The following is a 68930-nucleotide window of genomic DNA, read 5'->3' as shown; positions in this document are numbered from 1 at the left end:
CACTGTTACCAATGACACTGAGATGCGCTGGTGCCATTATGCCAGTGAGAGAGGAAGCTTGGCGTCTTCGGCGGTAGCGTTAGTCCGTTACCTGGAAATGAGCGTCTTCACGTCTCAGTCTCACCCTTCTCTCATAGACACTTCCAGATTCTTTTTTTTTTTTTTTCAGATAAAAAAGTCAATGGGATTTATTAATGGAAACATTTCTTTATGAGCAAGGGGTGTGTTTTTGTTTTGATGTCAGACTTTGGTACTCTATCTAGGCTATATTTTACTAACTTTAGGTTTATGCCCAGTTTTGCATCCACAAATCTTTCCAGATACAGATGGCTTTGTGTTACACACATCCATACACACATAATACATACCGAAGTCATAGTTTATTATATCACCTATACTATGATGACAAGGGGAATGAGGAATTTGATGTAGAGGAAAAACAAAACAGATGATGAGAGAAACAGCATGATTGCTGACTCAAGGGCAGTGAAAGTCACTTGTGGAAAATAAAATGCTTGACTCCTCTCCTGTGTACACATCATTCACTCAGGCGAGTTTCATTCCAAAACTAGAAAAAGTGCCCTTCTGGGCACAGGTCTCCACCAGGATAGGAATGTAGGACATTGCAGCTTGCCTTCATCTGGTGGTTGGATAAAAGGGCAACAAAAGTAAACTAGGGAGTTGGCATACAAAGTTATCCACAGATCCGTGCAGTTAGAGGTAAAAACACTTTTCGGCCAGTTATAGCGCCACCTTGAGGCTGAGTTGAAATTGTTCATGTGGCATTTCGTCCTCGGCCTAGTGGGAATGTGGGTGCACAATTTCACGGAAATCACGCGATGTGTTCATGATTTGCAGCATTTTGTTTGAAACTGAGCACTCCTGTGAACTTTGGAAGCCAATCTTAACCAATCAGGATGGAGTCTGAGAAATCTGAAAGACTGGTTTCGTTGAATGGCTCTAGAGAGACTGTCTACCAATTTGTGTGATGTTTGGACAAAATCTGTAGGTGTACTGTGCAAAAACTTGTTTTGCACAAAGCGGCCTCCTGGTGGCGCTATAACAGGCCGTTCTGGAAAGTTTGGGGCAGAGGTTCATCGTTGGCATCCAGGGAGTGTGTGTGCAAAATTTGGCATCGACCGGGTTAACGGTGGCCGAGATTAGCTGCTCACGGACACACGGACGGACACACACACACACACACACGGACGGACACACACACGGACGGACGGACGGACGGACGGACGGACGGAGTGCAAAACATACTCTCCCCCCATGCCTTCGGCCTGGTGGAGACAATAAGATCACCACAACTGGAAAAATGAACACCTGCTCTTACAAAAAGTGCACATAAAAGGAAAGGTCACCATTAAAGTCATCATACGCTTGTTGCAGCGCAGTGACTAAAAGTGGAGAATAATTTGTGATGCTAAAAGGGGCGCAGTACGTTGTTCAGACTACTCATTGGTCCGACAAATGACAACCCACCTCATCTCCTAACCTAACCATAACCGCAAGCACGGGAGCAGACGCTCATCCGACATGCGGACACATGTCGGACTAATGCCCTGTCTGAATTACATGCGGTCCCCCATTTGAAGATGATTTTGCCCAGCCAGACAAAAGGAAAGAGACATGAAAAGAAAGACATAACAATTGATATAGCTATTAAGTGGACAACATCATTAGTAGCCTAGCTTATGCTCAGTGTTACTGGAAAATGAAGTTTAGGTCAGGAAGAAAAAAACAATGCTCATTTGAGGAACAGCCAGTGATTTGCACATAACCATGCCAGACGTGCATTATAGGTGTGAAACGTTACATAATGAACTCTGGACTGGACTTGAAAACATACAGCAGTGATGGTGGCACCCCTGAACATTTTGAGATGTGTCCTCCTACAGCAGCAACAAATGGGGTCTGGGGGACACCCAGGGGGCCTTGGGGGTGTTCCAGGCGATAAATAGTAAAAATGCCAAATACGTTTAGGGATAAGGGGTAAAAGGTGGCGCAAGACAGGGCTCATATAAGACATGTCACATACAAGCTCACACGTGTCGCATTCTAACCCTGACGGATCTGCTATTTTTGAATATCCAAAGTAGGCCTACTGTATAAAATAGGGCGGCGTAAAAGGTACATTACATGCACTCAGCTAGGCTATTTTCCACCACTGGGAATGGCCTGGGGAGTGAAGAAGTGACAGATTAAAAGGATAATGACTTTTTACAACGTGTAAAAGTGTGTCTGGATTGCGAGACGAGACGGAAGGTGTTTGTTTGAGTGCTCATTAATTGGTGCCTGCAGCCAGGAGGTGGGGATGGGATGTTTTCGCTGGGGTAGCTAATCGTTAAACACGGCCCACTGTCTGCCACCACAGTCAGTAATCATGGCAGATCACACGCTATACACTCAACCGCTGTCTCACAATGCTGTGTTGTTTTCTATTTGACAGCCCCCGTGCAGGTGTTTCATGCCACAGGCTCTCATTAGAGACACCGGCACGTTGGCATGGCACCAGTGAGTGTACATGCACACACACACACACACACACACACACACACACACACACACACACACACACACACACACACAACACACACACACACACACACACACACACACACACACACACACACACACACACACACACACACACACACACACACACACACACACACACACACAAATGGCAGGGGGCTGAGCCCAGTATTTTCACTGCAGACATTTACTGTCATAACTTAGAAAAATATGCTATAATTACTTTGAAATCCTCAATGAGAATATTGAATTTTAATGAGTTTGATGAGTTTGGTCTTTCCGATGACACAGTAATAGATCATTAGAGAGCATCGTATAGGTTTAAATCTTGATTTATACACAGTCTGAATATATTTCAAAGCTTGCTTGAATCTGGCTTATGTCTATATAAAAAGCAGCCATGTCCCTCTTGTAACCTAGATGCTCATCATTCTACGTCTGTGTCTCTGTTTTTCTGTCATTACGTCATGTAAATATACAGGGTAAGAATTATGGCATTCCTGCTCATTGTCATTCCAGGATACTCTCACAAAGCGACGTTGCCCGAGGTGTTTTGTCTCTTACGTGTGCATTTATGAAATTCCAGTGATTGTAATGCCGTGCAGTTAAAAAAGTTTCAATAAATTCCTTTGTTACCACCATTATTTCAGACACACACCATAATTCCAGCGGCACGGTGAGTTTATGTCTGCAGTGTGTGTGATTTAGGTGTCCAGTATGTAAGTGAACACTTTTAAGGGGCATGTTATGCAATGGGGAAACTGTTTTTGCCATTGATGACAGTTTAACAACAGGGCGCTGGCCAAGAATTAGAGACTTTTCTTTGCCATCAAGCCAGAGAGAAAGATGAGGAAAGAAGCGAGGGAATGAGAACTGTTTACGGAACATTTGGATGGAGTCATATGGTCCTGATTCTTCAAAAACGAAATGCGCCAGAGTGTAACGGTGGCGGAAACAGATATCGTATTTATCCGTCCGATCAAGCTACGTTGAGATGACGTGTTATTCAGAGAGTGGTGTGTACCACAGGTGCGCAGGTGTATCGCAGGTGTATGTCATACTGAATGCAGCGGGTGCAAAGTGATCGGAAAAGCACCCGACAACCTCATCTGCATTGATCCACGCCCAATTTCATACCATAAAAGGCTTCAAGCATGACTCAGCAGACAGCAGTTTGTCTGAGATCACAGCCGCGGTCACTGCTATCCAAGCTTGCACCGGTGCGTGCTCCGCTGAAGCAATATAATTATAATCTATTTAATTAAGTTCGGGACCAAGGCGGGTGCTCACTCACACCTTTGCAGAGGTAAAACAAAAGTCGTCTTTTCAGAGAGAGCGAGAGAGAGAGAGAGAGAGACGAGAGAGGGAGGGGGGCTGCATGGGCCCTCGACACTGTTGCGCGATAAAGAACAGTAGCCCATACATTCATAAGTAAATATATTATAGGCCTGGGATCCTCTTGTCTGAAGAAATTATAATCCAGTGAGTTTATCCAGTGAGTTAAACTATTCTGTGTGTGGCATCCATGTGATCAATATCAATAGGCCTATACATTATTATAAATTCTGTCTGTCTGTCCGTCATGTTCACGAGTGGAGGTGAGCTGGTTTAAAACTGATATGACTGGCCGACTTTCAAACACGCTGCATTCATTAGGCTATAAATGTGGTCTTCTATTTTTTTATATTCATTTTCCAATGTGAATCGGATCGGCAGCACGCTGCTGTCTGCCCCCCCCCCCCCCCCCCCCCCCCACACACACACACACACACACACACACACACACACACACACACCGAAACAACGTTAGATTCGTACAGTGCAAAATGCAGATAAGTGTAGGCCTATGTTCTTATTATAATTGTGAGTTTGTTTTTTAACATGCAGTCCGCGAGAGCCGATCTACAAGCTCACAACGCGTTGCACTGCGAGTAGCCTAGAGAAGGCTGTCAAGTGAGCAGCGCAATCGCGCATGGCATGCTATAGAAATATCCTAATAAATAAAATAAAAAGGTGTCGGGGCTTGCAGGGGCAGTTTCCTTATGGGACTCTATAGGCTAACTTGCCTATAATGCATGCATTTAGGCATACAAGTGCACTCGGCTTTTATATATATATATATATATATCGTTTTTTGTGCTGATTTTTTGTGCTGATCGACCAATATGTTGGGGGCACATGCCTACATATTTTATCTGAGATTTGGGGACTATTTATTGATTCAGCATGAAGACTAAAGCCTTCTGAATAAATCTATATGCAAGTGTATGCTTCCGCAAATTTCTCCGCCACCTAAAGAGGTGGCGGAGGATTTAGCGGAGTTTCCGACGAACCAAAGACAGCGTCAAGTTCACGGCCATTTCCATGAATTCCAAATTAATGTGGGAAATCCACGTAAATGCCTTTCCGCCAGCGTCACGGCAATATATCAGCGGAAACACGTTGAAGAATCAGGCCCTATACAGTGTATTCATAAAATAAATAATTTAATTATTTATCAATCAATCAGTATTTCACCTAGAGATGACAGCGGGCAGCACAGTACCACAGCAGATTCTTTCCTCTGTTCCTTGGTTAAATCTCATTTGTGGGAGGAAATTATAGGAAATTATAGTGGAAATATTTAACATGGAAAAGCCAGTTCCATTCAAAGCCCCGTTTAAGTATCAATAACAAGTTACATCATGTGTTTTGCTATGCTATGCACACATTCCTTTTTCATAGAATGCCAAAAGTCACATAGTAATATTCTACAGTAATCACATTCAAATTCACAATAAGGTCATCTGTCTTTGTTCTTAAGGTAGGACATTTACAGCCTTTTTTGCCCAGGAAAGTCCACAGTGTTGGACCCAAATGGGATACTTTTACAGCTTGTGAGCTGTGATGAGCCCAGCAGACATCTTAGTTCTCTGTCAAAACACGGTGCTGCAGTGGAGCATGCAGGCTGACAGGAAACTCACCATGACGATGGTTGCATAAGGATGTATAGTATAGTATAGGCCTATATATATAATACTTTATTACAGGCTCGTGGCCCACAAGGTAACAGTACATCACATATACGAGAATACAAATAAATGAGCGATCCAGCCTGCTCATGTCAGGTTCCTCAACAGAGCCATGAATGTAGTGAGACCCAATGAACAGAAAAGCCCACTGGCTCTAGTGCTCCTGGGTTAGATACCTTGACTGCGGGAGAAAATACCGTGATCTTCTCCCTGAGTGGTGGTTTGAAACAGTGATGGAAGAAGTACCTGTAAATTTACTTACTGTAAGTACAAGTATCAATACTGTAATGTAGTTACAAGTTTTATTTTTAAATTATCAAAATCTAGTTGAAAATCTAGTGGTTAGAGAAGCCGCCATGGGAATCGGGAGGTCACTGCCACAGTTCGCCCTCTGGGCCATCCAGTCTATCCAGTACGATATTTGCCTTTAGTGGAGTAGAAGTCAAATTATAGAATTTCACTATCAAGGACCACACCACCAATGGAAACATTTAACCATTTATTGAAATGTATAGGGGAGGAAAGCATGGTTAGGTTATGACGGATGGCCCACGACGGGCCAGCGGCGGCGTCGAGGTTTAAGCAGAGTGGGGAAGCCTCGGGGACCCGGCGTGCTCCCGAGGCACGTCAGACCCCCTTTAGGAACCTGTAGGGGGAGTAGGATGAGAAATGGGGTGGGGGGGAGGGGTGACAAGAAATGAGAACAGGGGAGAGCCAGTGGTTAGATGGGCTGGTTATATATGGGTGGAGGTGGCTTGATTGGAGATAGCTGATAGGAGGTGGAGGTGGCTGCATTGGGGGTGTGGTCCTGACCCTGAATCTCAGTTATCTCTAACACCATTTCACTATCAAGGACCACACCACCAATGGAAACATTTAACCATTTATTGAAATGTATAGGGGAGGAAAGCATGGTTAGGTTATGACGGATGGCCCACGACGGGCCAGCGGCGGCGTCGAGGTTTAAGCAGAGTGGGGAAGCCTCGGGGACCCGGCGTGCTCCCGAGGCACGTCAGACCCCCAAAGCCTCATTAAGGAGACGGGATTGGGCGGCCTTCAGATCTTGCAGATCTAATCTGATGTAGCGTAGGTACGCCTGGGAGGACCAGCGGCCCATGATTTGGATGAGGTGGTCGGGGATGCCGTTGCGAGAAGCGGAGGTGGCAGCTCCGATCCTGAAGGAGTGGCCCGAGTAGTGTGTGGGGGAGATGCCGGACAGGGCGAGTACGTTGCGGAGGTGTTTGAGGAACCAATGTCTGGAAGCGACACGGCCGGACTCGGAGGTGAAGAGGGGATCGGAAGGAGAGTGGCTCTGAGACTTCCGGTAGGAGAGGTAGGCTGAGAGGGTTTGGAACGGGTTTAGGGCGGACTGGTTTTTGAAGATGAAGACGGGTGTGCTGGGGCCGGTTTGGTTAGTTTTTGAGTGCTTGATGTAATAGACCAGGGTGTCGCTTGAGTACGGCGACAGGTCCGAGATGCGGGCGTTGCGGCGAGGGTCGAAGGCTTGAGAGGAGGAGGTGAATTCGGAGCACCTCAAGAAGCCGGAGTAGGCCAGGAGGAACATGGCCTCTAGGGTCCTGCTGACGTGCGGGGAGCCGTACCGGGAGCGGAGAGTTCCGATGCAGATGAATAGGAGGTCTGCAGTGAGGGGGAGACGTCGGGGGGCTTGAGCGGGTTCCTGGCGTTGGAGCCCTTTGAGTAGGGACAGGACTTGGGGATGGCTGGTGATTTGGACAGGGCTGCCGGTTAGGAGCTTGGAGAAGAAAGCGATGCCGCTGAGGTAGGCTCTGATGGAGGGGATTCCGATGTGCGCTACTGAACGGGAGTGGGTGATGAAACAGGTTAGGGTGATGAGGTCGAACGTCGGGAAAGGTAGGTTGAATTTGCTGTGGAAGTGGCGGTAGTTTTGCCAGGCTGTCCAGTAGGAGGAGAGGGTTGAGGGTGCCAGACTGTCTATGATGAGGATCCTGGAGGAGTTGACCAAGGGGAGCAGGGCGGGGGTCACAGGTTGAACGTCAGAGCCGAATAGGGAGGAACCGGGGTTGGAAGCGGGTCTGCAAGCGGGGCCAAGCGTCTGAATTTCTGAAACGAGAAACGAGACAGAGAGTCGGCGATGGCATTTGAATATCCGGGAACGTGAGCGGCGCGGAGGATGAATTGATGGGAGACAGAGTGCCATGTGAGGCGGCGCACGAACGGCATGATGGACTGGGAGTTGGAGCGGCCTTTGTTGATTATATCAACGACGGCAATGTTGTCCGAATGGACGAGGATAGACTGGCGGGACCACTCATGGCCCCATAAGACAACGGCTGCGACGACGGGGTAAATCTCAGCGAGTGCTGAGGACGGGACCAGGCATTCTCCTGCTAGTTCCGGGGGCCATCTTTCGGCGAACCACCTGCCATTATAGAAGCCCCCAAAACCGGCGGAAGGAGCGGCGTCCGTGAAAAGATTGATGTCCAGGGGGTGGGCGAGGCGATCTTCGTAGAAGAACGAAATGCCGTTCCAATTGGCAAGGAGATGACGCCAGAGACACAGCTCGGCACGGCTTGAATGGTTGAGTGTTATTGTGTCGGTGAGGGATGGGACGGAAGAGGCGATGGAGAGCAGATGGGAGATGAACCCTTGACCTTGGGGGATGATTCGGATGGCGTAGTTTAGGTGGCCCAGGAGGGAGAGAAGCTGGTGTTTGGTGCATGTGGTGGAGATGAGGAAGTTGGAAATGATGAGGGTTATCCTGTCGAGCTTCTCTTTTGGCAGGGAGGCTTGAAATTTTACTGTGTCGAGCGTGATCCCGAGGAATTCGAGTGATGTGGACGGGCCTTCCGTTTTCTCTATGGACAGGGGGACTCCTAGTTCCTTGAAGACTGAAGTGAGGGTGACGATGCCGTCGGCGGGTGGGGAAGAGGGAGGGGAGATGATGAGGAAGTCGTCTAAGAGATGGATTAGGTAAGGAATTTTGTGGGTGTTTGTGAGGATCCAGCAAAGGGCTTCGGACAGGCAGTCGAAGAGTTTGGGGCTGCTTTTACACCCGAAGGTGAGCCTGACTGCAAAGTAGCAAGATCCCTTCCAGCGGACGCCGAAGAGGTGCCAGAAGTCGGGATGGATTGGCAAGATTTTGAAGGCGCTGACGATGTCTGCCTTTGCTAGCCAGGACCCTTTACCGGCAAGTTTGATGAGGGCGATGGCGTGGTTGATGGAGACGTAACGGAGGGAGAAGTCTTCGCTTGGGATTAGGCTGTTGATGCTCGGGACTGGGGTGCCGTGTGGTGCTGAGAGATCGATTATGATGCGTTTTTTGCCGGAGTATTTCCTTGTGGCGATGCCGAGGGGGCTGATGCGGAAGGTGGGGAATGGGGGGAGGTCGAAAGGTCCGATCATGAACCCTTCTTTGACTTCCTTGGCGAGGAGACGATCCACCTCTTCCGGCTCCTGTAGGCCGGACTGGAGGTTTTTGCAGGTGAAGGAGGACGAAGGTACGGCTATGACGCCGGGATGGAAGCCGTCGCTGAAGCCACGGATGAGGAATTGGACGAAAGCGGGGTCGGGGTGGTTTTGGAGGGCTGAAGCGAGTGCTGGAACATTGACCGGTGTGGAGAGGTGCTTACCGAATTTGACGGGGTTGTGGGCGCAGCCTGGACGGGCGTGGCCTCCGGCACAGTAGGTGCAGATGTGGAGGAAGCGACAGGAAGACATCCCGCAGCCTCCGTCGTTGTAATTGTTGCATATAGGTTTGCCTCCTTTCGTGAATGTGGGTCTGCCTTTCTTGTCTACTCCGTTAATGGATGGATTGGCGGAGGACGAGCTGGCAGACGTGTTGAGGAGCGAGGGGATCTGGGCTTGGGTGGTGGATGGAGGGGCTGGCGACAGGCGTGTGAAGGCGGAGGCGCGGGAGTTGTAAGCCTTGGAGGAGCTTTGAGGCGGGTTGACGTGAGCTGGGACAGTGCAGGTGGAAGCTGGATGCGATGGAGCCAGGCAGAGATTGCAGGGGAGTGAGGCTCTGGCCGCGAAGGTGCGGCAGTACAGCTCGCTGTCTAGGACTCCCCAGTATGTTTGCTCATTAAACTGGCTGAGACGGGCTGCGGCTTCGGAGGCGAACTGGACATGATATTTGTAGAAGCCGTCGCCTCCGAAGCGGAGGGCGAGGTTTGTGACGATGAGTATGTAGTCATCTAGCTCTTGGCGGCGGGCGGGGTACGGGGAGCAGATGACGTCTCTGAGGAGGGAAAAAGCGTAAGTAAACTCGATGGGGGAGAGCTCTCTGGATCGGTTGGGTTTCCTCTTGTCGGTGTTTCGTCCGTCTGGGGAGGTTGGGATGGGATCGGAGATGGATGGCATGATGAGGAGGGCGAGGTCTATGTATTTACCCTGGAGGATCTGTTGACGGAGGCTGGATGGCACTGGAGATGGGCGGGAAGAGAACGATTGGGGATGGCGAGAGGGTGGCATGGCTGTGGCTAGGGTGAAGTTCCCTCCGGGTTGGATGGCGGGACCTGGGTCTGGGAACTGAGTGGGGAGCTGCTGGTGGAGGGGGAAGGGCGCTGAGGCAGTTGGCCACCCGGTGCCGGAGTTCTCTGCCTGAGCGCTCGGCTGGAAGTTGAAGTTGGCACTTCCTGTCGGGGCGAAATGGGCTGGTGTGAATGGATGATGAGCGGGGGGCACTGGCATCACGGTGCCGGGCGCTACGAAGCTGCCAAGGTGGTGCTGCTGGCTGGATGAGGTGCTGGGGACCCCCGCTTGGGGCTGCTGGTGGTGGTAGAAGGAGACGGCGGGTTCAGTGTAGCGGTGGCTGTAGCCTCCGAGTGGAGCGGCCCCCTCTGAGGCTGACTGGTGTCTGCGGCTTCTGCGGGCAGCAGGGGGCGCTAGGGACCCAACTTCGGAGTACCGCGCTGGAGCTGACTGCCGCTTGCGGCTTTGATAAGCGACGGGGGGCGCTGGTGGCCTTGGTGGTTGTTTTCGGCCTCCTCGGCCAGTAGGGGGCGCCGGCATCTCAAAGCCGGCTGTCCCTGCTGGTTCTGGCTGGTGCCGCCTTCTGTGGCCGGTAGGGGGCGCCGGCATCACTAAGCCGGCTGTCCTTGCTGGTTCTGGCTGGTGTCGCCTTCTGTGGCCAGTAGGGGGCGCCGGCATCTCGGTGCCGGCTGTCCCTGCTGAGGCTGGCTGGTGTCTGTACCTTCTGTGGCCGGTAGGGGGCGCCGGCATCTCGGTGCCGGCCGTCCCTGCTGGGGCTGGCTGGTGTCTGTAGCTTCTGTGGCCAGTAGGGGGCGCCGGCATCTCGGTGCCGGCCGTCCCTGCTGGGGCTGGCTGGTGTCGGCCTCTACGGGCAGTAGGGGGCGCCGGCATCCCGGTGCCGGCGATCCTTGCCGAGGCTGGACGGTGTCTATGGCCACTGCGGTCAGTAGGGGGCGCCGGCATCCCGGTGCCGGCGACCCCTGCCGAGGCTGAGCGTTGTCTATGGCCTCTGCGGTCAGTAGGGGGCGCCGGCATCCCGGTGCCGGCGGTCCCTGGCGGGGCTGGCCGCTGTCTGTGGCTTCTGTGGACGATAGGGGGCGCTGCTGGGGCTGAGTGATAACCGTGGGTTTGGAAGGTGACGGGGGGTGCGGGGGGTGCGGGGGGTGCCAACGTGGAGATGTGGTCAAATACGGAGGCTGGTATAAACGTTTGGGCATTTGGGAACCTATCTAAAGCTTGGAAGTGATGCTGCTGGGAGTGGTGCATAGAGGCTAGCATGGAGGAGGAGGGAGTGGTGACGTCATGACGTGCGGGTGCCGCGGGGTGTGTGGCCGTGGTGACGTCGCCAGGAAGTGGACGGTGGGAGGAACGTGAACGTTGTTGTTGTGGTGGGCTGGTGGACGTGAGAGCGAGGAAAAGTGAAGCTTTGTTATCGGAGCGGTGGAATTTAATGCTTTTGGATTTAAGTGCTTTCTGCAGTGAGATGACGGTCCAGTCTGAGATGACAGTGTCGGAAACATTTCTAGTTGGTGCGAGGTGACTATGGGGAGTACGAGTGGAGTGCATTACGGGTGGAGCTGCATTACGAGTGGGGTGAGCTGGTGCTACGTTACCGAACCTGTGTGATGATCGTGCGGGAGGGGGTGGAAAGCGGCGAAGACGGTGAGTGGGTCGGCCTCTGTTCTGTGGGCCGGGAAAGTTTGAAATTGAATCGGTGGAGCTGGAGTTGTCATCTCTTTGCTGGCGAGAGAGGAGAGAGGAGGTTGGGGGGGCGTGAACGGCGGGCGCCGGCGGGTTGATTGTTGTTGGGCTGAGATACGAAGTGTCGACGCTGCTGGGTGACTCGGGAATCTCAAATATTTCTCTGTACTGCTCGTCTTCGTCGAAAGATGAATAAAGGTCGCTGTCGGAGCTTGGACCACCGAATATGTCCTCGTCGGACACCGCGAGGTTGAGGACGTCGTCCTGGTCCATGGTAGATGGTCGAAGTTTAAAGATTAGATTTTTTAAACAAACGCTTGTGTTCTCTCGTATCTCGTGTGACAAGAAATGAGAACAGGGGAGAGCCAGTGGTTAGATGGGCTGGTTATATATGGGTGGAGGTGGCTTGATTGGAGATAGCTGATAGGAGGTGGAGGTGGCTGCATTGGGGGTGTGGTCCTGACCCTGAATCTCAGTTATCTCTAACACCATATATTGGAAATACTCCAGTAAAGTAAAAAAAATACCTAATCGCTGTAATTTAGTACAGTACACAATGTGCACTGTACTAGGGGCGGCAGAGGCCGCCTGGTAATCGGGAGGTCACTGCCACACTGTGCCACAGTTCCATCCATGAGTCTAATTCTCAAAATGTCGGCAAGACACTTATAATATCCACCTGCTTTCTCCCATGCGCTCACCATGATCATCTGAGCTGTTGAAACTGCAATTTCACCTTTCCCACGGCTGCTCTCTGGCCCATAAATAAGGAACGTAGAGCATGCACATCCACTCGGGATGATGATCAGGTGCAGGACATGCTGAATATAAGCATAAATATAATAATAGAGTGCACACACTGTTGTTATAGCTCCCAGTGTTCATCGCAGACATCAGATTTTTAAACATTTAAACCCAACAACAGTGTGCAGAATCTATTATTATCATTTACGCGCTCTGGCCAACACTTCACTGAGCAGACTGCACATACATATACGCATTTCTCTCGCTTCCAATATAACACACACACACACACACACACACACACACACACACACACACACACACACACACACACACACACACACACACACACACACACACACACACACACACACACACACACACACATGCCAACGTAATGGACAGCATGCGCACAATGTTACATACTGTACTGTCTGTAGTGTACACAAAACAGTCACAGATAAAATATTATATATTATTATGGTTAAATTATATATTAGGTAAATAAGTGTCTCAAAAGACTGTAGCAAGGACTATGCTTGTACCATGTGCTGTGGAGTGGCTATTAAGTCAATGGTGCTGAGGTAGCACATGTGCCTGAAGCCCATAATCCCAATACGATCTCTCTCAGATGAAGTGGGTTCTCCTTGGCTGTGTGGTAGATGTTTCATTTCCCCTACAGAAGACCTGGGTTTGGATCTACAGTATAACGTCACATCGGACTGTCTGTCTGTTGCCCCTCACCTCTATTTGTTAGTCTGCAAAAGCATAATTCAACCCATCTTTTTCAATATGCTGACCACACCCAAGAAAAACAATCGCTGACATGTTGTTGTGTGTTACAAAATATGGATGTATTGTATATGGAGATTGCCTTATGGGAGATGTTAAAAACAGCTTGCATTCAAACATGCAGTGCACATAATTAGAAACAGCTATACAGATGATACACACATCCCACACAGAACCTACTGTAAGGACACTAGAAAGGTGCACTCAGTACAGAGTACAAACCTCTGTAACCTACTGTAAGGACACTAGAAAGGTGCACTCAGTACAGAGTACAAACCTCTGTAACCTACTGTAAGGACACTAGAAAGGTGCACTCAGTACAAACCTCTGCAAGGACTTAGGAGGCATGCCCTTACTATACCGTCCCCGTCTTTCTGTCTACGAAGGGCATTTGAGGACAATGTTTTCGGGTTGTGTGTGTGTGTGTGTGTGTGTGTGTGTGTGTGTGTGTGTGTGTGTGTGTGTGTGTGTGTGTGTGTGTGTGTGTGTGTGTGTGTGTGTGTGTGTGTGTGTGTGTGTGTGTGTGTGTGTGTGTGCGTGTGCGTGCGTGCGTGTGTGTGTGTGTGTAAAAAAACATGGGGGAAGGGCCAGTAGCTTGTTTACTTCAGACAAGGCCCAGGTATAATAAATATGTGTGAAGCACAGCAATGTTGTTAACAGTTTTACTTGGCATGTTTTCCTGGGTGAAATTACCACCGTGATGACTTTGGCAACATATCTGACCAATACGTTTGGTTTGACACAACAGGCTTTTCTGTCACATGTTGACAAGGAGGACATGATTTATGAGGACAAGCCTATCGGTATGCAACGGTGCTGAGTTAGCCGGAGTGAAAATTCCAGCTCTCGGAAATGGGCACACGTACAGTACGCTCTGCCAGCGGCTAGCGCCTCGCTCGGCGTGCCTCACAGGGTGCACGTTGTCGTCAACCTAGTACGAGTTGGAAGTGAGAACACACATCCGGATTCCATTGTCAGTCACGTGAAGCCGGACTACCTGGAATTTTGTGACAGGGGAGCCTTGTTGATCTGCTATTTTAGAAAATTCTTGAAATATTTTCACATATTCTTTTTTTTATTTTTTATAATTGCTGCCTATAATGGCATGCCCAAAATAGGTACTACACCAAGTTAAAAGTTTGAACAATGTACTTCAAAAAAATAAAATAAATGTTTTAGTCTCAGTTTTTTCACCACGTACAGCACATGTGGCTTAGACTTGAGGAAGTCATCAATCAAAATACCACCATAGTTTTAGGAAAAGATGTATCTCCGTGTAGTAGACATTCAGCCAGGGTCTTTGGAGTTGACCTTGCCTGGTCCAATCTAAAAACAGGCCCACTCCCCTGGGCTTTAAAACACTGACCCGAAAATTAACCCTAGTCACTGCCCCAGAAACATGCAGGATCTTTGACACGTATACCTCACGTGGCTCGTTTACCACATCTTATGTCGTATGTTTGTCACATACTAGGCGTATAGCTGTGCGTTGGATAGACAGACAGAGTATTAAAAGCTGCAGTCTGGAACTGATTTTAATGAATAGATTTTAACTCTATAGTTCTCTGACGTTGTAATTGAAAGGACCCAATTCAAGGTTGATTCAGTGCCAGGTGTGAAGTACATGTCATGTATGTTGTATTTAAGTTTGAGGTATTTCCTTTTTGACTTTCAGTATTTACAATTTTAAATTGGCTACTTTTACTTCTACCCCACAACAACTCAGATGAAAATGTACTTTTACCGGTACTCGTACTCCACTATACAACAATTATATGAAAACATTAGTAGTAGGCTAGTTACTTTGTAGATTTTGATTATTATTCCAAAACACAAACCACTCTATATATTTCAGCCATTTGAAAATAGGCTACTTTCAATAGATTTTTTTTAATAGGCTACATTTTGAACTTGTGAAATGGGACATTCTTCACAGTTAAATTATGTTAAATTCATGTTATGTAAATTATGTTACATTCTTCACAATTAAATTATTAAATTAAATGAGCACTTTTACTTTTGGTATTTAAAACATGTACAGTAAGTACTAAGTAGGCTACTACTATCACTGAAAATAATATCAGCTTCTCTCTCTCTCTCTCTCTCTCTCTCTCTCTCTCTCTCTCTCTCTCTCTCTCATTACTATCTTTGAGATCGGCTATTTTCAGTGCATGACACCTACTCTTTTCCTAACTTATTAAATGGACAATACTAAAAGGACATTTATGATGCTCGGCCTGTGGTTTGGCTTCCGGTGTATGTTCATCATCTTTACATCTTTACATACTTGTATCATTACATGACTTATATTGATTTATTGATACAATGTTGCGGGTGAATATAGGTGGGATGGGAGCGGCTAGTTTTAGGAGAGCTTTGTTGTTTGTTTTGTCCTCGATTATGTATATATGAATGTACTTGTTGTATTGTTCTGTATTTGCTGTATGTTGCTGGACCCCCTCGAAAACGAGATGATACATCCTAAGGGGATATCCTTTTCTCAATAAAGGTTCATATACACAATACTTTTGAAATATCCAATAGAGACAGACAGACAGACAGAAAGAAAGAAAGAAAGAAAGAAAGAAAGAAAGAAAGAAAGAAAGAAAGAATTGAATAAAGGACAGGACAGACTCAGAGCACAGGAAGGGACCAGTTGAACAGAGTAACAGACCACAGTTGCTTGCTACTAATCTAGATCGTTACTGCCACCTAATGCCATTTGTGATGTACTGCATTGTGATAGATAACCAGTCGGCCTGACCGGCGTTATGTGAAGGAGAAAATATAATAGCCTAAAGGGATGGATTTTCTTCTGACCCGCAACTGTTATTTAATGATAATCGTGGACGTGGTAGGCTGCGCTGCACAACGTGCCACTGCTTACCCTGTTAGGGAGCCACTGTGGAGCAAATCAAATGCCTCCCGACTAGACCTGTCAACGACATGTAAAATTAATAAGCCATTGTTCACAGCCAGTGGAGGAGATGTAATGTTTTGTTACGTGCCACAGATGTCGGCTAGTGTGGAGATTAAAATAGAATGACGTGACAGTGTCCTTCCTTTCGGATGACAGCATTCTACAGCAGGCAGTGACCAGACAGCATCAATAATGTTGTCAAAATCTCCCACACCAGCGTCGCTCGATGTCATGTTGTAATTTTGTTATGCAGAAATAGAAAAACATCTAAACAGGAATGCCGAGCGCGCCGTTTTCCCCAACTTTGATGCGGGAATAGGCCTTGTATATATAACATGTATTATTATAATGTAGCCTATGGCTTGCTCCTTGTGTTTAAACTGCGGGGTAAAATCATTATTATGTACAAGAGTGCATCGTCCATCCAATCCCACCGTTGCACTGTGTCGCAGGCTCACGACCGACGGCATAAATGACACGGAGTGACGGAACGGCACGGATGTAAAGCCATGATGTAAACAGGGGGCGGGCTTGTTGTGACTAACCTGTGGTGCGCTCGGCCAATAGCGTGCCGCGTCCGTCTGTCCCACCCGCGGCTCCGCGTCTCTCATTGGTCCTCCGCCGGGTCAATCACGGTGCCGAGGAGGCGCAGCTTCGATCGAGGAGGCGCAGCCAAGCTTCGCAATTATCGTGACTACGTAAAAGGACTGGAGGAAGGGGGGGAAAAAAAGGAAAAGAAATATGATTAATCCACGGCGAATTCTTATCATGGGGTCTGGATGAGAACGTGCTGAGGTCTCTAGCCGAGCTAAACGAAGCACAGCGGTTATTATTATTAGTGCACTGCACACGTACTACAGGACGTTCATTCAAATCAAATCCGATGCGGCGCTTGACGAGCAGGTGCTTCGTGTTATAATTATTACGCAGAGGGTTGTCACTGATCTGGACGTCGTTTCAGCACTGGACAGCGACATTGAAAACGCCAAGGGGATCTGAAAGCCGGGTAAGCAAAAGGTGGCAATGACACCCGTGCTGCTCTCAAATGAAAGGAGCTTAGATGTTAAATATATTTATATGTGGCGTGGCGCGCATATGTTTTCAAACGGTTTACGTCTTAGAAACACAATAAATGCGACGCATTTTTTATTTATTTACTGTAGCGCTGGCTCGCTCGCGTGACGTTTCCTCTGCAGAGCTTCGAGGTTTGCACAGCTGTAGTGCAAATGTGATTATGGAGCGGCTATGGTGCTCCTGACTAAATGCCCTTGAAATGGAATGTGTTTGTGTGTGTGTGTGTGTGTGTGTGTGTGTGTGTGTGTGTGTGTGTGTGTGTGTGTGTGTGTGTGTGTGTGTGGTATGTGTGCGTACGTGCGTGCGTGCGTGTCAAGCAAGCAACTGCGCAATAGTCTGCCCCTGTCATTTTATTTCATCTCTCTCTCCTTCTCTCCCTCTCTCTCCCCCCTCTCTCTCTCCCTCTGTCTCTCTCTCCCTCTCTCTCTCTCTCTCTCTCTCTCTCTCTCTCTCTCTCTCCCTCTGTCTCTCTCTCCCTCTGTCTCTCTCTCCCTCTCTCTCGCTCCTCTATCTCTCTCCTTCCTATAGTCCATTCGACCCTTGCTTGGCTCGGGGCGATGCTCGACTAGATGACTTATCAACAAGCACCACGACGGTAGCAGCAACCTGGAGTGATATATAGCATCAGCACCACATCCCCCCCTCCCTCGCTCTCTCTCTCTCTGGCTCTCTCTCTCTCCGTTCTCTGATCTCCAGTCAGTTGCTCCATCTACGAGCAGCCATGGGGAACCGTGGCATGGAGGACATGATCCCGCTGGTCAACAAGCTGCAGGATGCCTTCAGCTCCATCGGTCAGGCCTGCAACCTGGACCTGCCACAGATCGCCGTGGTGGGAGGGCAGAGTGCTGGCAAGAGCTCCGTGCTGGAGAACTTTGTTGGCAGGTAGGGTGAGCCCCAGGCATGCTGCAGCGACCACCAGAAATAGGATAATCCCCTCTCTCGTTAACCTTGCGGATTAACGTAGGAGGGACTATAGGGACAATCTCTTGGATGGGTTCACAACACAACACAACATAACATCTCTCCCAGCTTTGAGTAGTGGTGGTGGAGTATTATATTAGGCTGCAACTGCAACTCCAGTACTCCAGAACTCCTCCTTACTCCTCCTTACTCAAGTTAGAGTTAACATACTGGAGTGCTTGCATTAAAAAAATACTTTTTAGTAGCTGGAGCTTAGACATTCCCCCCCAAAAATGCTACGATTTTTCATAAAAGAAAAGAAATATATATATATATATATATATATATATATATTATTAATAATATATAATATAATGAAAAATAGCAGATCTACATGCTCACAGCATGTCGCGATGCAAAACATTGCGAGCTTGTAGATAGTGTTGCTGAATTTGAAACAGGGCTTCATTGGTTAATTCATGGTGTACCTTCCCCTCATTGAAATGTATAGTGGAGTCAATAGTACAATATTTGTCTTTGAAGTGTAGTCGAGTGAAAGTCATAAGTATTCAAAAACACTCAACACAAGTAATGTACAGTACAGACACATGTACAGTATTTGAGTACATTTATTATGTTGCTGTCCACCACTGGCCTTAAGTAACTGCTGTCCCCAGTATGGTGGGTGGGTGGGTGTGTGTGTGTGTGTGTGTGTGTGTGTGTGTGTGTGTGTGTGTGTGTGTGTGTGTGTGTGTGTGTGTGTGTGTGTGTGTGTGTGTGTGTGTGTGTGTGTGTGTGTGTGTGTGTGTGTGTGTGTGTGTGTGTGTGTGTGTGTGTGTGTGCGCGTGTGTGTGTGTGTGTGTGTGTGTGCATGGCTGATGTGCACGGTTTCAGCTTGATGGCCCCATTCTTTTCTTTTTTTCCCCACACCAGAGTGTGGACGTCACCGTTTTATTTTTAACAAGCAACTGTACATACAGCAGGGGAGGCAGTATTTGGGTTAGCGCTGCTCTTCAGGGATTCCAGCCCATTCAGACTTCACTCCAGGGTGTGCTCTTTCTGCAGCCCAGGACATGTATTGCCTACGTTACCCTATACCGCCCCTGGCATCATTTCAGATGACATTTAAATGTTTTCTGTTCAGAACACCCTCACGTCTAATACCTGTTATTTATCTTAACCCATTAAAACCGGGAAAGCATCTGTGTCATTTTGTTTAGCGTTGGCTCACAGCGTGTTACTTCGTGCCGTGCTGCGTGCTTGTACATCGGCTATTTTACTGATTAGACTACTGATTAGATGGTATTTGTAGAAGCGGCCTCAGGGCTTTTTCCTTTTAAGAAGCATGCTTCATCACACAACCACATTCATCCTACATTTATTCAGCAGTAGCAACTCGCAACTGCTAAATATGTTGAGACAATGATCATGTATTATTCATCTGTATTCTAGGCCATTGGTTCCCAACCTTTTCTGGATCATTGCTCACTTGAAAATCTTGTGTTCACGGCTTCCCACCCATGGGGTTGTGAAGCGTTGATCTAGTAGTCAAGTATAGTCTATGATCTTGTTCACCTGAAAAACAAAAAAAGTGCAGTATTTAGCTCAATAATTCATGACATGTATACTGATGACTGAGGCATATGCAGATGCAAAGATGCAGTCTACCATTCATTTTCAATGGAAGCAAGCGACATACAAAGATACATCCAATGTTTGTAGCTGCTGCAAAAGCTACAACAGCTACAAAGCTACAACAAAGTTGAGCTGGTTTCAACTTCAGCTACAAATATACAATGCTACAAAAGGCTGTGTACGTAGCTTTGCATCTGCCAGTGTGAACACAGCATTACGTATATTGATAATGTAACTGATACTGATGATGACAGATGGATGTCTCACCACAACCACATTATGCCTTCAGCTGTTTCAACAAAACTGTTACACAGTAAAATCCGTTGTTTATTTCATCCGTTCAACCAGGACATTTTTAAATTTGGCTGTTAATATCAGATATACACTCAAATTGTGATTTTTGTTTCTTCAAATCTTTGAATATATATATTTATTTAAAGCGAAAAATTTTAACACAAATCTTTGCTTCTGGGGGCCCCTGGAACAAAATATTTTGAGATGGGGTCGGCGGACAAATAGAATACATAATATATTTTGACATATCTTTTACATGTCAAGGTTTGAGAACCACTGAAATTATCGCAACATACGTTTTTCTGAAAACGGTTAGGATTTGGAAGGCATTTTTAGAATTGGCCTGGTGTTAATGTGTTACACTGTAAATGTACAGTAAAAGGGAACCTGCCTATAAAACACTATAGGATGTAGTGTAGTCATTGTAGCAGAACCCATTAGAAGCCCACCTACGAGAATCTCTCACTACACGAAAACACGGTGGTTCAGTTCCATGATTGCTCATTTGTCTATAACATGCTTTGAAGATGACTCATGTCGTAGCCTGAAGGGAGCTCTTGCTAAATTGCAGACTGTTACATTCAATTGTCCGCCGCCATGTGCTCATAACTCCCTTCAATACCGTATTCTCTATCAGTGGAAAGAAGCACAACGTCACTTCACAACTAGCTTTAACCTCTTTAACCCTGGCGTCTCTATTTTGGGTATATGTCATCGTTATACATTTTCTAAATACTTCATATTTCCCCAAAATGCATCATTTGAAAAAAGTTCACAATGCATTGTGACGCATGCATGCTTGTAGGTCAGCTTTTTATATGCTATTCGTTGTACGCAAAAAATATATAGGGCTTAAGTTGTTCATTTCCACAATGTTCTTCCAATGTGGTTTTATTAGATTTTATTTTTGTGACAAATTGGACAACTTTAGTCAGCAGCATCAGTCAGGTCCAGACTGCCCCTGAGACCAGTGATGCTGAGTAATGACCCATCTGTCCACAGCTGCTGGCTCAAGCACTGCTGAGTGGACAAGATGCGGACTCTTTCTTTTTCTTTTTTTTACACTTCGAGGAAAGTCCAGTGATCAATATATGTGTTAATCAGGTGCCTCACAGTCACAACTCTCGTATAGCGTGAGATTGGGTTGTGACAGTTGGAAAGTGTGTGACACATGCACACATGCATGTGCAACGCACGCACGCACGCACGCACGCACGCACGCATGCATGCATGCATGCACGCACACACACGCACGCACGCACGCACGCACGCACGCACGCACACACACACACACACACACACACACACACACACACACACACACACACACACACACACACACACACACACACACACACACACAGGAAAGCACATACGTGTGCAGAATCTCCAATAGGTACTGTAGTGAAGTCATTGGTTTTAAGTGACATCAATCCTTTATGGTCAGACCACACCAATGCAACTAGTCGCAACTCCTTGCAGTTTTATAATGCAATTGTTGCAAGGAAGGAGTTGCAACATGTCACCCGCTTCGAATGTTATCAAGCGATAATCACCAGTATGATCTTATCTGGACTTTATGCAATGCAGGCAATATGGACATTTAAACATACTGCCTACCACGAGTAGGCGACTAGGAAATGCGGGAGTTCAATTGCCGCCGAAGCGAAAACATTGTGAGGTGTCACCACAACCGCGTTATATGCCTGCAGCTGTTTCAACAAAACTGTTGCACAGTAAAATCCTGTGCCAGGGACATCCACAAGAGAAGATTAAATCTTCTCAAATTTTGTCAACACTGTGTTGTGTGAGCATGTTGTGAGCTTTGTAAATTGGCTATTTTCAAATAGCCCAAAATATAATGGGGCTTAAGGGCTTAACCTCATCCTGGCTTCATGTCAAAGTGTACACTACGCAATACGCATGGTTCCTTCAGCTGTGTGTGGATGTGTGGGTGGGTGGATGTGTGGGTGAATTGTACATTGCACATTGTAAAGCGCTTTGGATAAAGGCGTTATATAAATGCACCATTTAGCATTTTAAAGTTAGAATTTAGGCATTTCGCAGATGATACCTCTCTCATACAATGTGTTCTCTCAAATCTGTCGAACAGCACCTGATAACCGCATGTAGTCTCACCATGGCTGGAAACATTATTGTACCGATCCATTCATCGCGAAAGATGTTGGATACTCCAAATGACCCTATTCATTCTCCGGATAATCCTATTAAATCAGCAAAATCTGATTAAATGGCATGAACCTTATAGTCAACAAATGACAGGGTAAATGGTTAGGTAAACAGAGTGTAAAGAAAACAATTTAGTGCTAAAGTTGTCTCCTCAAACGAGTCTAACTATTCCACAATAGGTATATTTAGTTAAGGGCATCCGCTTTACTCCTGTCTCATTTCCAGCGCTTCTGTTGCATACACTGCATTTTGAAATTGTGTGTGAACCAACAGTCTGGCACAAGAGACTAAAGTAACTAGGATACCAGGTAAACATCAAACCAAGCATCTATCAAACAGCATGCAACCATTCTTAGTGGTCAGGAAAACAGTGTCTAATCTATAGTACATAACCCATAACAAGTAACCAACATACATCTGGCATAGTACAATTAGGCCTCACAGGGTGAAGAGGAGTCTGAAGAGGTGAGGTTTCAGACTGCGGCGGAAAACGAGGAGTGAGTCTGCACAATCCTGACTGGAGGAGGAGGGGGGAGGGGGGGAGTTCCACACCTTGGAGGTCAGGGAGGAGAAGAGTCTCGGATGCCGGGAGCGATAGCCAGGCTTTTTTTTGTTTTAGGGAAGACTGAATCTGAGTGACAGATATTCTGTGTCAGCTAATGGGTGCTGTTGCTGTCGCTGTCCGTGTTGCCAGATTGTGTGAGAGAAATAATCATACAGGTCTATGAAAACAAGCCCAAAATAAACAACTACTAGGCCAATGCATCGGATATTTGAAAATAGACGATCTACAAGCTCACAACGCGTCTTGTAGATCGGCTATTTTCTTTTTAATGAAAAAAGGTCCTGGTACGGTGGTTTCTGGTAGGCTGGTACAAAATATTTCAGATGATTTGATTTTCTTCTGCATTGATTGAACGGACTGTGTGTTTCAACATTGTGTGATTTCATTGGCTGTCTCTCCTCAGGGACTTCCTGCCCCGTGGATCTGGTATTGTCACCCGTAGGCCCCTGGTTCTGCAGCTTATCAGCGCCAATGCAGGTAAGCGGCACACGCAAGCATGTACACACACACGCACACGCACACGCACACGCACACGCACACGCACACGCACACGCACACGCACACGCACACACACACACACACACACACACACAAACACACACACACACACACACACACACACACACACACACACACACACACACACACACACACACACACACACACACACACACACACACACACACACACACACACGTGCAATATCTCCAATAGGTACTGTAGTGAAGCCATCCCAGGCCTCACCAATGTAACTAGTCACAACTCCTTGCAAGTTGCGTGTTGCAAGGAAGGAGTTGCAACGTAAGCACTCGGGTGCGTTTATTTTCCTGTCATGTGCACTTGACCTACACTCTGTCTCTCACTCCCACACGCCAGTAATCACTGTCATTTTGCGTTTCCACAGAGTGGGCTGAATTCCTGCACTGCAAGGGGAAGAAATTTACAGACTTCGACGAGGTCCGCTCGGAGATAGAGGCAGAGACTGACCGCATCACAGGGGCCAACAAAGGCATATCAGCCGTCCCAATCAACCTGCGCGTCTACTCGCCTCATGGTACGCATCATTATGACATCACTATAAGAATGTCCAGTCAAGACAACTCATGAATATCTTTGAATGAATATTAAATGAGCAATACATTTATTTTGGTTTGACAATGAATGGATCAGCTTTTAGGTACTCTGAGGGAGCACACCCAATTTCTCCTATCGACAGACGACAGGGGCTTTGAAACCCTCCATAGTACGTAAAAGCAGACCAGACCAACAGGTGGTCTACCTGTAGACCCAGACCCAGACCAACAGGTGGTCTACCTGTAGACCCAGACCAACAGGTGGTCTACCTGTAGACCCAGACCCAGACCAACAGGTGGTCTACCTGTAGACCCAGACCCAGACCAACAGGTGGTCTACCTGTAGACCCAGACCCAGACCAACAGGTGGTCTACCTGTAGACCCAGACCCAGACCAACAGGTGGTCTACCTGTAGACCCAGACCCAGACCAACAGGTGGTCTACCTGTAGACCCAGACCCAGACCAAAAGGTGGTATACGTACCTGTAGCTGGAGTGGTGGAGGGTGCAGCAGCAGTAGCAAGCAGCAGCAGAACAGACAGATATGTGATTGGTTGAGAATAGAAGCAAGGAGCCGAGAGTGACCAATTGGGTCATCCAGGCCAGCAGCAACTGAGTTTCCTGACCGTGACTTGAACTTGCTCATCATTTGCGTCAAAGTAGGCCATGGCAAGCTGTGAGTCACCGTTTTCTGGTTATGTGAACAAATAAAATGCCAGCGCATGTTTTCAAAACAAGGTCAGTGTTGCCAAAGAACCTTGTTCTGGAATAGGTTGTCTCTAGATAAAGTAAAATAATTGAATTTGTCTGATGTCTACGAAGGACAAGTAGTATGTAGCCCATGTGACTAAACAGATGGCCAGTGTCCTTTAAAGTTCACTGCTTTCCCTTGCCAGAAGAAAGCAGGCTGACCTTCCCCTTTCTGTGTAACCACTGATATAAGGTAAAATATACAGCACCTTGCAGAACACTTAAAAAACTGACATTATTAATAATATTGTAATATTCTATAATATTCAATCCACTAACTATATTATAATCACTTGGTCGTAACAATCAGTGAGGCTTTAAATTTATTTTTCCATTATTAGCAAATGCAACAACAATCTGAGTTAAAAACAACAGTCTCCTTCTCTGTTTCTGGTGGTGGAGGTGATAGGTGCCATACATATTACATTCCAATGAGGTGATATAATTCTTCTGTCTATTAATTGACAAAAAAAACCTGTGTGTTTGTGTGTTGTCTGTCTGAAACTAAGACTACATATATTGACAATTTCGTCAACAAATAAAAACTAAACTTAACTGTTAGTGTAGAAGAGATCCAGTAGAACTAAAACAAAGTCATTTTATGTTTGGTTATGAGTTTGTAGATCGGCTAATTTCATCATGTGTAAATATCAGCCAACAAAATTAACTGTAGATTTAGTCAATTATATCTAGATCATCTTTTCAGATGACGACAATTTGACAAAAACGAAATAACATTTGATTCAAAAGATAGGGCCCTATTGTCGTCAGTGCTAAAACCCTTATCTCTAAACCTCTTTGCCTTTTTTACTATGTTGCAAAAACTTGAAAAACATTTTTGAATAGTTTAAATAGCTGATCTACAAGCTCACCAACGTGTTGATGTAGATCAGCTAGTTGAACAATGTTGAATATGTTTTTCAAAAAGGGATAAGGGGATTAAGGGCCATTAGCATTAACAAAAATAGGGCCCTATGACTTAACAAAATCAAAATTAGCTGTAAAAAAAAAAAATTACACCGCACGTAATGCTCATTGTACTCTGCAGTGCTGAACTTGACCCTGATCGACCTGCCGGGCATCACCAAGGTCCCGGTGGGTGACCAGCCGGTGGACATCGAGCAGCAGATCAGGGACATGATCATGCAGTTCATCACCAAGGAGACCTGTCTCATTCTGGCCGTCACGCCGGCCAACAGTGACCTGGCCAACTCTGATGCCCTCAAACTGGCCAAGGAAGTGGACCCACAGGGTGAGTGGAGTGGAGTGGAGTGGAGTGGAGTGGAGTGGAGTGGAGTGGAGTGGAGTGGAGTGGAGCGCCAGTGGTCAAGCTCACAATGAGTTGCGACGCAGATCTGCTATTTTCAAATGGCCGAAATGTATATGGCTATTTACAAACCTAACTAAAGTGTTCAAATATGTAAGTGTAGTGGAGTAAAAGTATAATATTTGTCTCTGAGTAGCAGTGGAGTAGAATGAAATACTCAGGTCAAAATACCCCAGAGTCAAAATTACAAGTACAGTACATGTAGGCTACATAGTTACTTTACATCACTGGCGAGACGCTGTTGAAGTGTTGATCAACACAAAACATTTAAGGAGAACACAGAACTGACCGAAGTAAACGTTTTGTCGCTTTGTAATTGCAGTAGAAGCCGCAGCTCAACTTGGATCGCAGCTTTATATAGATTTTGTAGCAGTCTCAAATATTAATAATGAATCATTATCAATCAATCATTGCTCTTCAGGAATGAGGACTATTGGTGTCATCACCAAACTGGACCTGATGGACGAGGGTACTGATGCCAGGGAGATTCTAGAGAACAAACTACTGCCACTACGAAGAGGTGTGTATGTGTGTGTGTGTGTGTGTGTGTGTGTGTGTGTGTGTGTGTGTGTGTGTGTGTGTGTGTGTGTGTGTGTGTGTGTGAGCGTGCGTGCGTGCGTGCGTGCGTGTGTGCAGCGTGCGTGTGTACACTTGTATTACTATATATTTTTTGAGGTATGCCCAAGTGTATATAGGCAGTCACTTGCCCTGTCTTATCATGAGCGTTGGATTCTTCCCAGGTTACATCGGGGTGGTGAATCGCAGTCAAAAGGACATCGACGGGAAGAAGGACATCAAGGCTGCCTTGGAAGCAGAGAAGAAGTTCTTCCTGGGCCACGCTTCATACAGACACTTAGCTGACAAAATGGGCACGCCTCGTCTGCAGAAGCAGCTCAACCAGGTGAGGGGTCCGTTAATACGACCGGATTAAGGTTGGTGAGGGGTCCGCTGCTCCGTGCTTGCGGTTGTGGTCAGGTTAGGGTTTGAGGCATGTCGGACCAAACGCATGTCGGACCAAACGCATGTCGGACCAAACGCATGCACCTGTAGATTTCCAACCTAGAAATCTCAGCTTCTTTCCAATGCAGTTTATCTATGTTAATATCCATCATTAGTAGGAATGTAACTAATTTCATGATATGATACACGATATTGAGCACACAATATCGATACAATATCATTATTATATATTGTTTTATTTTCTTTCTTACAATATTGGCCATCATCTTCAGTTTAAATGTGTTAAAATAAATGTACAAAGTGCTTTCCACACAAAAATAAAGAGGACAGATAGACACTAATAACAAATACAATATTCATACAATATAAATCCCACTATCCTCATAGTCATATTGTTGTCATATAGGCTTTACCATCCAGTCTAACATAACAGCTCAAGCAAACTATTTTAATATTGCAATATATCGTGGGACGATATCGTGACACCTACTCCTGACGCATTCTTTGTATCCACACTTTTCCTGGGCTGTGTGTGCTCCAGTTCCTGTTGATTTCATTGGATATCATTGGTCATCTGACCAGTTTCATTGGCTTTCATTGGATCAAATCGACAGGAACTGGAGCACACACAGCCCAGGAAAAGTGTGGATACATTATTGTATATGTGGGTATATCCTGACTCTCAACATGAATCATACCAGTAAACCCCCCTTTAATTGCCATGCTTCAACCCAAAATGGATTTTCTCGGGCAAATCCATTTTCAGTTGAAACATTGCAAATAAAAGTAGATTAGTTCATGTCCTTAAAAAAGAAAATCTATTCAGCACCTGGCCGGCTGTGCACATGTTAAGGCAATCTGTCGGTGCGCACATATAACACAGTTGAACACAGTTGAAACACAATAATGAGACAGACACAATTCAGAAGTTACAGAGTATTGGAATAGATTGTATTCGAATACGTGGACAGCAGTGAAGCGTTTACAATGGAACACCGTACTGACCCCAACATCTCAGTCAGACTTCAGCTTAAATACATTATTACCCCCCCCCCCCCCAGGGGTGGGTCCTATCACATGCCAATGAGACCCCTCCACACAAGTCACAGCTGGTCAAATGTCAGTGGAACAGAAAACAGCTCCTTATAGCTTAACAGCTCTCACGGCTTGGTTTATGATGTCCTTAAATATACAACTCAGGTATTCACATTTCCTCGACATTTCCCCCATTTATTCATTTAAGAACTCATATCCCATGTCTCTGGACGTAGAAGTAGGCGAAACGACCCTGATCACAATCGGGTAAAAAATTCCTACATGGCCCTTCTTCAAAATCATTTAGAGCAACCGCCCTCAGGCCTACGTCACACAATAACGAACAAGCCGAAGCCGTCCGTTCAGAACTGTTCATCTGCACACTTGACAATGTGCTGCAGCCGTCACACGGTTAAAACTGCACAGGGCAATCCAAACTGGCAATCCTGTTGCTCCTTCACAGGGCTCAAACACTGCGCTACTGCGCATCTCATCTCAGCTCGCAGATCTTTCCCGAACAGCTGCAATGACCAGAATCTCCACCGCACAGGTGATACAGCATCATTCTTTCGGGAGCACATGATCGCACATGGTCCAGAGCTTAATCCCTCATTTAGGAACATCAGTGCGGACTTAGCCATCCTCATCATATATCTGAAAAATAAAGAAAACCAGTGGTAGGCCTATACACAAAGAAAATTCATATCAATAACATAACTTAAACTAAACGGAGCCGGGCATAAGCATACAACAAAATCCCTCTCTATTCTATCAATTTTATCAATCCAGGTTTGGCTTAATGCATCAATCAACCATACTTCTCTCTCATCCAGCCTGAATATCATACATAATTAGCAGGCACATTATTATCTTGTATTATCTTCAACAAGGGTTGGCATAATAACTTTACCAGCCTACACCCATTCGGTCAACCTTAACATGTAATACAACTGTCTTCTAAACATGGAAATGTAAGTACCAAAGTAAACTATTCATCCATAGACTATTTATTGATTCAATTAACCCGACTCCGCACAATCTTTCTGAACTTAGCCCTTGTTATCGCAATAACTAAATACTGAAGAGTACATGATTCTGAAATATGACATCCCACATATTATCATTCACATTCGATACTTAGCCATGTCACCAGATCCAGATTTAAGTCATGTTTTTCCCAAAACGACTTTCATTATTTACGGAGCTGAAAGAAACATACTGACAAAACCATTAATTCCTACCCTACCTAGTCACCAACTTTAGTGTTGATGGTGGACCAATACTAAGTATACCTTACTTTATAGACTAAGACAGTTGGTTCCCGACTGCCGGACACCCTGAGGTGTGGGCTGCTCATGTAACTCATTTAGAGCACTCTAAAGCCTTCTGTCGGGGTGCAATTAAACCCTAGGGGGTCTGCGTGAACTTCTTCTTACCTTAGCTACTGCTAGTCCACCACCTTCTTTTTCTGACTCAACTACAGCTGTCTACCAGCTGAGGCCAACGTATTTGTAACTACTCCCTAAAATACATTATCATGTTCCTTTTAGTATGGCCTCATTCAAACAATACTATTGTTCAACACTAATAAATTATATAACTACAGTAAAAACTTGTTCAACACTAATAAATCATATAACTACAGTAAAAACATTCTGAACATTAATATGTTGCATTTTACTCACGTAATACTCACAGATTTGATTTCCAAAATCCAATGATACTTCTCTTCTGTAAACACAGCGAGATAACCATTTCGGCGCACATGCACACACATGCAAAGATTAGTCATTTCATTAGTAAATCATTCCACAAACATATGAATCTGGACCGCCTCCACCTTGAACCTAAAAAGAAACCTGGATCAGAACATTCATACATTTATACAGGAAACACATTGTATTTAAATACTTTGTCTATTTCAGGGCGTCCCCTGAACCAGAACTGCGGACTCACTCACATTAGTCTGCGTGACTCCTATGAATAATATCTTGTAAATACAACATATAGTACTTATATTCTAGAATGTACAAAACTCCTATCTTCGGTTCCATTTCACCATCAGTGTACAGCCCCTTACTGGACCTTTAGATAATTGAACAATGTGTAACACATAACTTCTAATAAGCCCAAGCAACTCCAGCTTGATAAACAGGTTATCATTCTCAGTCCTAATTTTAACTCATGCAGCCAGCCAATACATCAATAGCAGTAATTGATTCACTATTACAGTAATTGAATCACTATTATTTCTTGCCCTGATGAAAATAGCTACTCAAAGTTACTCTATAAATGACAGTGCCCTGCTATATTCCCTATTTATTTACTATTTAAATGACGACTGGCAGCTCATAGTTGCTCCTACTAATGTAGTGAATTTAGTGGTGCTGTTCTTTCAGATACACCAGTATCCTCCTTCCTAATATGTCAACACTATTGATAAGATGCGAAAAATACGTTCCGCTGTACTGTACCGTACTCACATTAAATTGAATCTCATCTCATCTAGGATTACAAATACTATTTCAAACCAATTGTTTTTTAACAAAACTATGCCTGCTCTCACTGTAGATTTGGCTGATTTTACACTGTTTACAGTAACTGACCATCTTGTACACACATGCTAACATGATTCAGTGATCTATCACTTATCTCCACTAATTTATATTAGTGTTGTAGTATCTGACCTGATGAGCAGCTGATCATGTTATGTCTCATATTCAGCCCTGCGGGTAACTCACAGCCTAGTACATGGGGTTTGTTGCTTTGACCGTCGTTATGTCATAAACATTCTAAATAGCACTGGGCCAGCTGTTCTCCCTATCCATGACCAAGTCACAATAAGGTCAGTCAGATCCTGAGCACAACCATCTTAAAGTTTACCACCCATTTCCTTTCATAGCAGCCGTAATTGACACTCCTTACTATTTTGTCAATATGCATCTGTCATTTTTACCACACCTCTCACCATCACTACAGAGAGAGTAAACACAGTTGCCTGCTAGCCACAAAATCAGCAGATGACGCGGAGGAGAGAACACCCATAGTTCCCAAGGTCTCACAAAATCAGATGTCGAAAACGTATCCTTCATGTTGTCGTTGAAGTCAGCTCTGCCTTGCGTTGAACCCATCCTTTGCAAGCTGCGTAGGGTGCCCAACCCTTCACGCAGTCACCATTTCAGTACAGTTCAGTTCAGTGTCAATAAGTGTCTCAAAGTTCAGTGCCACGATCACACCTCCCACAGTGTGATCTGGAAAAATCAACCCAGTAGATGGCTTGTAGGCTGTACCCCTCTCTCACGTAACGGGTCGAGAGCAGGCTTACTCTGACAGATGCATACGTTTTTGCATAACTGCAAATAACTATATTTTAAATGATCACAATTACAACTGCTATTTCCTAACAATCATTATTCCATGTATGTGATCTAATTGCCATATTCTTTGTTCTTACCTAATGTAAATCGCTCTGGATTTAAGATTTAGCTTTCTGAATTTCATTATATCTTTGCAAAAGGTGTCGCCAAATCAATCATCGTCACAACATTCTTATTTGCCAATCAGTGACTAGTTGTTAGCCTGTGTCAGGCCCAATCTCTTGTATCAGCCAGATATATACACAGGGTTCAGGCAACTTCTTCATTTTTCTCTTTTACGTGCACATACATACATGATCAGGTCTCTGGCTCAAATACCACAAAACTAACGGCAGCAGCCAGAGTTTTAACTAGAACTAAGATGAGAGAACATACTACTCCAGTTTTGGCATCACTGCACTGGCTTCCGGTTGTTTTCAGGATTGATTTAAAAATTATTTTACTTGTCTACAAAGTCCTCAATGGTCTCGCACCTTCCTACCTACATGACTGCTTGCCTAAATATGTTCCAAACCGGCCGCTAAGGTCTTCCACTGCTGGCCTGCTCGCTTTGCCTGTCAGGCAGCCTCTGTAGACATTTTTAAAGCTCAGCTCAAAACCCACTTCTACAACATTGCCTATGACTGCTTGCTTTTTAGTGCCGTTGCCTTGCTTTTCTTTTATGCTTTGCTTTTATTTTATTCTCCATTATTCTGTAAACCACTTTGAGCCGCATTTGATGTCATGAAAGGTGCTATACAAACAAAGTTTTACTATTATTATTTTATTATTATGACACACTAGCGTCATGACCAGGGGTGTGGGAGTTAGGCTCCTGCCCTATGACCCTCATGGCTCAGCAAGACTACTTACATACTCCCTATAATCTCACTGCAAACCCTCGTTCTTAATTGCTTCCGGCATATTTTAATATTCCCAATAACAAATGACAGTTTACAAGTAACTATCCTGGGAAGTAATCCTTTACATTCATAATAGGGAAACCACCTAGCTTTGGTCAATTTCTACAAATGGCTTTATAGTATACGTGGTCCACTCCTGTCTGTAACATGAGCCGTCACACAGAGCAGAAGCAAATAAACAATAAACTAATTACAGGGGTAGTTACCTCACAGCATGACCCCAGGCTAGCATCAACACTAATTCTCACCTTTCATTACTCCACTTTTAACAACATGCTTGTAGAACATCTATTTATCTTCGACAATTCACTGTCCTAGCAATTTCCTTAAATTTAGGCTATGTGTTCTTTTTACTCAAACTACATCAGGGAGAATGCTCCATCTTACTGCTTGGGGACATGCAACTTTACTAATTAACAAGAATGTTAGACCATGAGCTGATCAGAATGAGGCAATACACTATTCTAACAATAGTGATTATAGCTACCATTTTCATAAGGTTTAACCCCACACTATAATTTACATAGTGAAGTTTAATAGACAAGGCTACCGTGGTTACTATTGTACCTAATTACTTTTAGCTCCACATTCTGACACAGACATTATCCACAATGCATTCAACTTATTAAAAGAACAATGCCCACTACATGCTTAAGGGAATCTCCTCCGACAGCTATCTGTCTAAACATGTTGCACTATGGTTTCAAACAATGAGCAACAGCTGGGTTCACATGACACAATGTGGTCAGATATTTTCACTCCAAAGAAATACAAATACCTATTTTTTCTCATCATACATATACACATTTGATCACTCTTCAGATATACAGTATGTGTTTAGCACAACTTCCTATACTTTTCCCATTCCTCATCTAAAGGATTATGATCTATCTTCACTTTAGGCTCCGGGCTGTTAACTATTTAACATCACTTTTCTCACAATGACCTCTCACACTCTCTTCTCTCACTGTCTGCCTCTATCTCAACACACACACACACACACACACACACAGGCAGACCACTTCATTCAGCACTCAATCAGTTGTCATGACATGTCACATCCATACATAGCGCTTCACAATTATTTTATGCTTTTGCTAGCAAAGGGACCCATAGGCGAGGATTAACCTCCCTTCTTAGTAGCTACAAATTTAGGCAAGACGACACGTCTCCCTGTTCAGGCCAACACCCACAGACATACACTACATTTAGGACAAACACACACAGCTAGCTTTTTGCTCACACCCCTAGGCTGACGCAGGACCCTTAAGGCTGAACACCAGTTCACCTTTTATCAGACAACTGGCAACTTATAGTCCCTGTTTCTGTACACACGCGCACGTTTTAGGCAAGACTTCTCTGTCTCCCTCTAGGCCTATCCTATATGTGATCACAAATCCACCACTAATACTCTAAAGTTCTGAATAGCTCAACTCATAGCGCAAACACCAAACAGATTCCATATTTACTTACGGCGTTGGCCAACAGCAACAGACAGCAAACGGCCACTCCACTCTCCCTTCCTGCGAGCCAACACCGCAGCATAGCACCACCTATCATCGGTAGGAAACCTCCAAAAATGTTAAGGCAATCTGTCGGTGCGCACATATAACACAGTTGAACACAGTTGAAACACAATAATGAGACAGACACAATTCAGAAGTTACAGAGTATTGGAATAGATTGTATTCGAATACGTGGACAGCAGTGAAGCGTTTACAATGGAACACCGTACTGACCCCAACATCTCAGTCAGACTTCAGCTTAAATACATTATTACCCCCCCCCCCCCCAGGGGTGGGTCCTATCACATGCCAATGAGACCCCTCCACACAAGTCACAGCTGGTCAAATGTCAGTGGAACAGAAAACAGCTCCTTATAGCTTAACAGCTCTCACGGCTTGGTTTATGATGTCCTTAAATATACAACTCAGGTATTCACATTTCCTCGACACACACAACTCGTATTTAATCCTTTGGAGTCTGGCATTTTTGGATGTGGATTTTGTCAGGAAAGAAAACAAATTGTGCTATTTTTCAGTTCTCAAAAGGGGAATTTCAGGATCAATCTACTATTATTATACAGTGTGTTCTATAGTACTTTTTTTTTTTTTTAATACTGTTTTTATTAGGCATTTTTTGTATATTACAAACTTCAGAATATCCTTGACAATGATAATGAGTTATTCAGTTATATAAAATGAAAGATAATGACAGGTAATGTAAATTCCACATACAATACATAATAAAAAAGATATATAAATGTGATAAACACGAAAAAACAAAAAACAGTTAAACAATGACAAATGTGAACAGACAAACAAAACAAAGACAACAGGACAGACACTCTTGCTCTCAAACTTTCCCAACACGTTATTGTAAATTAACTGAATTACAGACATTTCTTTTTAAATGAGAAAAAATAAAATAAAGAAAAAATACTCTATACTTTTCTTTCCAATTTTGTTATCTATTGTGTAGGAGGGGTTAGCGTGCACCTATTGAAATGGTCAATGAAGGGTTGCCATGTCTGGTAAAATCTATCTTCACTCCCTCTCAATTCAAACTTTATTCTTTATTCTTTGTTCTATAGTACATTTCAACCCAGATTGGGAAACCTGCCTCTTCAAATGAGGGGTGGAACAGTTAATCAAACTAATCAATAATCGATTTAATTGAAAAATGATAGACGTGTGATAGACAAAAAGCACAAATAGCTGATCTACATCATGATATTATATATCAGCTTGTTTTATAGCTATTTGTGTGTGACACTTGTAGGGCTTAAGTGGTTAAATTAGTAACAAATCAATTTAGTCAAGTGCATTTTTTGTGTCGATTCATTGATACAGTAAGCAATGAAGCATATTCAAAAGGTGCCTCTCTAATATTGGAAAGACATAATCAATAATCAATATCATATCTTCAATATTATATCAATATTCATATCGTCTCTGTCAGAATTCAAATTCAAAAGTAGCAGAAACACACCTCACCATCAAGTATGGCAAAGTTAAAAATATGGAGATAAGAGGGATTCTGCCCGCAACAGCAACGATATACATAACCATGATGGCCACATCTCCTTAGCAACATGATGCATCTGTGATCATTTCATTGTGGCCGCTTGGCGTTTGGTTTCCACAGCAACTGACCAACCACATCCGGGACACGCTGCCGGCCTTCCGAGCAAAGCTGCAGTCCCAGATGTTATCCCTGGACAAGGAGGCCGAGGAATACCGGGGATACCGCCCTGATGACCCGTCCCGCAAAACCAAGCAGCTGCTGCAGTCAGTAACACACAAACGCACGCACGTCCCACACATACACGCACGCGCACACACACACACACACACACACACACACACACACACACACACACGCTCACGCATGTTTGCATACGCAGTATGTAAACATATAGTCGCATACTCACATACACTTCTTACATTTCATAGATGGACATTAAGGCTGTACCCTAGCCCTGTTTTTAGGACTCGAACCTTCGAACCATTTGTTTCTAATTAATTTGAAAAATAACCTTCGAGCTCCGAACCTCGGGGGGGGGGGGGGGGGGGGGGGGTAGCTTGTTTACAACTGAAACGGACTTCCTGTGCATAACTTCCTCTTCAAAATAAGAGCCACATGTAATGATTAGTCACTTACAGGGCATTAACATCACATTTGAGTTCCTTTTGAATGCCTGTCAGATTTCTCTACATAACTGTCTCAGCTGTTGATATATTGATCGGTTATATCAATTATTTTACGTTTTTAAAGTTAGAATACCACAACTTTCTTTTTTTTACATTATTTTATTGTATTCTGATCTAATGCCAGATTAAATCTTCCTCTAAAACGTGCAGTTGTTTTATATTTCCAGGATGGTGCAGCAGTTCTCCGTGGACTTTGAGAAGAGGATTGAGGGTTCAGGAGACCAGGTGGACACGGTGGAGCTGTCCGGGGGAGCCAAAATCAACCGCATCTTTCACGAGCGGTTCCCCTTCGAGCTGGTCAAGGTGATCTGCCCTCAACATGTCTGTCTGTCTGTCTGTCTGTCTGTCTGTCTGTCTGTCTGTCTGTCTGTCTGTCTGTCTGTCTGTCTGTCTGTCTGTCTGTCTGTCTGTCTGTCTGTCTGTCTGTCTGTCTGTCTGTCTGTCTGTCTGTCGGTCTGCTGTGTCTCTTCTCTCTTATTCGACCACTGCCTACACAACAACACAGTCAGGCACCTGCTATCTTTTTCTAACTTTAACGTCTTGTCCTCTCAGATGGAGTGCGACGAGAAGGAGATGCGTCGTGAGATCAGCTACGCCATCAAGAACATCCACGGTATCAGGTGGGCATTCGTTCACCTCCACCTGCCCACTGCGCTGCAGACCTGCCCATTCAGTATTCATCTCTATGTCCACCATTTTGTTTTCTTACCAGACCCGTGCTCACATTTTAACTTAAGTAAAAGTATTAATACTGCAATGTAGAAATACTCTGTTAAGTAAAAGTACTCATTTCAGTTTTCAAATGTATAAAATGTGTGCAAACCTTTTGAAAATGGCAGATCTACAAGCTCACAATGCGGCACATCGCGACACATTATTTGTGAGCTTGTAGATTCAAATGGCCAAAATGTATATAGGTCGGTTGAAGTGGGTAATGTATGTTTTCGTAATCATGATCAAAATCTACAAAGTAAAGTTTTCAAATAATTGTAGTGCAGTAAAAGTATAATCTGAGTAGTTATTACTTACTTAGTACTTATATTATGTCCCCATTTTCACACAACTCCCACCTCTCCCTCCCTGTGTTCAGTATGTACAGTTTCTGCCAAAAACTATTTAAGGACATTTTTCCACAAATAGCCCTTTTAATGGCAATAAGAAATACAGATGAAAATACTGTAAGGAACAATGAACCAGACAGACAGACAGACAGACAGACAGACAGACAGACAGACAGACAGACAGACAGACAGACAGACAGACAGACAGACAGACAGACAGACAGACAGACAGACAGAGGGGAAATTCAGCAAGACAGTGTAGTACAGTGTAAAAACATGCCTAGGATAATAAGGATAATACATAATTCAGGGTTAGGGTTGTTTATTGGGTTGTTTATTGAATAAACGTGGAGTATGGTCTTTTATGGGCACGTCACATGCGAAGCATGGAGCGTGCGGCATAAACGGCATTACGTCATGATCCACGGTCATCACCACACGCAAGCACGTAGTGTGCGTCTTAGATGGTCAGGTCGGGGGGAGAGAATGCCATTAGAGGTGCCAGCATGAACATCCAAGATCATCACCACACGGACATGTGTAGCAAGCGGCTTAGATGGTCAGGGGCACGAATGGTATATCGGGGGTGCGGGCGTGATCATCTAAGGTCATCACCACACGCAAGCATGTAGTGTGCGGCTTAGATGATCAAGAGCACGGGACATGGATGGCAGGGTGATTAAGGATGTGGTGATACCCAGATACCCAGAAAACCCCTCTGGAACCTGCAGAGAGGTTTAAATACCCCCAGTGGTTGGTGTGGTAGGACTCAGTGGTCAGCCTGGTTAAAGGTAGGTGAGTGGTTGGCACGGGTGACACAGGGTGGAGTTGATAGTGGCCGGTGAGTTGTCTGGTTGTCTTCTGCTTGGTCGAACCTCAGTTGTTCCAACTCCATATAAAGCCCTGAGGGCTTGTCTCCATGGTCCTACAGTATATGTATTCAATTCATCAAGACATATAAAGACATACAATACTATACAAGAAATTGTCAATACTACTATGAGCAGTACAAGATAAGCAGAGTAGAGAGATACAACTAACTATCTGGGAACCCATCGGCAAAACATTGAAGAACAGCGCCCTCTGCTGTTTGTTTCCTTTGAATTTGCCTCTGGGGACAGTGCCCAATAGAATGTGGATAATTAGATTTTGGTCCGCCCTCAGCCCTCCTCTTCCTGTGGGACGCCTATGTTTTCATTCCCACTAACAACAATGTATACACGTTCTGAATGCCTCTGCTGACAGATTCAGTAGTGCAGCTCGGAATCAGTTCTTGAGAGATCACAACTAACATAACAACTAACATAACATAAAAATGTAATAAGGAGTTAAAGTCTGACATATAGCCATCTGCACTTGGATTGACTGGGTTTGCCTCACTCTCTTCCTGTCCTCTGTCTTCTCTTCTGCTGCCTACAGGACTGGTCTGTTCACCCCTGACATGGCCTTTGAGGCCATTGTGAAGAAGCAGATTGTGAAGCTAAAGGAGCCGTGCGTTAAGTGTGTGGACATGGTCATCCAAGAGCTGATCAACACTGTGCGACAGTGCTCCGAAAAGGTAAATGAATACCCCCAATGCTGACCGTGTCCACACAGCGGACATTTTGCCTTCATACTATGGTGGCACGCTGTTGACAGTATGGGCTAAGTGGAAGCCTAAAGCCTACTTACTGTATATTGTATACACCATAGTACACCATGTCGCTTCCTGACAAGAACTGATTGACAAGCTAAGACAGGCAAAATAGACACTTGAATTAAGCATACAGGGAAGGGGGAGAAGGATGACAAAAGGATGAAAGTTTTATAGCTTTGAACAGAATTCATGCAATGAATTGTCTCACGCTTGTCTTGATGCACTGTGTCCAGGGCTGGACTGGGACAAAAATTCGGCCCGGTCATTTTCGCGTGAATTTGGCCCAGACCGGCCCAGCACAACCAGCACACAGATAGCAGAAATTCTACCCCCCGCTCCGTCGAGGCACTCACAAACAAACAAGCCCTAATACCACCACTTTCACAGAACAACATAAATGATACAAACCAACAGACAACTAACTACACAACCCTTTGTAGAGGGTTTATTTGTCACTCACTGATACAGGTACAGTGAAATTATCATGATGGCACTGGCAGAATGGCAGCACGCCCGGACCTTTCCTGGTGGCCTGCCGCCTATTGGCCTGCCTGTCCAAAGAAAATGTTTTTTTATTTTATTTTTTATCATGGCGGCCCCCTACGGTCGCGGCGCACCGGGAATATGCCCGGTATGCACTGTGTCCTACTGTATGCACTGTGTCCTACTCCTATAGCTGGACATCTTCTTGATGCACTGTGTCCTACTCCTATAGCTGGACATCTTGTCTTGATGCACTGTGTCCTACTCCTATAGCTGGACATCTTCTTGATGCACTGTGTCCTACTCCTATAGCTGGACATCTTCTTGATGCACTGTGTCCTACTCCTATAGCTGGACATCTTCTTGATGCACTGTGTCCTACTCCTATAGCTGGACATCTTCTTGATGCACTGTGTCCTACTCCTATAGCTGGACATCTTCTTGATGCACTGTGTCCTACTCCTATAGCTGGACATCTTGTCTTGATGCACTGTGTCCTACTCCTATAGCTGGACATCTTCTTGATGCACTGTGTCCTACTCCTATAGCTGGACATCTTCTTGATGCACTGTGTCCTACTCCTATAGCTGGACATCTTCTTGATGCACTGTGTCCTACTCCTATAGCTGGACATCTTCCCACTGCTGCGAGAGGAGACCGAGAAAATCGTCACCTCCCACATACGAGACAGAGAGGGTCGCGCCAAAGATCAGGTAACACTTCCCTGCCACACACACACTCTCACCCTGCCCTGCAAGCTGACAATGATAACGCTGTTTACACAATCATGCACAGTGCACACATGGCACACACATGACACACACAGCAACGCACGCATGCACTGATCTCGTTTTTCGTTAGATTCGGTTATAAGTCAAACATGTCACTATAAAGGAATCACAGAATTATTTAAAAAGACGGTATAAAAGAGGTATAAAACGTGCTTCATATCTGTGTGTTGTCCACAGGTTCTCCTGCTGATCGACGTGCAGCTTTCCTACATCAACACTAACCACGAGGACTTCATTGGCTTTGCTAAGTAAATGTCTGCATAGTCCATCCATTACACACTTACTCCACCATAATGTATGTTTAATGCAGTCGCGGGTGGGAGCAGAGAAAAGAGACAATTAATCATATAAGTGCAATTGAAAGACCTGATTTATACTTAGTTGTTGCAAGCCCTCACCGGAAAGAGCCAAGCTTTTCTTCCCCCTGTGCACCGAAATAACTTTGATTCTAGAATTGGTTCCATTCTAGATTCTTGGAACCTTGGTACTTTCACGGAACCGGCGGCCATTTTCTGGTTCCAGTTTCAAACTAACTTTAAGGGTTCTGAACCAATTAATTTTCAGTGGAAACTGTCTGAGCTGATTCAATATTAGACAGAGAAAAATAACTGAACCGGTTCAACCCTGGTGGAAAAGGGGCCAACGTGACCACAAACATGTCTAAATCAGGCATATCATGAGGCTAATGCAAGCCCAGGGGCGGTTTTTAGAGCTACGCAAACTACGCAACTGCGTAGAGCCCTGACGACTAGAGGCCCCGAGAGTTCTCCCTGAAAAAATTCTAATATTGCAGCCCGTTCCGTCGCAGTTGCGGCGGCCTCCAACCGGTGTCACTTTTTCATCCTCCCGTTAAGCGACGCCCGGCCGTCCCGTCGTGGGGCCCCCTGTTGTCCCCTCTGAGCAGCGCAGTGTCGTGCAGGCATGCGCTGCAGAATTAGAGCAGATCTACAAGCTCACAACGCGGCGCAGCACGACGCGTTGTGAGCTTGTAGATTGTGCACTTGCACGATTTAGTGCACTAAAAGCAGTGAGGCAGCCACAGTGGGCATATGTTTTAAGTTAAAGCACTTTATTCCCAAATCCCCATATTGTTCCTGATGAACAAAGTAAACATTTTCTCATACTTTATCTAAAGCTTACTTTAAGTGTTGCTTTAAATAATTATATTATCAGTAGCCTATTTCATGAATGTATTTGTTTTGCACTGGCATAGTAATGGCATCTTCTTAATTATTTGACTATTTGTTTTCTATGATCTCATCAGGGAATTTATGTTATTAATATAGCTTAATAATATAGCTTTGTACTGATTGATAAGATCATACACAAAATCTGACAGATGCTTATTTATATGTTCATATCTTGCTCAATACTGAGTGTAGATTTGTACTGATTGACTCAAGTATATAACCTTGTATCTCCACCCCCCGCAAAATGTAAGTAAGTAAGTACATTTTATTTATAAAGCACTTTTCAAAACAAAAGTCACAAAGTACTGTACAGTGGTCAACAAGGTAAAAAACAATCAACACATGACAAGAAGAAAGCAAACAAACAACAAAACAATGGCCTGTACAAAAAGGTCAGGTAGACATATCACAGCTCAAAATGAAATAAAAAATATATAAATATAACCGATATTCTGCCGTGTGCGTGCACACACCTGCGCGCACACCGCAACTGCCCTTTTCAAATTTCTGCCCCTGCCCCTCCTAATCCCTGTGCACGTCCCTGAGATTGAGCTAATGGCACCGTTTTTACAGTACATGCATTGTATAGTTGGGGCGTAGAGGAGCTTAAACTGTACTTCGTCTGCTATGCCGTTTTGACTGGCAGTCTGCTATGCCGCTTTGACTGGCAGTCTGCTATGCCGTTTTGACTGGCAGTCTGCTATGCCGTTTTGCCTGGCAGTCTGCTATGCCGCTTTGACTGGCAGTCTGCTATGCCGTTTTGACTGGCAGTCTGCTATGCCGTTTTGACTGGCAGTCTGCTATGCCGTTTTGACTGGCAGTCTGCTATGCCGTTTTGACTGGCAGTCTGCTATGCCGTTTTGACTGGCAGTCTGCTATGCCGTTTTGACTGGCAGTCTGCTATGCCGTTTTGACTGGCAGTCTGCTATGCCGTTTCCCTGGTAGTCTGCTATGCCGTTTTGACTGGCAGTCTGCTATGCCGTTTTGCCAGGCAGTCTGCTCTGCCATTTTGCCTGGCAGTCTGCTATGCCGTTTTGCCAGGCAGTCTGCTATGCCGTTTCCCTGGTAGTCTGCTATGCCGTTTTGCCTGGCAGTCTGCTATGCCGTTTCCCTGGTAGTCTGCTATGCCGTTTTGCCTGGCAGTCTGCTATGCCGTTTTGCCGGTCAATCTTTCGCGCACGCAACAAGGGCCCCCTGACAATACTTTGCTTAGAGCCCCCTGATTGCAAAATCCGGCCCTGTGCAAGCCACATTGTTTGATTGGACTGGACGAGACTGCACTATTGAATCAGAGTTGTGGTTGGACTTACTTTAGCCAGAACACCTTGATAGCAGGACACTGATGACAGTTATCTTTATTCCTGCTTGTCCCTGTTTTGCGTTTCAGTGCACAGCAGCAGAACAGCCGAAAAAGCCAGAGCCAGGCCTCTGGAGCGGGATCTGCAAGTCAGGTGAGCGTTCGCTGTGTCTGTGTGTTTGTCTGGGTTGTCGCAGACAGAGATGGCAGAGTGCAAGGTGAAGGGAGTTGGTTGTGTAGCGTGGGCCCACGTGACACGCAGACATTTTGCTGCCCATTATCTTGGTCTTTCATCCTAGTAAATGCCTTGTATGGAACAAACTGTAGCTTATCGATATCTACACTTTTTTTTTTTTATCAATGGTCTACTCCGTAAGCTTGTTTTTTTTTTTTTTTTATCAAAGTTTCTTTATTCATTTTTCAAGTCACATATGAGTCAAAAATCACATACAAAAATTGTTGAAATTCTTTACCCCTCCCTCCCCCAGAGTTCCCGCTCTGAAAGAGCCACAACTACTTCGTAAGCTTGTTGATGTCTAACAATTGTTTATTTAAGATTTATTGGTTTTTATTTTTATTTATTTATTGATAGGACATAGACTGACAGGAAATTGGGAGAGAGATGGTATGGAATGCATCTTTTTTTTCCAATTCCAGGAAAGTAACAGTTTTGGACATACGGTACAAGGTTTCCACCTGACAGCGACGTTATGCAGCATCTTATTTGTACTTCTACAAACTGAGCTTGTAGAACTGTTTTCAGTGTTTGTGGTTAACTTCACGTTGTTCTGTTGCAACTTTTTTTTGTGTTGAACTGGTATGACTTATTTGGGTGCTGTTTTAATATCAAACCCGTTTCTTTATACCACCGTTTGTCATTTATTTTAAGTTGAGACGTCTCCCTTTGTTTAAACCCCCCTCCTGTGTCACAAAGGTGCCTCTTTGCATCTCATCTCCGTCCCTTAGTGAGAATATCTGTTGGTGAGTATCAGTCACTGTGGGGAATAGTGTGCCGTGTTGGACTCTGCCTGCAGTAACACTTCTGTCCATTGTGTGGTGCTCTTTTGCACTCTTCGCCCCCCAACCCCCCCCTCTCCCCTCCCCTCCCCCCTTTCCCATGAATGTCCCTTTTGTATGTGTTTTCTGGTCACCATCAGACAGGAGTCGAAGGCAAAGCGAGTGCAACCGTAATTTGTACGCCAACCCTTTCAAGATTGGCATTTATCATCTGCCCGGGTCTCTCTGTGCAGGCCGACACTGTTCAGCAACACTATTTACCACTGGAGGGTGTTGTGTCAGAGAGGGTGCCTTGTAATTTTCTCGTGCCCCCAGCAGGTATCTTAATCCCCCACTTCCTTCCTGTTGTAGGCTTCCTCGCCGCCCGCTTCAGGCCTGATTGTAAGAGTTTGCTGTTTACTGTCTAACACTCTCCAAACTCCCTGAGACCACAAGAGGTTGCCTGCAAGATTTACATATATTATACACTATATGTACACTGTACGTATACATTAGACATTGAGTAAACTTATTCTTTAGCTACTATAGATCTAAATCTATATAGGCCTATAGATATATTAGTGTTAATTTAGCTCCAAAGTATACACATGAGGGATTTGACTGTGTAATATTGCAAATCAGATGTGGCTTTACTACCCTACTGCCTTAGGTCAGTGGTTCTCAAAGTGTGGTCCGGGGACCCCACAAGCTCATAACGCGTCTCAACTCGACACGTTGCGACGAGCATTTCCTTTTAAAAACACAAATCTTGTATGGGTGTCCCTGGCACAAAAGGTTTTTTCAGAGCAGGGATTCGTAGCCATATTGATTTGGGTGTCCTTATTATTGGCTTCATAATATTGCCCTCTGCAGGCTAGACTATAGATGGACTGTCTGTGGGTAACCTCCTAAGTGCGTCTCAGGCCACAACGGACTGACATGAAGCTAACCTTATAATCACCCAGCACTGTACCCACCGCCTTGTCTACTGTGTGTGTGTGTGTGTGTGTGTGTGTGTGTGTGTGGGGGGGGGGGGGGTTTGCAGGATTAATGGCTCTAACCGTACAGTAGATCACACTCACTACGTAATATGCTTATGTCCTGTGTGTGTGTGTGGTGTGTGTGTGTGTACGCGTGTGTGTGTGCGTGCGCACTTAACACAATGGCCACTTGAACAGCTTAACACGGGCCTTACTTGTCTGTGGCTTTGTGATCCACACAGTGCCTTGAGTATATGGATGCACTGAAACACTGTTCCTCTCAATGTAGGGACCAGGGGCCAGTGGTCCAAATGGACACTTACTGTACATCTGGGTCTCTGTGCTGAATTAACACTGTGCCTCTGTGCACTGTGTTGTCAAAGGGTCACTGTTTACAGGTCAGATTGGGCTCCCAGAGATTTTATCAAATGGGGGTTCCATGGCCTAATGCATTATAATCGTCTCTGTTAGTAAACAGTCCAAAACTGTTCAAATTAAAAAATGGTAAAGATTGTTCATTTACAAAAAACATACAAAGTTAGAAGATGGAGATGTGAGGTTTCTGCCTTACAGCAACGGTATCTAACGGGGGTAATCCCAATCTGCACTGTCAAATCCCCAGTGCTTTATTTAACGCTGACTGTGTGCAAATGGAACCAAATGAACCCTCCTCAGTACGTTACAGTTCCATACTTGTATACACTCAGACTTACAGACCCGTGAGGGTCTAGTTGGAACCCCCGGTGGTCCCTGAACCCGATGTTGAGCAACCTGCGCACTGAAACACAGTCTCCCCTTTTTACACCTGGCATTAATATGCCCCCCGCCCCCCGACGGGTGGTCCGATTGAACCCTTTTTGACCTGAGATCAGATTCTAAAAATGTCTTAGCTCTGTTTCTAAGTCAGTCGTTCTTCTATTTAAAAAAAATAGCAGACCTACAAGCTCGCAGCACGCCACTCGGTGGCGCGCTATGAATGTGTAAACGCAAATGCGTCTCAAGTCCGCAATGACTGCAAATGCAATTAAATAAACATATAATTAATGGGTGCACGCATGTACAATCAGGTTGCGTTGGGTTGTTAATATTTATGGTACCCTATAGGAAAAATGAAAGCGATGACAGTGCGCTTAAAACGTTTCTGTCTCGTTGAAAATCTTTGGTACTCTGAACTATATCCATCTATTGTAAGGAAGTGACGTGAAGTGCGTGCGTGCGTGCGTGCGTGTGTGCGTGCGAAAGGGAAATTTCAGTGTGTGTATACTGTACGCTGGGAAAGCGTATTAATGGACGGTGTAAATAATCCGATAATAATAGTCATATTATAACATTCTGAGCACAATAATCCAGTTCCAGGATGCATGTCTATGCTGGGTGTAAACAGGTGTAAACAGAGCCACAGTCACAACGTTGGATCTGGATGATTCACCAACATACACATGCCTACACACTTAAACTTTGACCCTCTGACACACTCATCCATTGCATTTCAGTGCATCTAGGGGTGCAACAGTTAATCCAACTAATCTATTTAATTGATCATTATTTTTTTTTTTATAATCGTCAGTTTAATATAATAATCAATGAATTATCAATCCCTATTTTGGGCATGTCATTGTAAAAATATTACAAAAGATATCACTGGGCCGGCTATTTATACATTTTAATACGTTTGCAAAACAAACTATAACATAACACATAAATTGATAATGAATTTATTGATATATAAAGTAAAAATATATATAAAATGTATAAAGTAAAATGATATTCTTGACGATTAAAAAAAGTTAATGGATAAATGAATAGTTGCAGCCCTAAATGCATCAGTGTATTGTACAGTTTCACTGGCAGTGGTGGAAAGTAAACTAAGTACATTTACTCAAGTACTGTACATTTTGAGGTACTTTTACTGTACTGGGATTATTTCTACACTACTACATCTCGGATCCAAATATTGTACTTTTACTCTACAATTATTTGAAAACATACATTAACCACTTCATTTTGTCCATTTGAATAGCCGATCTACAAGCTCGCACTGTGAGCTTGTAGATCTGCTATGTTCATACACTTGAAAACTTGAAACGGGACATTCTGCATAATGAGTACTTTTTACTTTTGGTACTTTAAGTACATTTTGATGCCAATAGTATCAAAGTACATTTTGAAAAGTATAACAGTAAATTGTGGGGTATACCTTTTCCACCACTGTTCACTGGGTCTCGTATGGTCATGCGGTTATGGACGTCACTGAATGGCCCTGGTGGAACTATAAGTCATCAACAGAATGACCACTTCCTGGTGTCACTGAACCTCCTCCGTCCGTACACACTACACACAGTTCCCTCTCTTATCAGACACTGTCGCACGTCACCGCTGACCACTGACCTCTCACCCCCTTCTGTACGGCAGGTTATTCGCAAGGGTTGGCTGACCATCAACAACATCAGCATCATCAAGGGCGGAGCCAAGGAGTACTGGTTCGTTCTGACGGCCGAGAGCCTGTCCTGGTTCAAGGATGACGAGGTGAGTCCGTCTAAAGGCACTGCTTTTCAACCTTTTTCATATCAAGGGCCATTATTAATTCGAGCCAAGGACCACCATTTGATGAGATTTAGCCTCGCAGACCCAAAAGTAATAACAATTCTTCTACTGTACATTCTCTAAATTAAGTAGACTATAATTGAACTCTTGAGAGCATAACGGGTCCATTTGGTTTCATTTTACACTCTCAATAGAAGGGCCCATTTGGTTACCAACTCTCCATCATTTAGCTGGGGACCACCTAGAACCCCCTCAAGGACCACTGGTGGTCCCCGGACCACTGGTTGAGAACCAGTGGTCTAAGGCTTTTTAGCAATTTTTATGGGTCCCTTCATTTTTTGTTTCCTACATTTTAAATTATTGTCTCCACCAGGCGGAAGGCATGGGGAGAGATTATGTTTTGTCCATGTGTCGTCCGTGTGTGTGTCTGTCCGTCCGTTACCAGCTAATCTCCGGCACCGTTAACCTGTACGATGCCAAACTTTGCACGCACACTCCCTGGATGCCAACGATGAACCCCTGCCCCAAGATTTCCAGAACGGCCTGTTATTGTTACTATTCCAGAACATTTTCAAAAGTAAAAAGAAAATGTAATGATTTTGTTCCATTAATTTGATGAATAAATTAATGAAAAAGAAAATCCATAAACTAGAAAACAAATGTTTAAGAAGTTGTGAAAATAGCCAATCTGCAAGCTCACAACGTGGCTTGAAGCAACACTATTTTCACTTAGTTTGGGTCCCGGCTGGCGATCAAATTTCTCTTTTGGGTCACGGGCTAAAACGTTTGGGAATCTACATCAAAAATAGCAGATCTGCAAGTTCACAACACACCAGGTTGCAATGTGTTAATTGTGAGAGTCCTTGGCATGGAAACTTTTTTTTTCTTTTTAAACCCTAGCCTAGTCTATATACGAGTCATTGTATAAGTCATTGATGAATTCTGTTATTGAGACCAACATACACAGGATTTACAAACAGTCTAATTGCAATTGGATCAAGATAAGGTTGTGAATAGCCGGGTAATGGGTTTGGCTTTTTTCCCCCCTTTTTGTCTTGTTGAATTCCAAAACCAAAAGCACAGATGTGTGTGTCCACACTAATGTGTCCACACTCCACACTAATGATTAATCGCTAACAAGGATGTGCATGTGTTATGGGGTCTCCTTGATGCTGTAGGCTACGTGTATCTTAAAGGAGTAGTTCACTAAAATAATTACTTATTTTCTATCAATTACACACACCATGAAGCCTTGATTTCTTTTTGTTGTTTTCACATTCCTGAGCCAATTATGACCAGTGGAGTAGACTCGATTGAGTAAATTAAGTCTGACTACCCTTTTTTTTTTTTGGGTGAACTACTCCTTTAAGTCAGTGGTTCTCAAAGTGGGTTCCGGGGACCCCCATGGGTCTGTGGTGGGGTTCCAGGGGGTTCCCCAGGGAAATGTACAGTATGATAATCTGGAACCAAATGGAGCCTTAAAGGACTGTAACTCAGAGAGTGTACAAATGGAACCAAACACTCTTTAACATTGATGACATTGATGGCTCTCAGAGATTAAAACGGGCGTCTGTGGCCTTAAGTGTTGGATGTGTCTTTGTATCTCCATGCCGCTGGCAATGATTGATAAAAGGATAAAACAAAATGCCCCCGGGGGCTTGTTTCCATTGTGGTCCATGTGCACTGTTGCTTTGTAGCAGCTGGTTCAGGGTCTCTCAAATTGGTTGCCGTGGCACCCTATGGTGCCGAGACACAAGTCAGCGGTTCCTCAGAATACTTTGATAATATTTGGAATTCATCAATATCACTTCAGTTTAACCACTTTATACCCTCTATACGCGTACGGACCCGAGACAAACTGTAGGCCTACTTGGTGCGATCTTTGTCAGCCTACAGTACACCAAGTCCTTGTCACCAAGTCTTCATTAAAAATGGCAGATATACGAGCTTGTAGATCGGCTATTTTTAGAGAATTTGTACTTGAATGTTCCCCCCAGAATAGGAATGCTGGGTTATTTTCAGTCTGTCCTAATGGAAACAAATTCTCTCTCCAGTTTTTCTTGTGACATACTGTATCTTTGGGGGAAAGATTTATATAATTACGTACTGTTAATATGGCAAAGGGTGTTATAAAGTAGGCCTAAATTCAGGGGTTCAGTCACAGTGGAAGAAAAGGTAATTTACCAGTGGTAGCCTGAGCCGAACATGTTTGAGAACCACTGAGTTATAGTGAAGGCAGCATTACAGTGCTTTTTGAAAGAATAGATTGGGCACGGCAGGGCATCCGACATTAAGGTTTTATTGTTGCTGGAGATATAGTACAATGGCAGCAGAGGAGAAAGCTGGCATAGTAATGGACATGACAGTAATTCATGCACTAAACATATTTACATGGGTGTCCGAGGCCAAATACATTTGGTGGTCCTTGACATGAAAAGGTTTGAGAACCACTGCCTGCAGGCAAGCGTGTTACAGTATAGGTCATTTGAAGTGCTGGTGAGGCTGGTGAAGGCATCTTGGCTTCGGCAGGTTGGTGTGTGTCTGCCTGTCTGTGTGCCTGCTGTACATGTTGGTGAGGTGACAGACAGACAGGTTGCTGTGTGTCTGCCTGTCTGTGTGCCTGCTGTACATGTTGGTGAGGTGACAGACAGACAGGTTGTTGTGTGTCTGCCTGTCTGTGCCTGCTGTACAGGTTGGAGGAAGTTCTGCACAGCAAGTGTAGACAGGCAGACACACGACAACTCCCTCGGCCACACGAAGTCGCTCGTCGCTTTTTCCAAGAGTCCTTAATCACAAGTTAACAAACATTGTAGTCAATTATTCAACGAGAAAACATCATTTAAAACAAAGGGTAAAAGACAAAATCTCTTCCCCGCCCGCATCGGGTGCACAACACATTTTTAACACACGGCTAACTGGCTTATCCCAAATGACGAGTTGATGAGTCAGTGACTCTGCTCCACGCCTCAGGTGACAGGGCAGTTTATGCTTTGTGAGTCAACGGCCGTTCTTCTACATTCCTATTTCCCAAACATTGAGTTTTTAATTATTACTATTTCAAACATTTTCAAAAAAAGATTCTTTCTTGAATGAAAAAACTAAATTCAATGATTTTTTTTTAGTAATTTCAATAAGAAATCAACAAAAAAAAATCAAAGAAATTCCATGAATTAGAAAACAAATGTTTAAAAAGTACTGAAAATAGCCGATCTACAAGCTTGTAGATCAGCTATTTTCACTAGTTTGGGTCCCGGGGAAACATACAATTTCTCTCACGGGCTAAAATGTTTTGGAACCACTCTTCTATATCACTGCGTTCACACTGCCAGCTGTACAAAGCTACAGGCTACCATTCATATTCAATGGATTATATTGTGCTCGCTCGACGGACACGTTTGGCACCGACGATCAACACTTCAACAGTGACTCTCCAGTCGCTTTGTAGCTTTGCATCTTTTGTAGCTGCCAGTGTGAATGCCAGCCCTAAAAATTACCCTAAAAATCATAAAACAACCATTTCTCTTGAGAGGACCTGGATAATGGTCCTCGCTATTTTTATTTCTCAGATTATACTATACTTGTCGGGACATTTGACATAATACACATTTCACAAGTAAACACAGCATGCGCCTGCGGCCCTTAACATGACAATGCGGTTTGTACACTACTGTATGTTGTATAGGAACCTTTGAGTATTGTCTTGTCATTCACCCATTTTTTCCATTGCTTTGTCTTTTTAGTCCCAATGCCCCCCCCTCCGTCTGTCTGTCTGTCTGTCTGTCTGTCTGTCTGTCTGTCTGTCTGTCTGTCTGTCTGTCTGTCTGTCTGTCTGTCTGTCTGTCTGTCTGTCTGTCTGTCTGTCTGTCTGTCTGTCTGTCTGTCTGTCTGTCTGTCTGTCTGTCTGTCTGCCTGCCTGGTGCCTGGCTGCCTGCCTGTCTGCCTGTCTGTCTGTCTGTCTGTCTGTCTGTCTGTCTGTCTGTCTGTCTGTCTGTCTGTCTGTCTGTCTGTCTGTCTGTCTGTCTGTCTGTCTGTCTGTCTGTCTGTCTTCTTTCCAGTGGGAGTTGAGGCATTTGCTTCTCTTTTGCAAATCTGGAACTGTCCCAAATGCAACCCCAAATGTTCACTCACAGACACAAAAAATAAATGAAAGCAGACAGCACATGGACTGCACATTAAAAACCCTTGCTGTTCTTTTGACTCAGAGGAGAGTGCAAATGGAACCACATGGACCCGTGCAATGCATTGGTTTTTACAGATTGTCATTTGATACGTTAGTGTGGTGGTGTAGGAAATTATAGACTCCATTGGCTTCGCCTTGTATATTTCTGTTTTTCGCTCCTTGAACTTTCTATAGCCGCACGCACGCACGCACGCACGCACGCACGCACGCACGCACGCACGCACGCACGCACAAACGCAAACACTCACACACACACACACACTCACACACACACACACACACACACACACACACACACACACACACACACACAGACACACACACACACACACACACACGCACACGCAACCTCCTCCCTCGCTCTCTTGGTGTGGTTGGCAGTTCCTCTGGAACTGCGTGCATTCTTGGCAGGAAAATCACAAGTTTTTAATCCAAACATCAGCCTCCAATGTTTCAGTGGGGAGAAACCCCTATATTAAATACCCCCCCACCCCTCCCCTACCAGTCTGTCTCTGAACCTTACACCGCCTCATAACCAATTCCATTCCATCCATTCAGCATTTCAAACCCATACTATCCGTTATCTTGTACTAATATTGAGCTAATGCCTTCCTCCAAAAGAAAAAAATCCAAATGAAATGACCACAATCACATTCTACCAGTTGTACTACTCATAATAAGTCCTCGATTCAGACTTTACGAACAACTTGACCCATAATCCAAACAACTTCAGCCTATACGTCATTATGCACCGTGGGGGAGTGAAGTTGGCTGGGGGGGGGGGGGGGCGGGTTGGGGGGTGTTTAGCTGTGTTGGTTTATTGTACCATCTGCGGAAATACTTCTTTCTTACAGGCCATCATTTGGCGCTGTGACAGTGAGACACTATGGCCACCTACTGGTATAACTTCACTAAGATGTGTCTCACTTATTGTCAAATTCAAAACCAGAAAAAGGAAGAGATCTACAAGTTCAAAACGCTTTTTGCAGGTCTGCGCTACTTTTGATGCTTTTGTGAGACACTGCAGTACAAGTTGGGCATTCATTTACCCCCCAAAAAGGCGCTATATGGAGATAGGAGGTTTCTGCCAGACACCAACCATATTATTCACTATTATGGAGATAGGAGGTTTCTGCCAGACACCAACCATATTATTCACTATATGGAGATAGGAGGTTTCTGCCAGACACAAACCATATTATTCACTATATGGAGATAGGAGGTTTCTGCCAGACACCAACCATATTATTCACTATATGGAGATAGGAGGTTTCTGCCAGACACCAACCATATTATTCACTATATGGAGATAGGAGGTTTCTGCCAGACACCAACCATAGTATTCTCTCTCCTCTTGATTGACTGATTGCTTTGGCCTGTGTCTGATTCAGCCACACTGGCTCCCAGTGGTGGAAAGTATACTAAGTAGATTTACTTAAGTACAATTTGACAGTACTTTTACTTTACTTGAGTATTTCCAAATTGCAATACTTTTACTTTTTAAATGTTTGTCTAAATGTTTTGATACAGTTGAAAACTTGAAATCCGGACATTCTTTTGGTACTTTAAGTGCATTTTGATGCCAATACTTTTCTATATTGCAGTATATTGATGCTTTTACTTGAGTAAAACATTTAAGTACTTTTTCCACCACTGCTGGCTCCTCCCCCTCCTGCGGACCACATCTTCATCAGCATGCCAGGCTAAGCAGCCTAGTCCACACGCACGCATGCACGCGCACACGCACACGCACACGCACAAGCACACACACACACACACACACACACACACACACACACACACACACACACACACACACACACACACACACACACGCACAAGCACACACACACGCTCGCTCACTCACTCGCCTCTTATACAATAAATTATGGGAGTGGACTAGTTTTACGAGGTCGTTACAGCGCCTTTGGCTTTAGGTTTAGGTCTTTACACACAGCAATTTGTCCCCCCAAAAAAATCCTGCCGTTAAGATTGTCATAGGGGGAATCTGTGAAATTATAAATGTATATATTTACAGATATTTATGTTTATTCCACATGAGAGTATAGAAGATTTAGTGATGACGATACAGACGTAGAATACCGATGCCTAGCAGTACAGGAAAAAAAAGTCAAACAACAAACAAAAATTAATTTCTGAGGAGGGCGAGGAGCAAGGGAGCAAACATAAAAAATAAAAAGAAACAACACATCTTTAAATGCCTGCACGTTAGTCCACGGGCAGAAAGACACAGACAGACAGACAGACAGACAGACAGACAGACAGACAGACAGATGGACAGACGGACAGACGGACAGTAGAGGGTCCATGCCCAGTCTAACCAATGTGCAGACTACTGTACACCAGTATGACAATGAACAGGTAGTCTGAACACTGGGCAGACGGAACCGGAGTCCAGTCCAGGAGAACAGAACCGGGCCTTTGTGGTCGGAACGGTCCGCGTGACTCCTCCGCAGTCTCCGGGATCCGTTGGCTTCGCCACGGGGCTCACCGACCACCAACCTTCCCTTCGTCCCCTTCTCTGTTTTGGCACCGAGGAGTTTGGGATCCCCCCTCTCTCTCTTGTCGAACCCCACCCCCCTCCAACCCCCCTCCACCCACCACCCCGAAACTTTGCCTCCCTGGTCCAGCGTCGCTGGGTCCAAACCCCAGACACCACCCCCCCCCCCCTCCCCCCTCTCACCCCGACCCGTCTGCTCGACCCCGTCTCGTCTCGTCTTCTTCGTGTTGCGTTTGTTGACCTGTTTGTTCTGTCGTGGCCCGGTGCGGCGTCTCGGGGGTGGGGTGGGGAGGGGCACCCTGTCCTCGTCTGCTCGCCGCGTCCGCCGCGCTCACGCCGGCCATGTAGAGTATCCAGCCTTGACGTGGCACATTCGCGCTCAGACGACCGGGACTGACTGGCTTGTGCGTTCAGGGAGGGGATGTTACAAAAAAGAGGGAGAGAGAGGGAGGGGAGGGAGAGGGGGTGACAGAGAGGAGGGAAAAAGTGAGTGAGAAAGAGAGGGAAGGAGAGAGAGAAAGAGAGAGAGAGAGAGAGAGAGGAAGAGGGAGGGACCCGTGTGACCATATATGGCTGGCGGTGACCCCTTGGGGAATACAGCATGGAGAAAGGTCTTGAGCGCTTTGCCTTTCTCCTTTGACTCCTCATGCCTCTGTTTCCTTACCTGGCGGCCGTCCGCCATCACTGTCCAAGGCATCCTGGACCCGGTGGGGGGGAGGGTTCAAGGTTTTAGTTGTGGAACTTTAGAGAAATCCAGCAGCTCTCACGTCTGTCTTCTATAGAGTAGCCTTTTTCTTCCTCCGTCTCTCGTCTCTGTAACTTCTACGCTCTCCCACTTTCTTGGTGCTCTGTGTGCTGCTAAGCACTACCAGATGTGGAGACTTAACGCCAGGCTGTCATTTAATCTCTCTCTCTCTCTCTCTCTCTCTCTCTCTCTCTCTCTCTCTCGCTAAAAAAATCAGGCAGGCAGGAAGTGGGCCCCTCTGGAATGGAAAGAAAAAATATTGAAGAAATAAAGAGGGGGAGGGATAAAAGTGAGGAAAGGAGAGAGAGAGAGAGAGAGAGAGGAGAGAGAGAGAGAGAGAGAGAGAGAGAGAGAGAGAGATGGGGTCTAGGATGGAGTGTTAAGGGGTCGAACCCCCTATGAGTTCTCCTTCATCTCGCTGAACTCGCTGAACTTCCTCACGCACACACACTGAATATCTGTCACACAGACCCCCAATTCCACCTAGAGAGCCCCCCCCCCCCTCCCGCCCTCCACCCTCAAGATGAGCGTTGGCGCTTGGGCAGCGTCGACCTTCTCTCGGGACCCCCTGTTTCTGGATGTCTGCATCTTGGACCCCCCTATTCTCTCCCTGTGTCTGCCGTATAGCCAGAGAGTTGCCTCAGCCACCAGGCCCCCGGCCCTCCCTAACAAAACCTGTGAAGAACGACTGCGTCTTGACCCACACTGTAATGACTTCCACATGTGCTCTCTCTCTCTCTCTCTCTCTCTCTCTCTCTCTCTCTCTTTCCTCTCCCTCCCTTTCTCCAAACCTCACCCCCCCCTTTACCTCCCAGTTTCTTTCCTCCCCCCATTCCTCCTCCCGTGTGTCACCCACCCCCTCCTCCTCACACCCCCACCACCACACAAGCCCTCCCCCCACATCTATCCCGTCTACCCCTCTTTTCTTTTGCCCTCCGTCCATATCTCCCCGCATTACCCCTCTTCCTCTTTTAACACCCCCCCCCCCCCTTTGCCCTCGACCCGCATAAACCCCTTCAGACTTTACTTTATTTAACACTTGTCCCACAGCACAACATCTCCAAGCCTACAATAAAATGAAAGTGAAAAATAAACACGGGAGAGAGTGCAAAAAACTGAAAACATTCTTTTTGATTTCATGGGATTTGCAAATACCTTGTGAATAGATATATATCTAGACGTTAGAGCAATACCACTTGTATACCGCAATAACGCATTTGACTGGACAATTTAAACACTTTTTTTTGTCTTTTTTCATCAGTTTGATTCTTCCTGAATAATAAAGCTGCATACATGTGTTCAGTGCATCATCTTCTGTTCCTGTCATCATTCACAGGAGAAGGAGAAGAAGTACATGCTCCCCCTGGACAACCTGAAGGTGCGCGACATTGAGAAGAGCTTCATGTCCAGCAAGCACATCTTCTCCATTTTCAACACAGAGTCCAGGTCAGTCGAGTGACCTGAGCCACTATTTGCAATTTAGGCATTCAGCAGATGCTGTTATCCAGAGTGTAAATAGAATGCAGAGAGAACAGTGCAGTGCCTAAATGAACTACGATACCAGGTAAACATTAACCCTAGTATGTATTTAAACAACGTGCTATTTAACTAATTTAATGCCAGAGTTTCTCTAGAACAGTCTGCACACGCTGCCATGAAATGACGTATATAGGCTTCAGGTAAACAATGAGCCTAGTATCTACACAACATAACTATCAATAATACCATTCTGTACATTGAAACTATAGAATAGCAGGTAAACAACCTGCTTGATTGATTCATTCATTCATTGAATACTTTAATAGACAGAAAGTCTATTACAGACACAGAGTATAGCCAGACACTTGGTCTAAAAGGATAGCACCAAAAAAAGTCCTTGCAGCCTTCTTGTTTCCATTCTAGCATTTGTCCAACATGCTATCTAAAATCCCATTTTTAACATTTTGTGGTTGAGAAAAACAAATCTATGATTATACATTATACAGTATACATTATACATTCATGCTTCGTCATACACGGCGGTGTCCTTGTAGATGGGACGTTTATTTGGCTATTGTAGTGCTTTTTTTCCTTTTTTCCTTTTGTTCCGTTCTCACTAGACCACTGAGTAGCTTTGCAGCTCATGTGTGTCTGCTACCACCGCGAGCCAGCACACATCTCTCTAGGCAGCAATCACATACAGTAGAGGGGTTAAAGAGTTTGAGGCACGCACTGCACAAATCCTCGGGGCTCATTGAACTAAAATGGAACCAAATGGACCTGTGTGGGTCCATTTGGTTCCATTTGAATTAAATGAGCACTGAGGATTCTTTAGCTGTGTGTATGCCGAAGGAAATGTGTTTTGGGTTATGCGTGCGTGTGTGTGTGTGTGTGCGTGTGTGCGTGTGTGTGCGTGCGTGCGTGCGTGCGTCTGTGTGTGTGGTATGTATTGTCTGCAAATGTATGTTTCTTTTATGTGGATGTGTACGTGAATGTCTGTGTTCCTGCTCTGCAATGTACAGTATGGTTTCATTCAAGCTTTCCACAGAGGAGTCATATAGTCTCTGACACGCTTATGTTTTTATTTAAAAAAAGATTGGATCTTCTTTCGTTGTTTTAAATTGACAACGTCACATGAACGAATAACACACAAGAGGTTGCTAATACATTAATTAATTACAATAAAACATTTTATTGATTGATTTTACAATGTACTGCATCTACTGTAACAGGCGTTGTTAGCCAGAGCGACTTACACGTGTGAAAACAATTTAATGCTTCATTGAATAGGATACCAGCCGGGTAAATTTATCACATTTAAAAGCGAACAAGATGAAAATGTCTGTGACTTTTTAACCACGCAATTGTGCTCATCCAATATTGACTCAATCATGCAATGGCCTTGGACAAACAAATAATTTTCTACAATATGATGACTGAGGCTGTAAACAGTTTATGTATTGATGCCTGTATGATCCTTTAAAAGGATTAAAGGATGTCCTAATCGTAGAATCTATTGTGTACAGTGTGTTCAACAGCGAGACACAGATCTCTCTATTGTTAATTAGTGTCCACTACGGCAGTGGGTCTCACAGTGGGGTCCGGGGACCCCCATGGGTCCACTACGGCAGTGGGTCTCACAGTGGGGTCCGGGGACCCCCATGGGTCCACTACGGCAGTGGGTCTCACAGTGGGGTCCGGGGACCCCCATGGGTCCACTACGGCAGTGGGTCTCACAGTGGGGTCCAGGGACCCCCATGGGTCCACTACGGCAGTGGGTCTCACAGTAGGGTCCGGGGACCCCCATGGGTCCACTACGGCAGTGGGTCTCACAGTGGGGTCCGGGGACCCCCATGGGTCCACTACGGCAGTGGGTCTCACAGTGGGGTCCGGGGACCCCCATGGGTCCACTACGGCAGTGGGTCTCACAGTGGGGTCCGGGGACCCCCATGGGTCCACTACGGCAGTGGGTCTCACAGTGGGGTCCGGGGACCCCCATGGGTCCACTACGGCAGTGGGTCTCACAGTGGGTCCAGGGACCCCCATGGGTCCACTACGGCAGTGGGTCTCACAGGGTCTGGGGACCCCCATGGGTCCACTACGGCAGTGGGTCTCACAGGGTCCGGGGACCCCCATGGGTCCACTACGGCAGTGGGTCTCACAGTGGGGTCCGGGGACCCCCATGGGTCCACTACGGCAGTGGGTCTCACAGTTAGGGTGGTTCCCTGGGGATCTCCATACAGTTAAAGTAGTTAACATAGCATCACAATCATTTTAACCACATTATCCATTTATACATTTATAGCATTTATAGCCCGACACGTCTGCGACCGCCGCGCGTAGCGCCGCAGCACAGTATTGCCGCGTGCCATAGCCACACGGCAACACCAACAGGACGCGGCGCGCTACCGTGCGGCTGGGGAAGGTTAGGCTAACCCTTTAAGGTACAGACCCCAGCCACGCCCACGGATACCCGGATGGAGGCCGCGCGGCAACGCCTGGAAAATAGAACAGCGGTGCATCGGCGTGTCAGGCGAGGCGTGACCGCGTCGGACGCAGCCGGTGTGCGATAGGTTCATTGAAAATAATGGAGGCGGCTGTGTCCGCCGCGCAGCCGGTGTGTGGTGGGCTTCAGTTGGCTATTAAAAAACAGCAGATCTACAAGCTCACATCACACTTTGTGCCACGCTGCGAGCTTGTACATCTGCTATTCTTTAATCTTTTGGAAAAATGTTTGGAAATGTTTGATATCGTAGTATTTCTTAACACAAATCTTCTCTTCTGGGGGTCACTGGCAGTTGGCACAAAACATTTTCAGATGGGGGTCAGCGGCTAAATACAGTAGGTTTGAACCACTGGTGTGCACTACGGTGACCAGGTGTCCTGGTGTGCACTACGGTGACCAGGTGTCCTGGTTTGGCCAGGTTTGTCCCCGTTTTCAAGCTGGGTGTACCGAGTCCCGACAGATTCCTCCTTAAAATTAAAATGTCCCACATTCACTACCAAATTAAATTGTCCTGGTTTTTACCACAATTAAAATAGTGCTTGTTTTGAGTACTTTTATAGGTGGTTATTATGTTCTGTTCTATTAAAAAGCGCAATCACTAGGTGTGTTAAGTGCTAAAATAATTGTCTTTCCCAGTACTTTCAGTAATTCAGCCCATACCTGCAAGCTGTGTGTGTGTGTGTGTGTGTGTGCGTGCGTGCGTGCGTGCGTGCGTGCGTGCGTTTAATTTGCCCCAGACAAATAGAACAAACTCCAGGACTCTCTGAAACTGGATCAATTGGTATCTAGAGACATTTGGGGTACTACATGAGGATAGGACTGCACCTGCTTTGCGTAGTACTTATGTGTATCTGCATCATGACGTGTTTTAAATGTTGTTCATTATATTGCACTTTATTTAAAATGTTATTGCTTTTTGTATGTTATACTTACTGTACAGTAGGGCGTCCTTGAAAAAGAGAGCTATAGCTCTCAGTGGTCTTCCCTGAATAAATAAAGGTCAATAAATAAATTCTCACTTTTGCAATCAGTGTGGTTCAGTGCTAAAAATAGCACAACCACAACCTCACAACACGTCACATCACCCCCGTTGTGAGAATGAAGCATGAACAGTGCAATGAGATGTTGTTGTGTGGTGCGTTGTGGTTTTCAGGAACGTGTACAAGGACAATCGCACGCTGGAGTTGGCCTGTGACACTCAGGATGACGTGGACAGCTGGAAGTCGTCTCTGCTGCGAGCCGGGGTCTACCCGGAGAAGAATGTTTCGGTCAGTAGATGTAACGACTTGGACTGTATGTCATAGCAGCACGTTGTCCAGTGGTGTGGGAAACGTACTTGCACGTTTTTTACTCATGAAGTAAAAGTATCGAATACTGAAAAAGTCCGGAATTCAGTAGTAGTAGTCTATTGATATAAAAATGTACTTAAAGTACCAAAAGTAGAAATTTCTCATAATATGCAGAATGTCCCATTGAACAACTTTTCAAATGTTTGAAATGTATAAAAATATCTTTTGAAAGTGGACGATCTATATGCTCAAAAGGCGTCGCATGGCGACACATTGTACATTGGCTATATTCAAATGTCCAAAATGTAAATAGGGTTGAAGTGGTTAATGTATGTTAATAGTAATCAAGTCACTGTTAATTAGAAATCTAATAATTGTAGTTGACTAAAAGTATAATATTTGCCCCTGAGATGTGGTGGAGTAGAAGTAGAAGTACTGAAATTGGAAATATTGTACTTAACTACAGTACCTGAGTAAATGTACTTACCGGTAGTTACTTTACACCACTGACCATGTCTCACAATGTACACAGTCAAATCCTCCAACGTTATCTTAAAGGTTTTATGACATTCATTTTCATTTATTTTTCTTTTAGGTTTTATGACCTCAATTACACCCAAAAAACCTGAACTTTGAACATTCAGTGGATTTTCTGTGGTCTGAAGTTTTCTTTGGGGTTTTTTGGGCCTTTTGAGCTACAATGAAAACAGGCAACACAGTGAAACAGTGACATCTGCTGGCAAATCCCATTGACATATATGGGATTTGCAGTAAGTGATGTCACTTACTGCCGGCAAATCAGAGCACCTGTTTGAGCCAGAAAACCCCAGATCACAGAAAATCTACTGAATGTTAAAAGTTAATGTTTTTTGGGTGCAATTGAGATTAGAAAACAAAACAAAAACAAGAACAATTCCAAAACCTTTTTTTTAATGTCACAATCCCTTTAAAGCTGTTTTTTTTCTTTAGTGAATACAATTAGTTATTTTGTCCATGTTAGTTAATAGGCTACAATATAGCAATATAACTTGTACATAACTTGAGGTGGTTGTACGTTTGTCTCCCTGCTGTTCTATTGAGACATTTACATTCAGTCAAAGGTTTTTGACATGATCAAAGAAGATGTATCACCTGGTGCTCAATGGTAAACATTTCAGCACCAGGTTCAAATAGAAGAGGAAAGTTACATCAGCAGCTGTAATTTAACACTCACTATTTTACTGCTTTACAAGCAATAAAACCCAAATGTGTAAAAATCCATAAAAGCAGTAATGCATGGCATAAACCAATACAAACCATGCAGTAGGTAGTAGACAATAGAGGGTATGCGCATGCTTAAAGTAAATGGCACATTGAGTGTCAAATCGAGTGGCAAAGCAACATGCAAAGTGAGTTTAACATTGTTTAATGTTGTTTAATGCAATCAAATAGGACTTTTCTGTTTGGATGCATGGGTTGTCAAGGCCAGAAAGTAGTTTTTTGCCACTCAGTAGGCATTCCTGCATAACTTCCGGCCGGGTTTGATGATGATGATGTCACGCGCATACCCTCTATACGCACAATGAATCACTAAACAAATACATAAATAAAAAACATACAAAACACAACGACACGGTAACAAATGCAAACCAACTCAAACGAAAACAGAAGTTTATAAAAATGTGTTTTCAGTAGTTTCAAAGGAATAATAAATAAATAAATAAAAACATAGCTGGTTAAATCAATCTGCTCAGGTTAGGTAGGTTGTTCTAAAGGCCTGATATAGTTGATACAGTGCTGTTGATGAATTATGATGATTCATTATTGATGCTGATTAATTTTTTCCTTTAACTAAGTAATATGTTTTGTTCAAAACACATTTTCTTTGTAAAACGCTATATTCTGATGGTAATCTCTGCTATAGATACAGTGTTTGTTCAATAACCGGGGTCTCCTAGTCCTACCCTTCTCTCCAGCTCTTTAATACACAGAAAATACATTGTCAGGTGTGTTGCTAATTTCAGCCAATCAGGAGGGAGCACCCATTGATCAGCCTCAATTTTAGTGTTCAATTTATTTTATTTTCGTCGTCACTACCAATTTAACGTTGTTTATCTTGTATCCTGTATGAGTTGATCACCCTGTTTCTTTTTTAAACAACAACAATACCACAGAGATGTTAAGATTTTGGAGTGGTTGTCTATTGACAACCACTGCAGTTCCAAACACAAAGCTACCTGTCGGTATGCATAGATGTACCACAGTGTCCTCTGGTGGACAAATCGGCACACAGTGACTTACACAGATGTGCTGGCAAGACAGCCTCATCATCACACTAGTCTACTTATTATATATTTTTAGCCTCTTATGTTAGTATAATGTTTCCTTCTTGTATCCATAACAACCTCCTTGTTTGTCAAACTGTATTTACAGATGCTGTTAACTATTAACGGTTACCAGGCAGAACTTTTAACTTGGCAGAGAATTCGGTTGTATTTTACTAAAGCCAACATGAAGCATTTTGCCTTGGTGTTCCCCTCAAAAGCTTTACAGAAAGGTTCTATCTTCTAAATACCTCTGTCTGCACTCTGTCTCACACGTTGCGACGTGAAGTGTTGTGATCTGCTATTATTATTCAGTGGTGCACCGCACGGCACGGCATCGTACGATGAAGGATTTACCAGGCGTTAGTTAAGTCACAAGCATTACAAATCAGAGGACTTTTGCAGATTTTGCTGTAGAGTATATTAATGCAATTGGGGTGGTTGTATTTTGCTCATGCATGTTCATTCTTTGCCTTTGTCTGACAGTAATGTTTGCCTGTGCTCCTCCAACAGATCTCTGAGGGTGAGACTCATACCGCGTCAGATAACTTCTCCATGGACCCTCAGCTGGAGCGGAAAGTGGAGACCATTCGCAACCTGGTGGAGTCCTACATGGCCATCGTCAACAAATGCATCCGGGATCTCATGCCCAAGACCATTATGCACCTCATGATTAACAATGTGAGCATTTATGGCCAAGTATAAGGGTTAATACAATTTACAATGATAACCATGGTAGCCACTCCTTTGCTGTATTTGTCACTTTGTATTTGACATACGGTGAAATGTGTTAACCCAGTAAGACCTGAGGCCAATTCTACAAATGTCTTCTAAATCCTAACAGTTTTCTGAAAAGCTTATGTTGCTTTATCAGTGGTGCTCAAACTTTTTCTAAACGTTTTCCTATGTATTTTGTATCTCAAAAGAAGTTGTCCCAGGGACCCCAGAAGCAACGATTTGAGTTAGAAATTTTCGCTTTTAATGGAATATATATTTTCCAAGATTTGCATTAATGGTCAAGATTTAAAAAATAATTGCAGATCTACAATCTCATAGCACAGCATGGAGTGACGCGCTATAAGCTTCTATATCTCCGATATATTTTTTCTTTTATCATGACACACTCATATAGCCTATAGCTAAAATCTAAAACTAGAAATGCACTCTGTCGAGGTGCCAACTTGCGCCTTGCACACAAGTAAGTAAGTAAGTACATTTTATTTATAGAGCACCTTTCAAAACAATGTTACAAAGTGCTGTACAACAAGGCAAAACAATCATATTAAAACAAGGGCATGAAACAAACAATAGAAGGTAAAACGTTAAAATGCAACAAATCAAGCAAAGATATATCATAAAATAAAGTGCTGACGAAATAAATACGTTTTTAACAATCTCTTAAAACCATCGACAGACTCTGCATTCTTCAGTTGAAGGGGCAGGGCATTCCACAAAGTGGGGGCAACCACTTCAAATGCGCGGTCACCCCTCGTTTTGAGTCTGGTTGTAGGGACCTGAGTGAACGTGTGTTGGGTTTAGCATGCAGTAGTTCAAAGATGTAGATTGGAGCCAGTCCGTGTAATGCTTTGTATGTTATTAAAATATTTTTTTAATTGATCCTGGATTTGACGGGCAATCAATGGAGTTTAGCATGTACGGGAGTAATATGAGATCTGCGGGGTGTGTTTGTTAGAATCCTGGCAGCTGTATTCTGTATTAGTTGAAGTTTATGGATTGAAGAAGAGCTGAGGGTAGTGTAGAGTCCATTACAATAGTCGAGGCGGGAGGAGATGAAGGCATGGATGATTTTTTCTAGGTCTTGGTAGCCATACATGGCCTACATACTTATTGACCGGTGGACAACACCGACATACATACATACTTATTGACCGGTGGACAACACCGACATACATACCCAGCCGATCGCAGTACTTGCTCGCTCTGCTTGCGCAAGTAATGTCACAGATGCTTACCCAGTTGTAATGGGTTAACCCATCCTAAGTTTCAGGAACAGTGTTGATACGTAATTGTTCCGACTTCTATTTCATGAACCTGTGCTATCTTTCTCGGCCACCAGGTGAAGGAATTCATCAACGCAGAGCTGCTGGCCCAGCTTTACTCTGCAGGGGACCAGGCCACACTGATGGACGAGTCCCAGGACCAGGCCCAGCGGAGGGAAGAGGTGCTGAGGACCCACCATGCCCTGAAGGAGGCCCTGGCTATCATAGGAGACATCTCCACCACCACCATCACCACCCCAATGCCACCACCCGTCGATAGCTCCTGGATGGGAGGCAGCGGAGGCCGCAGGTACACAAACCACTGTATCTGTCTGTCTGTCTGTCTGTGATGTGCACGCGTGCGCGTGCGCGTGCGCGTGTGCGTGTGCGTGTGTGTGTGTGTGTGTGTGAGAGAGAGAGAGAGAAGTTAAGGTTTAAGTGTCTTGTTCAGGGTCCACCTCGACACATTTCAGAGGTCGGAAATCGAACCTGGGAATCAGACCTGTATGCATTGTCATCTATAATAACACATGCTATCAACTACTGCTGTATTAACAGGTTGACTGCGGACCATTTACGGCCGTCTTTCAGGCTAAACTGCCTATGTTTAAAGTTACCTTTGAACAGCCACTGCACCGACCGCTGAGTTGCTTGTCATGAGAATCCACTTTAAAACGGTGTAATGGCTTGTTGTAGTGTAGAAAAGTATTCCATAGCGGTGATCACAACAACATACCGGGCACTTAACGGCTTCCTCCTCCGGCAGTTTCTCCATTGTAAACAATAGGGACTCAATTTCCCTTAAGGGACACGGTTGAACTTTTATTGTGTAGTTGTTAGTTAACCCATTCAGGCCTAAGGCCGATTCTAAAAACGCCTCTAAATCCTGACCTAAGGTTTCTGAAAAACTTCAAATATTGATATAGCAGAATCAAAATTTTTACATTTTTGAATACTGTACATACTGTACAGAACCCAAATATGGGTTCCCGGCCTGAGGGGGTAAGGTACAAATAGGGAACCCCGCCCAGAATGGGTTAAACTACATTGCGCTACACGTACATACTACAGGTACGCTCTTGTCTACTGTTACGGTATTCCCTCCCTACCCAATATTCTAATGTAATCTAATCTACTCCCCAGGTCTCCCCCAGCCAGCCCAACCGCACCCAGGAGGATGTCCTCAGGCCAGCGCCCAGGCCCCCGAGGGGCCCCTCCACCCCCAAACCGCCCAGGACCCCTGGGGCCATTCAATAACACTGCTGAGAGCCCTCAGGCTCCCAGCCGCCCTAACAGGGCCCCGCCGAGCATCCCCAGGTGAGAACAAGCTTCAGCATGTGTCACATATCAGCAGGTGAGTGCTGTGTGTGGTGGTGCTCGTTCATAACAGTGTGCTCATGATCAGTAATGAAGTACCTATACCTAACCTAACTTGAGTACCCTACTTAATTAACACATTTTAGTATCTGTACCTTACTTGAGTATTTGAATTGTGTATACTTGGATTCAAATACACACACAAAACGCTATTATTGATATTTGTTTGACGTCTTTGGAGAATCTTTGAACTTTTTGGAAAATGTCTACCAGGGTTGAATACTTTGTCCACCACTGGTCATAATTAAGTAAGAAGATAAACTCTCATCTCTTTGTACCACTCTTCTCTGTATGACTTTGTATGACTATGTATGTCTTTCATTATCTTTGCTGTCTATGCTTTATACATTTTAACCCTGTGTGAAGAGTAAGACTAATTTTCTTTTCTCTTCTCTTCTCTTCTCTTCTCTTCTCTTCTCTTCTCTTCTCTTCTCTTCTCTTCTCTTCTCTTCTCTTCTCTTCTCTTCTCTTCTCTTCTCTTCTCTTCTCTTCTCTTCTCTTCTCTTCTCTTCTCTTCTCTTCTCTCCTCTCCTCTCCTCTCCTCTCCTCTCCTCTCCTCTCCTCTCCTCTCCTCTCCTCTCCTCTCCTCTCCTCTCCTCTCCTCTCCTCTCCTCTCCTCTCCTCTCCTCTCCTCTTCTCTTTTCTCCTCTCTTCTCTTCTCTTCTCCTCTCCACTTCTGTCAACACCGTCACTCATGCTCTGCGACAGCCGACGCCCCCCTCCTTCTCCAACAAGACAAGGGCCGTAATCATTCCAAAGGATTCTGGTTCATATCTGGCGGACTCACTAGGGCTCCATTCCCCTCTCACCCCTCGACCCTTTCTCTCTCCGTATCAAATCCCTTTCTTCTCTCTATAGCCATGACTGTGTTCTACTGGCATTTCCCTAGTGGAGCCCCTGAACGCTTTCCGCCAGGTGACCATGTCCATGTATCTATATGTACAGTGCGGTGCTTGTCTTGTGGTGTAACCCGTATGTGCACTCGTTGCTTCGCCTGTGCTCTAGGTTTGCTTAGCAGATTCACTCCCTGACTTCCCTCCTGGAACCCAACCTTCTCCAAACAGTGGTGGAAGAAGATTAAATACAAATTAAGCTAAAGTAAAACTATGATATAGAAAAAGTCCTGCATTCAATATTTTACATGGAGTAAAAGTACAAAAGTATTGGCATAAAAATACAAATAAAAATAATATATATACTATACTCAAAGGTTAAACTCAAAGGTTTGAAAAAATTGACAAAATATTTTGAAAAAGTATAACATAATAATGGTTAATGTATGTTCTTTAATAATAATTAAAAGATTGTTATTTTCAAATAATAAATAACTTTAGTGCACTAAAAAGTACAATATTTGCCTCCACTATTTGATATAGTGGAGTAGAAGTATAAAGCATTGAAAAGTGGAAACGCTCGAGTAAAGTAAAAGTACCTCTAAGTTTTTACTTTCCACTACTGTATCCAAGTAACCCTATACCCACAACACAACCCAACACACCACACACTGACCCCGTCCCCATTGCTGCTTACAAAATATTACGCTCAGCAGTGGCACTGCCCTACTCATTCCAAAATGCAGCATGGCACATACAGTAAGCTGCTTTTATTGCATGTGTGTGTGTGTGTGTGTGTGTGTGTGTGTGTGTGTGTGTGTGTGTGTATGTGTGTGTGTGTGTGTGTGTGTGTGTGTGTGTGTGTGTGTGTGTGTGTGTGTGTGTGTGTGTGTGTGTGTGAGGGTGTGTGTGCGTGTGTGCGTGCGTGTGTTGAGTGGGTGTGTCTGTATGTGTGTAAGTGTGTGTGATTGTTCACATGTGTGCATTTCTATGAGTGTTTGTGTGTGTGTTTGCTGGGGGGAGGGAATAATTTGCCTATATGTAGGCTATGTTTGTTTAAGTATTGTATTATTTATTGTACAATACCCCCTATACTGTGTTTAATATCAGCTATGTGCGTGTGCGCACGTGCGTGTGTGTGTGTGTGTGTGTGTGCGTGTGCAAATGTGTGAACAATACTATATTATGTGTTTGTATGAGTGGACACTGTGTGCATGTACTTCCTGTCTGCACGTTTGTTGACGTTTCAGTTGTTTTTGTTTTCATGGTCGAAGCTGTTAATATAATAATAAGTCATAATAAACCCTCTGGGTCATTTAATGTTGGGTTTTTGTGAGTTGTTCCTGTGTTGTCGTAGTAACAGCCATACGCACATAGCAAGGCTGAGGAGCACCGTCAGTGTAATCTGTATTGAAGCCGTCACAACAAAGCATATCACCTTTGCCATACTGTAGGTGTCCACCTGTGCCAGGGGCGTCATTTGGGTCCCAGAGGATGGCCATTTCCTCCCCCTGGAACAGGGCTAATGTCAAGTACAAACATTTGAACTATTCTTCCCAATCAATTCACCACCCATCCATCTACTGTACAATGTACATAATGTGACACACGTTACCGTCACGTGTTTTCTTGTCAGCCACGCAATCTTTCAACCTGCCGTCCCTATATTTCGAAACATTTTCAAAAATCTTACATTTATTATTATTATATTTGAAATATCTAATCATTTTTTTGCCACCCTCAATTTTTTTCTGAAATGACGCCTCTGACCTGCACTGTATCACTGGTCAAGTCTTTGACCCTCGCAGCCTTAAGCGCCAGCCCACAGACGCTGACTGCTAATAACGGATGGGAACTGTACCGTGAAACTTCAGAGGGAGAAGAAAACAGAGAGAGAAAAAAAAGAGAGTTCATTAACAGTTTGCTAATGTGGCAAGTCCCTGAAAGATGGACCACTGGGACATTTCCATTTTAGTCTTTTCCTCAGGTTTTAATCATGCAATTTCATGCACATCATGAAGCCAGCACTCTCTCCCTGTTCTGAACTGGAACTACCATCTTGTCTTCTCCTCTCACAGCCCTTTAGGCCAGTTAAGCTTTAAGCCTGAGGTATACTTAGTCGTGCACCTGTGTCACACAGTGCATTGTCATTGTTTCTAGCTTGTAGATCCACAAGCTAACGCAATTGAGTATAACTCAGGCTTTCATTATGTGTACTTCATAGATGCGCCACGTTGTCAGTTGTAGATCAGTTATCAGCGAGTGACACCGTCGTATCCAGGCATATAACTTAGGTTTCAGTCAGCGTCTGTGTCTGAGCCTTAGTTAAGCCTAATCAATATTTAGGCTTTAGGTGGTGTTCTCAGTGTTGAAGTGCTCTCTGTAAGTTTGTTATTGTGTACATGGGCCTGTCCTCTATTGAAACTGTGTTCTGATGTATATACTGTAGGTAATATGGCGCTACTCTACCTGTCGACTATAATGACCTCATTAAGGATCCTAGCGTTTTAATTGTTCTCTCTGTGTCTCTGTTCACTAAATACTCTCTTCTCTGAAATGTAGACTGCCTTACTGGCATGAATTACAAGTCTGTATTGCCAAAGCTAATTGTAGAACGACAGTCAAAACATCCAGAAGAACAACTGAATGGTTCCTGTAGTCTTTCACGTATTATCAAAAGGAGGGCATAATTGAGGAATTGCATCAGTTGTTTTCTGTCTCTGTGTCGCTCCTCAATAAACTTCTTCCTCGTCCCCTCATTTG

At 44.6% G+C, this 68930-nt stretch overlaps 1 protein-coding gene across 1 annotated transcript; it reads left to right on the top strand.

The window, feature by feature from the left end:
- Positions 1-17956: 17956 nt before the first annotated feature.
- On the top strand, positions 17957-66082 carry dnm3b (dynamin 3b; the record flags this gene model as incomplete). Its single annotated transcript, XM_083782242.1, has 19 exons — positions 17957-18117; positions 23223-23296; positions 23724-23873; positions 25691-25894; positions 26391-26489; positions 26710-26870; positions 35391-35533; positions 36124-36259; positions 36509-36576; positions 38437-38575; positions 39763-39849; positions 40105-40175; positions 46748-46916; positions 55717-55826; positions 59519-59633; positions 62471-62638; positions 64035-64267; positions 65101-65274; positions 66043-66082. 19 exons carry the CDS (start codon positions 17957-17959, stop codon positions 66080-66082), a joined length of 2502 nt encoding a protein of 833 aa, XP_083638368.1.
- Between the last annotated feature and the right edge of the window lie 2848 nt (positions 66083-68930).

This window comes from Protomyctophum parallelum (genome assembly GCF_964188405.1).
Source record: "Protomyctophum parallelum genome assembly, chromosome: 14".
Lineage (NCBI taxonomy): Eukaryota > Metazoa > Chordata > Actinopteri > Myctophiformes > Myctophidae > Protomyctophum > Protomyctophum parallelum.
This window is presented reverse-complemented; position numbering and strand designations above follow the sequence as displayed.